The sequence below is a fragment of the Sebastes umbrosus genome, chromosome 1, assembly GCF_015220745.1.
Source record: "Sebastes umbrosus isolate fSebUmb1 chromosome 1, fSebUmb1.pri, whole genome shotgun sequence".
NCBI classification, from domain to species: domain Eukaryota; kingdom Metazoa; phylum Chordata; class Actinopteri; order Perciformes; family Sebastidae; genus Sebastes; species Sebastes umbrosus.
This window is the reverse complement of record NC_051269.1, coordinates 41,636,395-41,708,483: the sequence shown is the minus strand read 5'-3', so window position 1 is coordinate 41,708,483 and position 72,089 is coordinate 41,636,395. Positions and strand designations below refer to the sequence as shown.

The 72,089-nt window shown below is 36.4% G+C and overlaps 2 protein-coding genes across 5 annotated transcripts; both read left to right on the top strand.

Moving 5' to 3' along the window:
- The first annotated feature begins 17,388 nt into the window (after window positions 1–17,388).
- On the top strand, window positions 17,389–41,069 carry nucks1a (nuclear casein kinase and cyclin-dependent kinase substrate 1a). 2 transcript variants are annotated; one of them, XM_037783714.1, is made up of 8 exons: window positions 17,389–17,779; window positions 27,517–27,566; window positions 28,693–28,783; window positions 31,343–31,389; window positions 31,508–31,660; window positions 34,927–35,076; window positions 36,745–36,897; window positions 38,304–41,069. In XM_037783714.1, exons 1-8 carry the CDS (start codon window positions 17,763–17,765, stop codon window positions 38,552–38,554), a joined length of 912 nt encoding a protein of 303 aa, XP_037639642.1. In that variant the 5' UTR covers window positions 17,389–17,762; the 3' UTR covers window positions 38,555–41,069. The 2 variants fall into 2 exon arrangements, with proteins under 2 accessions (XP_037639642.1, XP_037639634.1); XM_037783706.1 differs by having other exon boundaries at window positions 31,505–31,660.
- Window positions 41,070–52,979: 11,910 nt separating this feature from the next.
- On the top strand, window positions 52,980–70,412 carry bin2b (bridging integrator 2b). Of its 3 annotated transcripts, none has more exons than XM_037783594.1 (12): window positions 52,980–53,405; window positions 56,914–56,994; window positions 62,203–62,257; window positions 62,670–62,764; window positions 64,049–64,144; window positions 64,265–64,372; window positions 64,469–64,554; window positions 64,821–64,896; window positions 65,017–65,099; window positions 65,203–65,899; window positions 68,183–68,278; window positions 69,912–70,412. In XM_037783594.1, the coding sequence occupies exons 1-12, from the start codon at window positions 53,313–53,315 to the stop codon at window positions 70,020–70,022; spliced, it is 1,677 nt and encodes a 558-aa protein (XP_037639522.1). In that variant the 5' UTR covers window positions 52,980–53,312; the 3' UTR covers window positions 70,023–70,412. The 3 variants fall into 3 exon arrangements, with proteins under 3 accessions (XP_037639522.1, XP_037639513.1, XP_037639530.1); XM_037783585.1 differs by having other exon boundaries at window positions 52,981–53,405; window positions 69,909–70,412; XM_037783602.1 differs by lacking the exons at window positions 52,980–53,405; window positions 56,914–56,994; window positions 62,203–62,257; window positions 62,670–62,764 and adding an exon at window positions 62,779–63,981 and having other exon boundaries at window positions 64,045–64,144; window positions 69,909–70,412.
- The last annotated feature ends 1,677 nt before the right edge of the window (window positions 70,413–72,089 follow it).

The window sequence follows — 72,089 nt, the reverse complement described above, 5'->3', positions numbered from 1 at the left end:
AGATCACGTCCTGAGTTTGAAAAAGCTCCCACACCCCTCCTCCTCATCCTCCTCCTCCTCTTCGCTCTTCCTCACTCCCTGCCAACAGGCATAAAAAGTGCCAGATTAACACACTGGCACACATACATTGGAAATGTTGGTGTGCACGAAGTATCTGCTTGTGTGTGTGTGAATGTGTGTGTGTGTGTGTGTGTGTGTGTGTGTGTGTGTGTGTGTGTGTGAGTGAGTGCGTGCGTGCGTGCGTGCGTGTGTGTGTGTGTGTGTGTGTGTGTGTGTGTCAGGATAATTGCCTGGATTTATGGGTGACAAGAACAGTTTACTGTGTCATTTGGATTTTCAGGGACAAGGGTTCACTTACCGGTGAATGTGACAGAGAAGGAGCCCGGAAACACACACACACACGCACACACTAACGCTGACTTGGATGCGTAGGAGTTTCACGGCTTAGTGTTTGCATGTCGCAGTGATATCTGGTGTATTGAATGTGTGGGATGGAGGAGTGCTACATGTAAGGAGACAGATGCTGGAGCTCCCAATTACACTCACACAAACAAACATTGACTGTCACACACACACACACACACACACACACACACACATAGCCTAAACACACACACACATATGCATGATGCCCAAAATCTGACAAACACTGCGATGAAGCTGATGTGCTCAGCGCTGCTGACTGTCCCAGAGATGAACTCGTGCTACTGAGATTCACACTAAGCCAAGGGGAGTCTGATCAAATACTGCTATTCCCTACTGTTACCCCCCCACCCCCACCCCCCCTGCCTAAACACACACATGCACAGACACAAAAACAGAATATGGGATGGCGGTTGAATACTAATGTCGGACCTATTTACATTTCAAGCTGCACGACTGTCAGCACATCTCTGTTTGGGGGAGAGAGAGAGAGAGAGGATGGGGAATTGTCAAGAACACAGTTCTCGCCTCGCTCTTAGTTTTATTCCAACCTTTAAACCCCACAAACATAATGTTGGGATACTCTGGCATCAAGAGGCTGATAATGAAACCTCAGTCAAACTGTTTCATCTCTCATTTTGTTTACAAATCCCGTGTTTACGCCGTGTTTTCCCCTTCTGAGAAAAAACGGCGCCAGTCTCTTTTCATTCCATTTAGTTTGTCTCTGCGTCGTCGGCGTTGACGTCGTCGCTTCAGACTCACTGACCCACTAAAAGTAGTCAGAAGCTGCCTGCCTTTTTTCAAAGTCTAGACTTATTCAGATATTCTCATTAGAACGTCCTTCACACCAGAAGAAAAGCTCAACCAGCAGCGGCTCTGCTGAGTGTTCTTTTTACTGAAGAATGAAAATCAGAAAGCAAATGTTTTGAATAGACGGTGTCTTGGCAGCGAGGAGTCAGTCTGAGCCCACATGAGACAACAGCGTCGTGACCGGCATCAGCTGAAAGGTCTGATCCGGTCAGTTGATGAGATAAATAAATTATGAAATTATGGAAAATGTTTAATTTTTGTGATATTATGTATTGATTCTCAAAAACACTATCGATTTTTAATTAATAGTTTACGTGCAAAGATGAACCCTCCTGTTGTCCTCGGGTGAAATTTGACCCATTTTCAAAATTCACTATATCATAAATATGGATTTATTTCATCTAATTGCCCCAAAATAACAGGATGGTTCCCTACTATGGTCTTTGCAACAACAAAAAAATGAATGACCACTAATTTACCTTCGTTGAATTATGGGTGTTTTGTTCTAACTTATAGCATCTGTGGTCTTACCGGGTCATTTTTGCGGACCACAGGTGTCACTACGTGCTTTTTCAGACTTTTTTCAGACTTCTTGTTCAAACATTTTTCAGCCTTTTTTTCCCAACATTTTTCAGTTTTTTTATTTTTTTTTTTTTTTTACCTTTTTCAGACATTGTTTAGACTTTTGTTTTCCAACATTTTTCAAACTTTTTTTCCCAACATTTTTCAAACTTTATTTTTCAGACCTTTTTTTGGAACATTTTTCAGACATTGTTTAGACTTTTGTTTTCCAACATTTTTCAAACTTTTTTTTTCAGACTTTTTTTTCAGATATTTTTCAGACTTTTTTTTACGGACATTTTTTTCGGACTTTTTTTTCAGACATTTTTCATTTTTTTTTTTTTTTTTTTTACGTTTTTCAGACATTGTTTAGAATTTTGTTTTCCAACATTTTTCAAACTTTTTTTTTCAGACTTTTTTTTCAGATATTTTTCAGACTTTTTTTTACGGACATTTTTTCAGACTTTTTTTTCCCAACATTTTTCAAACTTTTTTTTTTCAGACCTTTTTTTGGAACATTTTTCCCTTTTTTTTTTTTTTTTTTTTACGTTTTTCAGACATTGTTTAGACTTTTGTTTTCCAACATTTTTCAGACTTTTTTTTTCAGGTGTTTCTCAGACTTTTTTTTTACGGACATTTTTTTCAGACATTTTTCCCTTTTTTTTTTTTTTTTTTACGTTTTTCAGACATTGTTTAGACTTTTGTTTTCCAACATTTTTCAGACTTTTTTTTTTCAGGTGTTTCTCAGACTTTTTTTTTTACGGACATTTTTTTCGGACTTTTTTTTCTGACATTTTTCACTTTTTTTTTTTTTTATTTTTTTTTTACGTTTTTCAGACATTGTTTAGACTTTTGTTTTCCAACATTTTTCAAACTTTTTTTTCAGACTTTTTTTCTGACTTTTGTTTTCCAACATTTTTCAAACTTTTTTTTCAGACTTTTTTTCTGACTTTTGTTTTCCAACATTTTTCAGACTTTTTTTTCAGACATTTTTCACTTTTTTTTACGTTTTTCAGACATTGTTTAGAATTTTGTTTTCCAACATTTTTCAAACTTTTTTTTTCAGACTTTTTTTTAAGATATTTTTCAGACTTTTTTTTTACGGACATTTTTTTCGGTCTTTTTTTTCAGACATTTTTCACTTTTTTTTTTTTTTTTTTTTTTTACGTTTTTCAGACATTGTTTAGACTTTTGTTTTCCAACATTTTTCAGACTTTTTTTTTTCAGGTGTTTCTCAGACTTTTTTTTTACGGACATTTTTTTCGGACTTTTTTTTCAGACATTTTTCACTTTTTTTTTTTTTATTTTTTTTTTACGTTTTTCAGACATTGTTTAGACTTTTGTTTTCCAACATTTTTCAAACTTTTTTTTCAGACTTTTTTTCTGACTTTTGTTTTCCAACATTTTTCAGACTTTTTTTTCAGACATTTTTCACTTTTTTTTTTTTTTTTTTTTTTTACGTTTTTCAGACATTGTTTAGACTTTTGTCTTCCAACATTTTTCAGACTTTTTTTTTCAGACTTTTTTTTTACGGACATTTTTTTCAGACTTTTTTTTCAGGTATTTTTCAGACTTTTTTTTTTACGGACATTTTTTTTGGACTTTTTTTCAGACATTTTTCACTTTTTTTTTACGTTTTTCAGACATTGTTTAGACTTTTGTTTTCCAACATTTTTCAAGCTTTTTTTTTCAGACTTTTTTTTTACGGACATTTTTTTCGGTCTTTTTTTTCAGACATTTTTTACTTTTTTTTTTTTTTTTACGTTTTTCAGACATTGTTTAGACTTTTGTTTTCCAACATTTTTCAGACTTTTTTTTTCAGGTGTTTCTCAGACTTTTTTTTTACGGACATTTTTTTCGGACTTTTTTTTCAGACATTTTTCACTTTTTTTTTTTTTTTTTTTTTACGTTTTTCAGACATTGTTTAGACTTTTGTTTTCCAACATTTTTCAGACTTTTTTTTTTCAGGTGTTTCTCAGACTTTTTTTTTACGGACATTTTTTTCGGACTTTTTTTTCAGACATTTTTCACTTTTTTTTTCTTTTTTTTTTTACGTTTTTAAGATATTTTTCAGACTTTTTTTTCCCAACATTTTTCAAACTTTATTTTTCAGACCTTTTTTTGGAACATTTTTCAGACATTGTTTAGACTTTTGTTTTCCAACATTTTTCAAACTTTTTTTTTCAGACTTTTTTTTAGATATTTTTCAGACTTTTTTTTTACGGACATTTTTTCGGACTTTTTTTTCAGACTTTTTTTTTCTTTTTTTTTACGTTTTTCAGACATTGTTTAGAATTTTGTTTTCCAACATTTTCAGACTTTTTTTTTACGGACATTTTTTCAGACTTGTTTTCCAACATTTTTCAAACTTTATTTTTCAGACTTTTTTTGGGGACATTTTTCAGACTTTTTTTATTTTTTTTTTACGTTTTTCAGACATTGTTTAGACTTTTGTTTTCCAACATTTTTCAGACTTTTTTTTTCAGGTGTTTCTCAGACTTTTTTTTTACGGACATTTTTTTCAGTCTTTTTTTTCAGACATTTTTCACTTTTTTTTTTTTTTTTTTTTTTACGTTTTTCAGACATTGTTTAGACTTTTGTCTTCCAACATTTTTCAGACTTTTTTTTTCAGACTTTTTTTTCAGATATTTTTCAGACTTTTTTTTTACGGACATTTTTTTCAGACTTTTTTTTCAGGTGTTTTTCAGACTTTTTTTTTTACGGACATTTTTTTTGGACTTTTTTTCAGACATTTTTCACTTTTTTTTTACGTTTTTCAGACATTGTTTAGACTTTTGTTTTCCAACATTTTTCAAGCTTTTTTTTTTCAGACTTTTTTTTTACGGACATTTTTTTCGGTCTTTTTTTTCAGACATTTTTCAAACTTTTTTTTTTCAGACTTTTTTTTCCAACATTTTTCAGACTTTTTTTTCAGACATTTTTTACTTTTTTTTTTCTTTTCTTTTTTACGTTTTTCAGACATTGTTTAGAATTTTGTTTTCCAACATTTTTCAAACTTTTTTTTTCAGACTTTTTTTTCAGGTATTTTTCAGACTTTTTTTTCCCAACATTTTTCAAACTTTTTTCAGACCTTTTTATGGAACATTTTTCCCTTTTTTTTTTTTTTTTTTAAGTTTTTCAGACATTGTTTAGACTTTTGTTTTCCAACATTTTTCAGACTTTTTTTTTCAGGTGTTTCTCAGACTTTTTTTTTACGGACATTTTTTTCGGACTTGTTTTTCAGACATTTTTCACTTTTTTTTTTACGTTTTTCAGACATTGTTTAGACTTTTGTTTTCCAACATTTTTCAGACTTTTTTTTTTCAGGTGTTTCTCAGACTTTTTTTTTACGGACATTTTTTTCGGACTTTTTTTTCAGACATTTTTCACTTTTTTTTTCTTTTTTTTTACGTTTTTCAGATATTTTTCAGACTTTTTTTTCCCAACATTTTTCAAACTTTATTTTTCAGACCTTTTTTTGGAACATTTTTCAGACATTGTTTAGACTTTTGTTTTCCAACATTTTTCAGACTTTTTTTTTCAGACTTTTTTTTTAGATATTTTTCAGACTTTTTTTTTACGGACATTTTTTCGGACTTTTTTTTCAGACTTTTTTTTTCTTTTTTTTTACGTTTTTCAGACATTGTTTAGAATTTTGTTTTCCAACATTTTCAGACTTTTTTTTTACGGACATTTTTTCAGACTTGTTTTCCAACATTTTTCAAACTTTATTTTTCAGACTTTTTTTGGGGACATTTTTCAGACTTTTTTTTATTTTTTTTTTACGTTTTTCAGACATTGTTTAGACTTTTGTTTTCCAACATTTTTCAGACTTTTTTTTTCAGGTGTTTCTCAGACTTTTTTTTTACGGACATTTTTTTCGGACTTTTTTTTCAGACATTTTTCACTTTTTTTTTCTTTTTTTTTTACGTTTTTCAGACATTGTTTAGACTTTTGTTTTCCAACATTTTTCAGACTTTTTTTTTTCAGGTGTTTCTCAGACTTTTTTTTTACGGACATTTTTTTCGGACTTTTTTTTCAGACATTTTTCACTTTTTTTTTCTTTTTTTTTTACGTTTTTCAGATATTTTTCAGACTTTTTTTTCCCAACATTTTTCAAACTTTATTTTTCAGACCTTTTTTTGGAACATTTTTCAGACATTGTTTAGACTTTTGTTTTCCAACATTTTTCAAACTTTTTTTTTCAGACTTTTTTTTTAGATATTTTTCAGACTTTTTTTTTACGGACATTTTTTCGGACTTTTTTTTCAGACTTTTTTTTTCTTTTTTTTTACGTTTTTCAGACATTGTTTAGAATTTTGTTTTCCAACATTTTCAGACTTTTTTTTTACGGACATTTTTTCAGACTTGTTTTCCAACATTTTTCAAACTTTATTTTTCAGACTTTTTTTGGGGACATTTTTCAGACTTTTTTTTATTTTTTTTTTACCTTTTTCAGACATTGTTTAGACTTTTGTTTTCCAACTTTGTAGACATTTTTCAGACTTTTTTTTTACAGACATTTTTTCAGACTTTTGTTTTCCAACCCTTATAAATGCACTTCAGTTACAACCAGTTCTGAAGGCACGGATAATTTCACTGTAACGGCGTTGTGGCTCTTTAGCGCTGAATTCATTTTCTTTGTGAATTGGACTGTTTTGCAACAACTCGTCGGTTGTGATTCAGCCAGAGCCAGAGAGCCACAGCCGTCCGACACTAAGAGAGAGGAGAGGGGGAAATGTAAGGAAAGGGAAGAAATAATTAGCTTATTTTATATATAAATATCTATATGTACAGCCTTTCCCCCTTTGTTTATGAGTCCTGTTTCTTGTTAATAAATATTAGGGGGAAAAGGAAAGGATGACAGCCATTTCAGACATGCATACATAATCATTAATAAACAAATGAATAGTATTAACTCATTCATAGTGGGGATTAGATATCAGTCTGCCTCTTCCAGAATACAATGGAGGTGAATGGAATTTTTATTTGTGGTGAATTATTTTAACATGTTTTGTGTTTCTTGTGTTTTTCCAGAAACAAAATCCATGTTATTCTGGTTCAATGAAGCACATGTGAAACACATTTCACATTTCACATGTGTATTACATGTAGAAAACCATGTCAAATACAACAATGTAGACATTTTACATATACAAAGTAAAATATGTAATAATGTCAAAACAACACATAAAATCCTATGAGAAACATGCTTCAACGAAAGCATATACTGTATATCACATGTGCCTTTATTTAGGGGCCAAACTTGAGGGTGGGTCCGATGCCATGGCCCCGGGACCAGGACTGAGGGGGGGAGGGATGTGGAGTGAAACTAAAGTTGAATTAATATTTTTCACAATACTGGTCAACAACTTGATCAGTTGTTTTAGTAAAAACAAATAGTGAAAAATATTCATCACAACTTCCTGGAGCCCGAGGTGACGTCTTCAACAGTCAGAAACCCAAAGATATTTGATTTACTGTCATATGTCTGAGATCTGATTTCATGATCCGCATATTTGATTTGGCATGGGGGGGGTAGGGATACATGTTTTTGTTGTGTTGAGAGGAACCCGGAGAACCCGGAGGAAACCCCCACGAACACATGGAGATCATGCAAACAAGAGATTTATTCAGAAGTGAAGATGGACAAACTTTTGACAGCGAGGAAAACAACATCAAGTGAAGCTCATCAAGCAAACATGTCAGATATTTGGGAAGCGCTGCTCTGGATTAACCACAAACTGAATACTTTCTACCAAAGAAATAGTCCCTTTGAAAACAGTGACAGCGTGCTTGTGGATTAAACATGCTTGTTCGTTAGTTTTGATCCTTTAAATCATGATGGTGGAGGATTGATCTGATGTGTAGTTGGTAGACCGGGCCAGGCGTTTGGTTTGTTTGTGTGTGTGTATCACCATTTCTACTCGTGCACGTGTTTACATAAATCACCGAGTTAAGAAGTGAGTTAAGCAGCACACAGCCTCCTCCTCCATCTATCTCTCTCACACTCTGCTGTATTTCTTGCTCCACTTATCCACAGCGTCGCCTGCAGCTACTCATCTGAGAACAGAGCAGAGAAAATGAGGGGGAATCAACTCCAAAGTGGCGGCGGATGATGTGTAAGAACAATCATTGTGCCAGGAGGCACGATAAGCCCTTTGAATAGGAGAGCTTCATTTACGGAAGTTCTTAACCCTGTTGCCTTTTTTTTGTTGCTGTTTCTCTTCTCAGAGCATCAGCGGGGTTGTTTGCAGACTGTCAAACAATGACTTCACAAACTGCGGGTGTCACAGCCGGGTCAAGAGACATTTTAATCAGACATTCACACACACAGAGACGGAGGTACTGAGTCAAACATTTGGCCAGCAGGCATCCACCACTAGTGGCTGACTAGAATTAGCAATGTGCTCTGCAGCTAGAGAGCAGTAATCCAATTATACTGTCGGCACACGTGTAGTCCTGTAGTGCCCTCTTTAGGAGGAACGGTGAAGTGAAGAAGTGAAGGGAAGGGATGTGTTGGTCCTCATCTCACCAGTAGAATCTGCTATCTCTAACATTATAGTTCATCGCTGTCTAGAGTGTGATTGCGTAGATTAACAGCAATCACTCCGTGAATTTTCATATCAGTTCTCCCCGACTCGATGTGCATTTTCTATGTTTTATGTTCTATTTAAGTACCTATTAAGCCCCTTTCCCACTGGACACAAAACCCCACTAACATCTGGCTTCTGTCTTCAGTGGGAAAGGTTATAATCAGCATTCATTCTCGGGACAAATGGCTCTGCAGTAGTCGGGGGTATTTATGGGTTTCAGCTCCGATCGGCAGTGACGGAGACATGACAACTCTAATTTTCGCCCCTTTTCTCGTGCGATGCTATGTGAAGCGTTGAAGTGAATATATAATAAATAAAATCAACAGGGATTTGGACAATTATTATAATGTATTGAAGTACAAAACATACATTTTATATTTCACATACAACATAATTAGAGCGAAAAGTCTAGAATATGAATACATGTTTCTATATCAGTACTTTGTGTTTTCTTCTTCTCTCTCTCACTAATCTTCCCACGACCCCTCAGATTTATCTAGTGACCCTTTAGAGGGGCCCGACCCCCAAGTTGGGAACCACTGGACTAAACATAAAGTAGTTAAAACCAGCTCCACCTCGAGCAGCTACAACGGTGTGATACTTGAATCCATATATTCGGGATGGAGAATGTTAATGTTGCAAGGATTTAGTGTCATGGAAGGTTTTTAGAGCTCTTCACCACCGGTACTCTGATCCTTTACTTAAGTAAAAGTTCCAATACAAAGATATAAAAATACTACATTATAAATAAAAGTCTGCATTCAAAATCTTGCTTGCATAAAAGTACATACGTTTTATCTGTAAAATAAAAAGTACTGCTTCTGTGACTGTTGTATTATTATATATGTCATCATTAGACTGTTAATACTGATGCAACAACGTGTAAGAAGCATTTTACTGTCGTAGCTGCTCGAGGTTGGAGCTGGTTTGAACTATTAATTAATTCATAATATGGTATTTTTATGTGTCGGTTCCCAACCAACCAAAGGCCACAGCATGACGGGTCGTGAGGAAAGAAAGAAAAAACAAAGTTGTGCAACACAAAGTTTGTATAGATTACAGTTTCTAGACGTTAGATGGGAAATCACTTGCTCACAACTCAAAAGCATCTGAAATGTGACAATGAGCTCCGGATACATGCACAGATTTGTTAGAAGGAGTCACAAACCAAAAAGGTTGAGAAGGTTAAGAAAAGCCTTGTTATTCTTTAGCAATGCTTTTATTTGATTTATTATAAATAGAATATAATTCCTTTGTTGTCACTGCACAACGTACAACGAAATTAAGTAACAATCGTGACGGTGCGTACACATACAGTATATCAAACAGTATTTCAAATAAAGAAGAGTAAAAAATATATATATTACAAATAAAAAATATGTGCTGTAAGATATTGCACTTCTGGATATTGCGCATTTTCTGAATTGTATTGGCTCTATATAGACTACAAGTAATAAATAAAAAAATATATACAAAGGAATAAATAATAAGGTAGTAATACTAATAATGTTAATAATAATAATAATAATAATAATAATAATAATGTTAATAATAGTAATAATAATAATAATAATAATAATAATAAGGTGCAGTTGGAATCTGCCAACATCTGTCCAGAGTTCTTTATATAAATGAACAAAAGGTGCAGGTGTCATGTAAAAACATCTGTGCAGTGTACTATATAAACATAAAAAGGTTGGACTGCAGTTGGACTGTAGCTGTAACTGTTAGTGTTGTAGGAGAGCGTCGAGCTGCTGCGTCTGTGCACACCGTCATCTTGACCATCATCTAAAATATGAATCTAAAGAGTAACTAATAACTACAGCTGTTAGATACATACTGTATATTAGTGCAATAGTAAAAAGTACAATATTTCCCTCTGAGATCTAGTAGAGTGGAAGTATAAAGTAGCATAAAATGGAAATACTCAAGCAAGTACTCGTTGTTTTACAAGTTGTTTTTTGTTTTTTTGTTAGTAGAGTATAATACAGTACTGAAGAACACTTTATAATTACCATCATTTATAAATGGTAAATTGATAGTTAATTAAACTTAGTTAATAATTATTTTACTGTTAACAAACATTGAAATGATAATTAATAATGTTTACTAATTATTTGTGATGCTATAATTTATGTTATTTTATGATTAGTTTGTGTAATATGAAATAATTAGTTTATAAATTATCATAGCTGATAAGAGATGAAAACAATTACATCCTGATTACATTAGTAAACTATTTATTATAACAGTTTATTGTTGCACACATTATAACATTTTATAAACTATAATAAATATGTGTTAATAATTACCAAATGATTTGTAAACCTTTAACCTTTAAATCATTTTTAAAACATCTATTAAACATTACATAGATAGATGGACCAGAAAACAATTATTAACCATTGACAAAATATTAAATATATATCTTATATCTTATCTATAATAATAATAATAATAATAATAATAATAATAATAATAATAATAATAATAATAAAATATACGTTATATACATATAGTATATAATGTGTACAACAATAATGATAAAATAACATAGATTATAGCATTACTAATGATTAGTAAACAATATTAATTATCAAAATAACTATTAACTAAAGTTTAATTAGCTATCAATTTACTATTTATAAATGATGGTTATTATATAGTGTTACTGAATATTTTTTGTAATAATGATGTTCATGATGGAAAAGAAGACAAAGTATTAAATATCTAACTAAATCATGTTTATAGATGTTTTACAAAAAATGTCTTTAAGGTTTACAAATAATATCTTAATCATTGACAAATACTATAATATATAATAATAATATTAATAATAATTATAATTATAATTATAATTATAAAATATAAATTATATATATAGTATATAAAATGTTATGTGTACAACAATAATGATAAAATAACATATATTATAATAATAATAATAATAATTATAATTATAAAATATAAATTATATATAGTATATAAAATGTTATAATGTGTACAACAAGAATTATAAAATAAGATATATTATAATAATGATAATAATTATTATAATTATAAAATATAAATTATATATATAGTATGTAAAATGTTATAATGTGTACAACAATAATGATAAAATAACATAAATTATAGTATTACTAATAATTAGTAAACAATATTAATTATTATTTCATGTTTATTAACAGTAAATTAACTAAAGTTGAATTAACTATCGATTTACCATTTATGAATGATGGTTATTATAAAGTGTTACTGAATATATTTTGGGAGAATGCTGTTCATCCCTCCAGTAGAGTTTCATCTGTCCTCCATCTTTACAGACGACCTCTGATAACCTGAAACCTGCTCTGTGCTGGATGAAAAACATGAGCTGAACCTTTCTACTGGTCCACTCTGGTTCAAACTCCCAACTCTTCTTCTGTGTGCTGCTATGTGAACATCTGGATAAACTGAGGTTGTGTTTGCAGGCCTTAATCTGTGCTGCATTGCAGTTCAACATAACGCCACAAGGTGTCAGTGCTGCACATGTGAGTGAATGATGTGGTGATGTCTGGCTGCAACTCAACATTTTATCATTATGTGTAAATCAAATATTTCACACCTCGACAGCTGGATATTAACTGGGGGATTGGAGTGAATAAAACAAACAAACGAGTATACGAGACATTTGATAATCTGCGCTTTTAGCTACACGTCAGTGCAGTTGACACAGTGACGGTGAACACACACACACACACACACACACACACACACACACACACACACTGTGAATTCAAACCCAGAAGTGTTGCTATACAACATGTGTCTGAGGTTCAAGGACATTTTTTCTTTTTGTTGTTGCAGGCTGAAGAATGCAGAACTCGGACTGAAGGAACGATCCGGCAGCAACACAGTGAAGCCATGAGGAGAGAGACAGAGAGTCACATCCCTGGTTGCCATGGCAACATACCTGCTCCTCACTCCAGCATCATCCCTGAACACAGAGACAAGATGAAGTCTGTCTGATGTGGAAGAAGCAGGAGAGAAAGAGACCGACAGACACACAGACAGACAGACAGACAGAGAGACATTTTAACAGTTTCACATTAAAATAATGATCAATATCTCATATTCTAATGAGGATTTAACAGCAAACACACATATATACACACGGCATGATGGGAATAACTCACATTCCTAACAAGCCCTCAGCACAGCCTACAATTTGACAGCAGAACCTCCTCGAACTCACCACACGAGTGGGTAGACCTGAAATTTAATAAGCCTAAAAAACAAAGGTTACTTCCACCCAGAGCCTCCAAACCTCAACTGGGATTTTTTCAACAAGAGATTGTTGCAGCACATCTGGTTAAATTGGTAACAATTTTAATTTTATCATCCCCACAGTAACTGATTGTTGAAATTTAAATACTCAACTTGTTTGTAGACCGAAACACAAGCCAAACACGTTTAATAGAGAGTTGAAAACTTAAACAGACCTATTTTATATACTATACTACTATTCATTTATTTTTAAAACAGACATATTTATTATACTATACTACATTAATTTATTTTTTAAATAATACATCCACAGAGCCTTTAGAAAGGTGCCAAATAAAAGTACGGCTTTTCCTGAAAAAAAATATTATGATTGTGAATTCATTAGGGCTGTCAATCAATTAAAAATATTTAATCGCCATTAATCGCATGATTAATAATAATAATAATAATAATAATAATAATAATCTGTATTTGTATAGCACCTTTCTAAACATAGTTACAAAGTGCTTGCACAGATACAATGAAATACAAACAAAATGAAAACAACAATAAAAGAACAAAACAATAAAGACCAAATAATGAGGAAACTAAAACCCATAACCAGTTGGTATCTAAACAATAAGTTACAACACATTATGCCAAAAGAGGACAATATTAGGTGTGTGAAAGGTGCACTAAGCTCTTGCCTTACGGAGTTAAAAAAAGCCTTTTTATAAAAATCGTTTTTTAAAAGAGATTTAAAATTGTTTATAGAGCTGGCCAACCTGATGTCGGCTATTCCAGAGTCTAGTCTCATTGATGGCAACCTGATTGTCCAGAGTTAACCGCAATGAATCACAATTAACCTCACATTTTTTATCTGTTCAAAATGTACCGTAAAGGGTTCCCACTTCTAACAAGGCTTGTGAGCAAATAGCATAACAGCGTTGGTATCACTGGGTCGTCAGTTAGTGTGGGGAAAAAAACACGGATAAATGTCTGAGACTGACGGTAAGTGTCTGGCAACGACTTGTTGTGGAGTAAATGGAACGGGGGAGGGAGAATGCGACTAGTGGCTGAATGTTATCAATGTTATCAATAGCACCTTTAAAGTTATATTTCATTTGTTTGACCTTTCAAGGCTTATAGCACGGAATAAATACGAGATACATTACAAAGGAATGAGCAGCAGAGCAGAGATGGAGACTCAAGTCGCACACACGGTGACTTGAGACTTGACTTGGACATGCCAAAAATGATTTGTGAGCACCACTGGGTTTAAGACGCTATGCAATAATTGCCGTGCAATAATAACAGAGTTTAATCGTATTGTATAATTACACTGGGTCTCTGACAGGTGCTTTGAATTCCTTAGATATACAGCAGACCGGATGTCATGCAGTAGATGATAGAACGCTCATTACAACCAGAAGAGACTTGAGACATGACTTGTAAAAAATGACTTATGAGATATGAGGAATCAATGTGTAATCCATGGTACCACATCTTTACCAGCCATGACAGCGTGTGGCTGGTATTGTTTTCACCCTGTGAGTCTGTGTGTGAGTCATCATGGCAACATGTGGTCCTGTAGCAGGAACCACCACAGAGGAGGTTTGGAGTACTTAGACAGACATACTGTATAAACACCTGGCAGTCTGTGGACAGATTTAGTCACCGTGATCGCGTCACAAGCGGGCGAGATGCAGCCACAAAACTTAGTTGAGATCAAAGCAAAGGTGGGAGTCCAGAGATGGGTGTGGTCCAAGCAAGGGCGCCGGAAGTAGGGAGGTAGGAATTGGGGAAGGTACCATTTATCCTCCCCTACTTTACGCCCTTGGCCCAATGTTGCGTTGTGGCTAGTATGATCCATAGACTGTATATATAAAGTGTATGAAAGTTATTATTATATAAAGATCGACAACACGTCTCCACTTCCTCCCACCGTCATTTGGAGCCAGAGTGATCGATTTTTCCCAAAGATGTTTTTTGTCCACTTAGGTAGTTCTCATCACGCTGATGTTTGTTCAAGTGTTCATTTCCTCATGAGAAATAGACATTAACGTAACAGAATATTGATTCATATTTGATCAGCGCTGCCTAGTTTGACCGTTTGGTCGGAGTTGGCGAGTGATTGACAGCCGGCTCTCATAGACGGCAGCTGGACAGCAGACCTCAGATCAGCTCTTACTGCTTGTTTTCCTCCGGTCTGTGAAATCTTGCAGATGCCGTTAGGAGCACCGGAGGACACAGAGGACACATGATTTTTTTCAGGTTACCTGTTTCATGTACTACTGTCAGGATATAGCGACTGTTTTATAAAAATAACTTTATTTAATCATATTTGCTCCGATCAAACCTACTTAAGCTTTAACTCATCATAATGTGGACAATACAAAAGGAAATATTATTAATTTTCAACTTCTCCTAATTTGCATAATTCACACAACCTGTTGTCCTCCTGGATGTTTTTTAAATCTGCCAACTTCAAGATGCCAAAGGAAGGATTCCTGTTCTCCATTGTACAACTAAAGATCTTTGACCTCTTGATAAATTGATTCAGTGCCATAATTGTGCTTGATTTTAAAAGATATTTGTAATTTTGGTTTTAACAATATATATTTCAACCGTTTTTCTTAAAATCTAGAAAGTAACTTTCTTCTAATTGTGTTCATGCTCCCATGGAGAACTGTGTGATTTACTCCTGTCTGTATGTGCTTAATATAGCTGTAGTTTTCCACCAGCAGCTTAATAACATATTATGCATTTGTGAAGAATATAAGAAAAGTGTCAAAACTCCACACACAAATGTAAACAAATCCACAAGTGTAAGGTCATTTATGCATTATGAGATCCATCTGTAATGAATGCACCGTATGTTTCTTTGTTCAGATATAGGATTTTAAGGGACAGCTGCCACAAAGGGAATAGATTAGAATCAGGTTTATCAGAATCAGAATCAGGTTTATTTGCCAAGTACATACATACATACAAAGACTTTAACACAAGTAGTGGAAAAAAATATGTTTATATGTAAATATATGTAAAAAAAAAAGCACCAATGACCAAGAATAAAATAAGAATAAAATAATAAAATAAAGAGTGTATATTCATGTCAAGTGTTCTGGAAGTTGTAAATAATGCAAATGAATAAAGAATAAAGAATGTGTTATTCCCAAGATCACGTTTGTACATTTGGTCCTGGAGGCTATGAATACTTTCATATAACGAACACGCCCTGTAACGCTGTCACAGCAAATCCAGGTGATCACTATGTTAAGAATCAGTGTCCTGTACAGTACCGTATATATTAATTCTAAAGTTATTATACAAACCCCAGTTAGTTCTCCCTTTCCAGCGTTAAACCACCAGGTGAGGAACAGGCGTTGTGAAGCCGGGCCTGAATACATGTTGACACTCGAAAACACCAGTTTGTCTGGATTATTGTGAGGTCTGAAAGTTGTATAAGGGTATAAGCAATTTAGGCATTTTGCGTAATGATTTGAGGCAATTTGACATTGTGAAATTTAGTTATAACAATATATAAGATTTTTTCTATAAGAAGATTAATTAAATTATTATTTAAATTATAGATTATTAAAAAATAAGCCTAATTGTGTGAAATCTATCACTGAAACAAACTGTAATTTGTTGGCTTTCCAGCTGTAATGCTACAGATGCAACTGTTCTCTACCTGCATGTTGACACTTGAAAACACAGTTGGTCTGGATTATTGTGGGTCAGTTTATAGGTCTGAAAGTTGTATAAGGGTATAAGCAATTTAGGCATTTTGTGTAATGATTTGAGGCAATTTGACGTTGTGAAATTTGTTGGCTTTCCAGCTGTAATGCTACAGATGCAATTGTTCTCTACCTGCATGCTGCAGCAGTCTGCCAGATGGGCAGATGAAGGTTGGTCTGAGCAAATAGCACAATCTGTCTGACTCCTGAAACATGTTATATTCGATTATTATGTAAACATGATGTTAGTGCACGAACCTTTAATTGCAATGTTGCTTTATGGTCTTTTGGGAAGCCACTGAATTCAATTTTTGCATGCAACCTGAGGGCCTCTTTTTGTTTTCTTTAACAGTGCGACTTCAACCCAGCCTGCTATAACGGTATAAGCAATTTAGGCATTTTGTGTAATGATTTGAGGCAATTTGACATTATGAAATTTAGTTTTAAGAATATATACGATTTTTTCTATAAGACGATTAATTAAATTATTATTTAAATTATAGATTATTAAAAAATAGGCCTAATTGTGTGAAATCTATCACTGAAACAACCTGTAATTTGTTGGCTTTCCAGCTGTAATGCTACAGATGCAACTGTTCTCTACCTGCATGCTGCAGCAGTCTGCCAGGTGGGCAGGAGAAGGTTTGGTCTCACTATGAGCAAATACCACAATCAATCTGACTCCTGGAACATGCTTTACTCGATTATTATCTAAACATGATGTTTGTGCACGAACCTATAATTGCAAATGTTGCTTTATGGTATTTTGGGAAGCCACTGAATTCAATGTTTGCATGCAACCTGAGGGCCTCTTTTTGTTTTCTTTAACAGTGCGACTCCAACCCAGCCTGCTTTAAGGGAGGAGGAGTTACTTTATGCAAAAACAGCGCCTCTAACGTGCAGCTCCAGCAGCAAATAGCAAAGCAGAGTGGTAGTTCAAACCAGACAATGAGAGCAGAGGATTGCCTCCCAGCAGCCTCTCACAGCCTCTCAGCAGCCTCCTATAGGCGGGTCTTAGTCCTGCTTCTTGGAGGACCCACCCCTGAAGGCCTTGGGGTTTGGTTGCACACACAGGCTGCAGTTTCAGTTTGTTTTATTCACCATTTTGAGTAGCTGAAGGAAAAAAAAAAAAATTAAGAATATTTTTGGAGGTTTTTTTTCTGGAGGACAAAGTCGCTGCTTCGTTGTTTTCATTTTGACGCTCGGACGGTGCGAGTTGTGCGCACTAACCGTCGCTCCCAACGTGTCCAGCAGAGCGGGAATATATCTCTCTATCTACATATATTTCTTTTCTTTTTGTCCTCCTCCCTCCTGAGCTCTTCTCTCCCTCTTCCCCTCCTCCTCCTCTCTCACATCCTTTAACCTTCTACAGTATTCCTGCAAAATGTCCAGACCAGTGAGGTAGGTGCTCTAAATCTAAATGCGTCCTCTTCTTGCTCTGCTGCTCTCTACTTTAACGTTTGTAACGACTAGACTAGGCCGAGGCTTCTGCAGCACACATAGAACATGCAACCTCCTCGACCACGCTGCTTTTCATCTGTTTATTTCATGCAATAATAATGGGAATGTGCGTGTGTGTGCTTCCTTCCTCTTCTCCCAACATGGATCCTTTGTGTGTGTGTGTGTGTGTGTGTGCACGGTTCGCCATGTCTGTGTCTGCTGTTCGTGTCTTGTTTTAACTGGATCCATGATGGAGCTGATGATGTTGGATGATATATATGTGGAGGCCATGCATGCATGCATGAGGAACATTAGGAAGTGTGATATTTAACCAAGCTGCAGTTTAACTGCTTCATGTTGTGCCAGATGTGCCTGATTATATTCTCCCTTCTCTGGGCTGCTGAGAATGAGAATATGGCGACCCCATTCATCCAGGGGAGGCTCTCTGAAAGACGCTAACACCCCCAACACCCTCCCACCACCACCACCACCACCACATAGTGATGTGGAGGTTGAAAACGAGCTGGTTCATTGAGCTGACTCTTTTAAGTGAACGATAAGAGCCGGATCTCTTTTTTTTTTTTTTTTTTTTATTAATTCAAGGCAAAGCAAAGCAGCAGTGGCGACTGGTGGAAATGTTTAATAATGTATTATAATATACAGTGCAGTGCGACTCTAAGAGCCGGCTCTTTTAAATGAACGATGGGAGCCGGCTCCCGTATCCACAGGCCATTTTAACACAAATTAAAACCTACTTTAACTTGATTAGAAGTAATTTTTATGCTATAAAATCTAATTTAAAGTTCTAAACTTTTATTTTAAATTTGTTAATACAATAAACTAACTGATGCATAGGTAAATGCAAATAAATAAAATGTAGGGATGAAAATGAATAAAATCAAACAAGATATTAAATTAAAAAGTGTAACATAAAACATGCCAGTGATCAATATAAATGAGGTATCCACAGGCCATTTTAAAACAGCTTAAAACCTGATTTAAAAGTAATTTCTATGCTATAAAATCTAATTTAAAGTTCTAAACTTTAATTTTAAATTTGTTAATACAATAAACTATAATATATAGGCAAATGTAAATGAAGGGATGAAAATAAATAAAATAAAACAAGCAAATATAAAAATTAAATAGTGTAACATAAAACATGCCAGTGGTCAATATAAATGAGGTATCCACAGGCCATTGGCCACATCCAATCAATTTCAGCAAACATCCCGGTATGATTTAATCTAAAAAGAAAAAAGTGAAGGTATCAAAAACACATTACTACCTTTCAGTTAAATAATTATTATAGTTATTAATTATTAAAATAATAAACAGTTATTTTATTCCAACAGGAGCAGTAAAGAATGCTTGGAAAAACACAACAGTATAACATAACATAAGTACATTTACTCAAGTACTGTACTTAAGTACAATTTTGAGGTACTCGTACATTACTTGAGTATTTCCATGTTCTGAGGGGAGTCAGGGGACGTGCAGGAAAACTATATATTTTGCACAGATGATTTTCTATCATAATTTACACATATTACTGGGTGCATTCCATATTTTAAACACAAATATTTACAATTTGTATAATTTATTAGTAGTAGTAATGTTTTTTTGTGTATGTCTGGCTCAGGGGGGGCGGCGCCCTCTATTGACCGGCCGCCACTGCAAGGCAGCTTTATTTGTGTAGCACATTTCAGCAACAGGGCAATTCAAAGTGCTTAAATAAACATTCAAGAACATTGTGACAAAGTGCAAAATAACTTTAAGACAGAATTAAAACAGTTATAAAAACATTAAAGATTAGAAAATAAAAACAAGCTCAAAATAAAAGCTAGGATAGAAGCTAAAATAGAATATAACACACAAGAGTGAAAGCTCTAGTGCAGTATATAAGATCATTATCTGGTTTAATAAAAGGCAGCAGCAAACAGGAAAGTTTGAAGCTTTGATTTAAAAGAACTCAGAGTTGGAGTTGGTCCTGCAGCTCAATTCAAGGCAGAATGATAGGACGATCTTCTCCGCGCCACGGGCGCTCCATGCACTGACTGGGACTGAATGTTGTGTTAATGACGTCCGTTCGACCAATCAGGTGATGACAGACAAGGATTTACATTTTTTTGTTTATTTATTTTGCACAATTTAAGACTATACAACATAACAAAAAAATAAATGAATAACATACAGTGCAGGAAGAGGCAAAAAACAACAACACTGGGCTTATCTGAAGGGGAGGCTCTCTGAAAGACGCTAACATCCCCCCAACGCCACCACTCCGTTTTTTTTTTTAAATATAAAATTAAATAGTGTAACATTAAATATTCCAGTGGTAAATATAAATGAGGTATCCACAGGCCATTTTAACACAGATTAAAACCTCCTTTAACTTGATTAGAAGTCATTTTAATGCTATAAAATTAAAATTTAAAGTTTTATTTTAAATTTGTTAATGCAATAAACTTACTAATACATAGGTAAATGCAAATAAAGGAAATAAAGGGATACAAATAAATAAAATAAAACAAGCAAATATAAAAATTAAATAGTGTAACATTAAATATTCCAGTGGTCAATATAAATGAGGTATTCACAGGCCATTTTAACACAGATTAAAACCTCCTTTAACTTGATTAGAAGTCATTTTTATGCTATAAAATCAAATTTTAAAGTTGATTATAATTTTAAAAATGTTATTTTAAATCTGTTAACAGTACAATAAACAATTAAACCAATACATAGGTAAATGCATATAAAGGAAATTAATGGATAAATAAACATGTCAGGGCTCAATATGAATGAGATATCCACACACTATTTTCAACACTAATTAAAACCTTTAACTTGATTAGAAGTCATTTTATGCTATAAAATGTAATTTAAAGTTGATCCTTGATTTTTTTTTTTTTAAATGAACTTTATGTTAACAATAAACAATTAAACCGATACATGGGTAAATAGATATAAAGGAAATTAAGGGATACAAATAAATAAAAACAAACAAGCATAAAATGAAATAAAGAGCCGGCTCCTGTCCGAGAGTCATTCTTTTTTGTCTTCTATCATCGTAATGAACTACAGCGTCGGCCCGTCAGCTGTCTGGAAAAAATATCATCAAAATGTATGTGATTTATCTAAATAAAAACAAATAAAAGTGTCAGATAATTCAGCTTGGAGTTCGGTAATAAAAGACAGTCAGAATCTGGGGGGCGTGTCCTCAGTGTTGAATCTGAGAATTTGAGTCGGGGGTTGGGTAAACAGCCAGAGACGTTGAAACAATCAGTCGTATTTCTAGCGGTAGAATGATAGAACGATCGTCACGGGTTAATGACGTCCGTGTGACCAATCAGGTGATGACGGACAAGGATCATACCATCAAGCAGGGAGGGGCGGGAGTGCACGGCACGCTGACGGTCTGCAGGTACAGAGCAGGAGAGGAGAAAGAGAATAGCAGACAAGATGAGTGACAGTCGTAAACGAAGCAGCATGTAAAATTACGGTATTCTGGAAATTATAAGGTTTAGTATAATTATATTGAATAATTTAAGTGATATATGTGCACACATACTAATCATGGGTTTAAAACGGCGCTAAATTTGGCTGAATTATAAAAAGGCAGAAGTTGTAAAACGAAGAGTCGTTTGGGAGCCGGTTCCTCTTGGTGAGCTGAGCCAAATGATCTGGATCACTAAAAAGATTTGGAATTCCCATCACTACCCCCACCACCACCAGGAGGAAGAGGAGGTGGAGGAGGTGTTTGGTGTTTGGCCTCAGGATTTGATCTTGTTGCCGCGCAGAATAGCCATGTTGAAGCTGTAGTCACGTTAAATGGCTCTTTTATTGCATTCATGTCGGTTCAGAACAATATAAACAATATAACATGGTCTGATATGTGTGTTGTTTTGGGGAGAGTTGTTGGAGAGCAGATGTAGATTTTCAGTGCTGCTGGTAGTAAATGAACGCTGCTGGCTGATGTCAGAGGAAGGCGGAGAACTACAGAAAGTCACCACACCCCCCCAAAGCAAGATCCCCACCGGGATTACAACACAGGAGCTATCCACACTGTCCACACACCATTTTAACACTGATTAAGACCTCCTTTAACCTTTAAACTGGGTTAGAAGTCTTTTTTATGCTATAAAATCTAATTTAAAAGTTTTAAACTTTTATTTTAATTTTTTTAATACAATAAACTAACTGATGCATAGGTAAATGCAAATGAAGGGATTAAAATAAATAAAATAAAACGATCGGATATAAAAATGAAATAGTGCAACATGCCAGTGGTCAATATAAATGAGGTATCCACAGGCTATTTTAACACAAATTAAAACTTCCTTTAACTTGATTAGAAGTCAATTTTATTCTAGAAAATCAAATTTAAAGTCGATTCCTCGATTATTTTTTTAAAACTTGATTTAAAATCTTAACAATACATTAAACTGATACATAGGTAAATACATATAAAGGACATGAAGGAATAAAATAAATAAAAACAAGCAAACATAAAATAGCAACATAAAACATTCCAGTGGTCAATATCAATTATGTATCTACAGGCCTTTTTAACACAAATTAAAATACCCTTTAAGTTGATTTAGAAGCCATTTTTATGCTATAAAATCTTATTTAAAGATTATCCTCGATTTTAAAAAACAAACAAAAAAAACTTTATTTTAAATCTGTTAACAATAAAACTAACAATTAAACCGATACATAGGTAAATACATGAAAATGAACTTAAGGAATAAAAATAAATAAAAACAAGCTAAAATAAAATAAAATAGTAACATACAACATGCCAAGGGTCAATATAAATGAATAATAATTAAATAAAAACATTAAATTGGGAGCACAGTTTCACTGTTTTACTAGCCTTTTTGTTTTTGCTGAAGTTATCGTTTTAATATATGGTTCCATTTCTTTCTTGAAAACATTAAAGTGGGGTTTTACTTCAGCAAATTTACATTTATGAATGTAAAACAATTCAACAATGATAATGAGATTGATTGGAAAAATGCCACATCATTTGTTCTGATTGGTCAAAAGTCTTGAAATGTGGTACGGATATACTTTGGGCGAGTATCTAACAGTAAAACTTAAAAAAAGATCACATAAAAAAATCACACTTTTATTAATAGTCAAATTCAGGATTTTTTTAAAAAATAGGGGAAAAAACATGTAAATTAAAAATTTCAGTTGTGGCACAAATTGGTAAAAAAAACCCAAATAAATCACAGATAATATTTTCTAAGATAAAACTACAAATATTTTGCCACAGTTTACGGGTATGTGTACATTTCCAACAACAGATGGACAATAGTTTCATTCTTTAAATTAAACTTCTTTTACCTTATTTACCAAAAATAACTTTTGTAGTAGAGTTCATGCTCCTCGAGCGTCTTGTGGTTTCTCGGCATCTGAATGACTCATTTTTGGCATTTAAAAGGAATTTATTACTCAGCGCTGTTTGTTCCTTGTTTTTAAGTGAAAAAACGAGTTATCTGGAATTAGACAAACCTTTAGGGGTTGTATGGGAATAGGGGGAAGTGTGGAATGAGGTGCGGTTAATACATTCCTTTAAAAAACAAAAAGGGCAATATGATGATATATATCGTAATAATTATATAAAAATGTCTATAATGTATATTTTTCTATCGTGATATAGAATAAGCTTGTATTTATTTATTCATTTTCTCTATAATTTCACTTAAAGTGGCACTCAAGTTCTTAAAATGCAAAAATACTCTTTCATTTGTCAAGTATTTAATTCAGTACAAAATAGGCTTTCCCGTGTTTATTTATTGAATTACCAGAAAACATGCTATATTGTGATATATCATTATCAAGATATGAAATTACCGATATCGTGATAGCAGATCACCCAGCCCCTAGTGGACCCACCCATCTGATATATATATATATATTTTTTATTATTATTATTTTAATGCCATTTTCATGGATACATGTTGCACAGAGCTGCAACGATTAATCGATTAGTTTTCAAGTATTTAATTAATCACCAAATATTTTGGTATTTTGCTTCATTTGACTACATTTACCATCAATACTGATCCACATCCACAGAAAAAGGTGGTGGACTTTCCCTTTAACGTTTTTCAGGTTTGTGGAGGGTAACTTGGAGATCCTCCCTCAAGATCATTATTACTATTATAGACAAAACTTGCTATAGTTAAATAATTATACCCCTGCGACAACATAGTCGTGGGTATATATAGCGCTCCGCGTGTCCGTCCTCGTTTCCGGAGCAGAACTCGGAAACAATTTAACTTAGGAACTTCACATTAGGTACGATGGCTGACGGTGTGATGTAGTTGTAAACGTTTGATAATAACAAGCTAGATTGTGCTCAATAGATTAATTCTATTAGTTTCAAAAGGGCAAAACCTGTGGCCCTACTTCAGTAGGGGTCAAGCAGTGAGCCATGCTCACTTAATTTATTATTTACACTTCTCACAGCCTTCGTCTCAACATTTAATTCTTATGTTTTCCTCAAAAGAGCAGATTCAGAGAACTTCCTCTTTCTGCATCCGCGTAGCATCGGATCTAATTGAGATGAATGACCAGGTCACGCTGTTGTCTGTCTGAACTGGCCTAAAGCTAAGATGTTGTGGCAGACGTGTGAACAATCAGTCCTTTATCCTGCAGATGATGCATCTTTAAGTTTACTTTATGTTTGTGGAGATGATCAGTCCACTCATCCCGTTTTCTTTGTGCACTGCGTTGATTCGCTCAAAACGAACTCAATCTGTAGTCAAATAAAATGTACACAATGAAAGTAAATATAAGACACAAGTTGTGTCTTTATTCTGCAGCTTCAGAGAGATTTGTTCTGCTTTAATCAAAGTTACCACAGTGGACATCTTTGTCCTCGGTGGCTTATCATGTTGGGGAAGCATTTTTTCAAATGAGAAAGATGCAGATGGAATATTAGGGCTGCAACTAATGAGAATTTTTATTGTCGATTAGTTGTTTGGTCTGTAAAATGTCAGAAAATGTCTCAAAGATATTCAGTTTACCGTCATCGAGGAGGAAAGAACCCAGATTCAATTAAAAAGTACCAAAAGTAAAAGTAGCCTACTCGGTATGCAGAGTGACCCATTTCACAATAATACATCTTATGGTATATCATGGTAATATAATTATTGATGCATTAATGTGTTCATCACTTCAATGTTGCGGCTGGTAAAGTTGCTCATTTTAACTATTTTATATGCGTAATAATGATATACTACTTAATAATACACCACCATTTTCATTAGTTGTTTTTTATTTAGTATTAAGTTCTGAATCTGCACAGAGCTAGTGCCTAATATCGTCAAATAAATAATTGGAAGTAAAAAAAGTACAACATTTCCCTCTGAGATGTAGTGGAGTAGACGTGGACTATAAAGTTACGTAAAATAGATATACTCAAGTAAATTACCTCAAAATTGTACTTAAGTACAGTACTTAACAGTCCATCACTGCGAGAGCATAAAATTGTTTACAAGAGCACAAGATCTATCCTCTTGATGTTGCCTTCACGGTGCACCAGATTGATGCATTTAACTTTAAAATGTAAAACATTTTCTTTCTAGTTTGCAACTAATTCCGGGGTTCAAATTTTCTTTCATATCGTTAGTGCTTTCTTGCCTGTATGGATGTGAAGTAGGCCTTAAATTGCATTCAAAGTTTTAATTTGACTTGTTGAAACCTGCAGAAAATAAAAAGCTGCAATCAGAATTTACACTTTTTTTTCTTCTTAAAAAAAAGTTACTCACCCCGATTATAGGATTATCAAAATAGATGGCAATTAATTTAATAGTTGACAACCAAGCAATTAATCGTTGCAGCTCTAAAACAATTATTAACAAAACAGTTGTCTATCGATTAATCGACTGTTTGCTGCCTTTAATGAGTTGCGATGGCGACTTTAACACAACCTTATGAACACATAAGGAAGCAGTGGTTGGTAACGGGTCAGTGAACATTCTGAAGTGAGAACGAATTATAATCGTAAACAGAGAAACCACAAAAGGATCGTAGACTTCCAAGAACGTTGTGATAACCCGCTTTACCCTGCAGTTCATTACTGAGACTATCTCGGTTATATATTGATCCCTCCCCCACCACCCCCGACCTCACCCCCCAGTATCACGAGTCCCTTCCACAGTTTGGCTCACTATAACGGAGCTGGTTGGATGAAATAGTCTGCAGCTCTCTGTGATCTCCCTGTGAGATGTGAATGATAATGTGTGGACAGCTTGGTGGGCAGGTCACTGACGGCTGTTACACATGTCTGTGGTGAGTGTTGGTGTGTGTGTGTGTGTCCCTGTTGTTGTAATCTAAGGACCTGTAAAAGTTTCTGGCACTGTTACCCATCTCCCTTCCTTTCCATAACGCACACACGTTGCTCCAGCTTGGTATTTTAAAGTGGTTTAGATCCAAAGATTATTTAATTTGACCCTTTGATTTCTTTAAAATGTTTTTGTTTCTGTATGTAAAGCTCTTTACGAATTGTGTTTGAACAGCATTCACATAAATGAGGGCTGATTTCTCTGTGGTTTTAACCGGCACCAACACAGCCTCTTGAGGTGTGTGTTACCTGAACTACAGTTGGCTGCTGTCACCTGAGGCTTCCCTCATACACTTTGCCAAATTAGCCTTGGAAACTGTAGAAGGTAGACCAGTGTCCAGTTCAGTGCCCCGGGCTGGAGGCTGCTTTGTGGCTTCTCCAACTAAATAATACAATCCAGAGATTCATACACAGCTAACTCTTTGCTGTTGAACATGACTTATTATTATATCTTTGTTACCTGCCTAGAGGCCTTTACACACTGGCAGCATTTCTATTGTGTGATTTAGAGCTGCAACGATCAATCTATTAGTTGTCAACTATTAAATTAATCTCCAACAATTTTGATAATCGGTTTGAGTCTTTTTTGTTTTTTAAGAAAAAAGTCTTAAATTCTGATTCCAGCTTCTTAAATGTGAATATTTTCTGGTTTCTTTACTCCTCTGTGACAGTAAACTTTGAGTTGTGGTCATAACAAGACATTTGAGGACATCATCTTGGGCTTTGGGAAACACTGATCGGCATTTTTCACCATTTTCTGAAATTTTTATAGGCCAAACAAATAATTGACAGATTAATCAACAATGTAAATAATCGTTATTTGCAGCCCTGGTATGATTAATTTGCACGTCAATATATTTTTTTCAAACTGTTGTTTTTGTCATAAATGCTTTCACACAGAATATTACGCGGCGAAAAAGCAATGCTCTTTTTTTCCCGAAATGAGATTGATTTTTCTGAGCTTTTGCACCGCGAATAAAAGCATCAACCAATCACGTTGAAACGGTGAAGTTGTGCCTTTTATTTATGAAACAACAACACAGAGGCTCCGTAGTCTGAACCAGGACGGCAAACTTTATAACTCCTTTCAACCCTGACAAAGGCAGCGCGGACCACATCCACTCCTTCCGTTCTTACCTTTCACAATAAAAGCCCTAGACATATCATATTCGCAGATTCATTTTGGTGTCGTTCATTCGTCACGCCCCCCCGGTGTGTAACGGCCTTACCTCCTCCAGCACCCTTTGACATATCTAATATGAAACGTTGGCAGTGAAGATACTTTGTCCCGTGTGAACGTAATGTGATACCGTGTGTTTCCTTTACTTCACAGGAACAGGAAAGTGGTGAACTACTCACAATTCAACGAGTCTGATGATGCAGGTAAGAGATGCTTGATGTGTTTTCAGTATATGTGGTAGTAAGGGGGGGCAATATGGATAAAATCCATACTTTGAATGATATTTTATGCTGTGTATATTGTCATACAATACATTTACTAGAAAATCAAATGATAATGGATAAAATAAACAGAAGGTAATGTCTGCAGATACCTGGCAGATCAAGGTACCTTATTCCATCGATGCAAATAATCCAATATTACCATAAAGTCCTGCTTATTGATTTGCAACACAATGTTATGATATTTAAGGAATTAAGTCTAAATGACTGACGAAAGACTAATTTATATCTTTATTATCTATTATACTTCTAATTGTCATCTATAATATGCCGTCATATTGGCCAACCCTGTGTGATAGAATACACTCATACAGGTGTCAGCCATATTAATATATTAATACTGGAACTGCTAAATTATACCCAATGGTTCTGCTACTAAAACCTGAACAACATGTAGAATTAACCTCATTATTTATTTTAATATTAAAGAATTTTGGGCTAATTTATGACCGCTCTGAGGCCGAATTCACACCGGAGCAGCGGCTAAGTGCGGCCTGCGGCGAGCTGCCATGCAATGCCTATGGAAAGCTGTGGTGGCCGCTCAACGTGCTGCGGACGTTAGAGTCTACGGCTAAGTGCGGCCAGACCAACAACCAATCAGTAAAGCAATCATGTGACATGTTGACCTACGTTACAAAGAATTTCTTCCCGCCTGAAATACATGAACACTGAACAATTGTTTTATTGTGGCGAGCCGCACTTCACCGCTGCCTAGTGTGAATTTGGCAATAGGGATGGCAGTATCTGACAGCTGGTCAGTCTGATCACATGACATTGGTTGTGCCATGGCATCTGGAGGCCCTTAGCGAGGCCTTTTAGTCTCTACATACTTATGAGTACAAGTAATGGATCAAGACTTCATAATGAAGCAGATCCAATGTTACGGTCTCTTTGAGGACTTACAAATATCTCTATTGAGAATCGGATAAAGAAATACCAAGAGAGTGTGACTTTGACCAAAAACAGTGTTAGTCTGTGTGACCAACAGGAAACCAGATGATGTGGATTCATGCCAGTGAAATACTAAATCCTTGTCCTTTCTCTGTAGATGAGGAGTATGGTGAGAATAAGGCTAAGAAGGTGCGCGCACCGCCTCGTGAGCCCAAGCACAAGCGCACAAGGAACTCACAGGAAGACAGGTGAGCCCTCGGTGTAGGTTGGTAGAACTGGCATCGCCTGACAGCCGTCTACAGCGTGTTTAGTGATGTGGCATTACTGATACATTTGTTAATTTTATGGTTTCTTCTTGAAGGTATGACACCTGTACATTAGGGCTGGGAGGACACACCGATCTCCCAATTCGATACCATCACGATACTTTGGTGCCGATTCTATATGTTTTGTGATTTTTAAGTATTGCGATTCGATATTGCGATTTGTTAACTTTTTTAACACTAGACCATGGGGAAACAGTTGAATCATACACTACTAAGGACTTGGGGACATCTCTAAATTAATCCAATAAAAATGTTTGATTTTCAGCATGTATGTAGTCACAGATGTCCTGAAGTCAAATATATCAGGATCATTGTCAGGAATTATTTATTAAATCTTTTCCAGCAACCCAAAAATCAAAGAATAAAGACATTTCCATCACAGATTAGTGGTATTTTATTTTTAATTTATAAGGGACATGTAATGTTTTATACTTCTGGTGAATATAATCCATCAATCTTATTTCGATGTTTTTATGTATTATGTATTTTGTAGATACAGTTCCCTTTGTTAACACCTTATTTTGAAAACCGGACGTAGACCCACGTGTCTACTTCCTCTAACTTCTCCAAGGTGGTCTCTAGCTCTCCCGTCAGCTCCGTTCTCTTTATCCATCCATGGTCAGCTCCATCGGGGCCGTTTCAATGCAGAGAACATAAATGTCAGTATCTGGGTGCTCTACAGTCGTAGTGTCGGCCCATTTGACCACGGAGATGAGTGACGGCCGGCTTGACCGCATGTTACCACAATACGATAATGTTTCCTGTCCAAAACTTTCTTCTACCTCCTCATAGACTGAAATGAAGCAAATATATCGATCTGGCGTTAAAAAATCAATTTCAAAATCGTAAAAAAATCATAGGAGAATGAATTATTTTTTTCCATCCCTACTATACACATGTTTCAATGATATTAATCTTGTGCCATGTACGGTTTAACCACTTCAACACATTTGGCCTTGAGGAACACGGCAGCTTTTGTATGAGCAGGTTGGATACAAGCCGCCAGTCGGCGCTAAGACACCAGGATATCCTGTAGTAGGGCAGGTGCACCAACGCTGAGGGGGGGTTAGGACCGGGTATAAGGACGCCATTATGGGGAGGAGAGAAGAGGAAATACATGTTGAGGACGGGAGACAGCCAGGTGTGATATAGCAGTGTTTCAGGCACTGGTGGGTGAGCTGGAAGAGTGTAGAGAGAGCTGGAGGAGACTGTGGGGGAGGGGGGGGAGGGGGGGGAGGGAGGGAGGGAGGAGAGCTGCATTGGATTCATCCTGGATGCAACTTGTAATGTACGACCTCTCTAAAATCTGACAGGGTTTTTCTCCCTGGGCCGGGGTCGGTCCTCTGTAGTCTCGCTAAGCCAAGCTGTGATGACATGCGTTTCCACCACAGCCTCACAGTCGGGGATGAATCCTGCTCGGTAGCAGAGCCGGACATCAAAGACAACAGCCGCTAGACGGCGCTGCTGTAGCGCTGTCGCCATTTTGTACTGAAAACGCCAATGAATCCATCGCCATGGATTTATAAAGAGACGTCTGTAAATCAGAGGATCATTTTTAATATCAACTTCCCAGTTTCCCAGTAGGAACACTTAAAATAACCCTCATTTAAATCGTTATGTCCGAAAAGTTGTAAAATAAAACAGCTGAATCCAGTTATTTTCCTGAACGGTCATCAGACCCACGAGACCGCGCCGCCCGGCACGCTCATATGACATATCGGGTTCTGCCAGCTTCCTGCTAGATGTACTGTATGTGGCTGTAATAATGGATATTATTGACTTTCCACTGGCGAACCAACATGATGCTTTTATTGTGAAGAGGTTATAGGTAAATGCTATGTGTTTGCCACTGAGTTAGTGGAGCTTCATTAGCGGTTCTATTCTTCAGTAAAAACAAGTCTAATCAACCAGATATGGACATTTTATTCTGCACTATTTGGTCAGCGGATCAGTTTTAAAGGGAAACTTTGACGAATCCCAATCAGATTAGTGACGTTGCCAACGGAGACACATTTATGTGACTCAGTGTAAATGAAAGTCTTACATCTGGATTGAGACACTTGAAATGACAAAGGTGAATGAGACCTGTGAAACAACTTATGGTGGCAGAAAGGACATTCAGCAGCTCTAATGGACATTCCTGCCGTTAGCATGCCTATTGCACAATATCTCAATAATTGATGGCGTCTGTGTCGTAGTGTTACGAGGAACTGACGTCTTTATAGAGTCCTTATCCTCCCCATAATAACAAGCACCTGTGTGATAATCACAGACAGTATTGTAAACCAATGTGTACTCTAAATCTGAGAGAATCAACCTTGTAAAGTGCATAGATATAAACTGTGATTGTTTAATTTTAAAAGTGTTGCTTTTAGATTTTTGCTCAGGAGCAAAGCTCTGACCGGTACCCGTCCTCCTAATGCTTATTTGTTAAGTATGTATTTGACTTATGAAATTAAAATCTGTGCATCTTTGTTCCAGTGAGGACTCTGAAGAGAAGGTCTCTAAACCCAAAAACGATTCAGCAGGTAAGTCCGTCTGTCGTCTGATTTTCCGATGATAAAGGTTTACTTTAGTGAAAACAGCTGGTTTGATTTGATCAGTGGAGAACTGAACACTTGCCTTCCCTCCGTATCACTGAAGCAGATGACTTTGGCAGTGATGAGGAAGACAATGACTTTGGAGAGGAGGAGGAAGAAGATGGAGGAAGCGACTACGAAGAAAAAAAAGGCAAAAAGGGAAAGAAAGCCAAGGTGGAGAAGCCCGCCAAGAGAGGGCCGAAGAGAAAACGGCCTGCAGGTAAAGCATCCAGTTTCTACACATATTCACCTGATCAATCTTAAACCGTGGATCAAATCTACAGGTCTCCCCTGATATTCACTTTACTGTCATAGAGGAGTAAAGAATCCTGAAAATACTCACATTTAAGAATCAGAGAATTCCTTACAAATATTACTCAAACTGATAAATCGATTATCAAATGTAATAAAATAGTTGGCGATTAATTTAATAGTTGAAAACATTTTTGAAAACATTTGTTTTAATATTTTATTTCAAAAGTTCAATACAATATAATCACATGTTCAGATGCTTCATTACAGTTCTGCAAAAATACCTTACAGTATCAAATTAATATAAAAATAAATTATAAATTATACAACAAATAAACTGTAAGAAAAGGAAAAGATGAATAAAAAATAAATAAAAAACAAACAAAAAAAACATTTGGGGTCTGCTAAACAATTTGAATAAATTTGAAATGTCTAAATTTAATAGTTTTAGTCAATTTAGAATTTTTGAGTTTTAAGTTTTCAATCATAGTCAAATAAGTTTTAAAATCAGCATCTTTAAAAATAAAAAGGAGGGTATTCTTTTAAACCATATCTTTTTATGTATACAATATTTTGCTAGGATAATAATCAAATGAATTATGTAAATCTCATCCGCTGAAAAACTGGGATTGCTGACAGTGAGTAATATTTCAATCTTTGTTAGTATGATATCATTTTCGAAATGTTTTGAGAGATTCTTCTGCAAATGAAACCAAAAAGAAGTAGCATGAAAACAATCTACAAAACACATGTTCAATAAACTCACAACTGCAAAAAGTGCCTCTATTGTTAACAGTTACGAAGTATTTGCAAATCTTCTCTTTAACAGGGTAGTACCTGTGTTACCTGTGTACAGTCTTAAATAGAAACTCCTTGATGTTATTTGTAATTATATATTTATGAGGTAAATAGGTAGTGTTCTATTGTTTTCTATTTAGATATAACATCTATATTTACATATGGGAATGGTAATGTGTTCAAGATGATTTCTAATAAAAGCGTTATAATAGTTGACAACTAACCGATTAATCGCTTTAAAAGCTTTATTGTTTTTTCTTGAGAAGAAAAAAAACATTACAAATTTAAGATTTACATGTTAAAGAATACAAAAAGCTGTGCTATGTCTGTGCTAATCATTACGGGAAACTATGAAGGGTTTCGACGTACTGTTGCATAAATGAAATATGACTGGATCTAATAAAAGTAGTTTGGATTTGTGTGCAGCCAGATGTTCTATTCTAGCTGTGAGATCCTCCGATCCAGGATGTTTTGGGAGGCCAGACAGCGAGGCAGTTGTGGAATTGGTGGCATCGATATTGATCTTTTCTGACTTGTGAAGATCTAAAATAGCTTGCGCTCGGTGGTTGACGGGCAGCGCTGCGTGTGCTCTCCCAGACGTGCTCTCAGAGTGTATTCCTCCCACATCCCCGTCTGACTGAGACTGACTGAGTCGTCTGCCTCCAGCGTTCCTCAACGCCGACGTTCTGTTTGATTTATTACTGCGAGTCGAAGGTATGATCGATCAATCGGTCATCTGCTGAGCCGAGTCTGATGGATGTTGACGGCATCTCATCTTTTGTGATCAATCGAGTGACGAGGTGATGGTCTCAACAATCTCCTCATTAGGTATACGTCTGTGCCCTTTTTCCCTGTCAGCTTTTAATTTAAAGCTGTCGGGTGATGATGGGCAGAGTCGTTTCATTGTGGCCGATTTAAATCACCAAAATAACTGCCTTTATCCTTCTGCCTCATCAGCGTTCAAATGAGTCATTAACCTCTACAGGCACAAAGTATGTACTGTATGTATGTGCTTTCAGTAATTGCAAAGGGCACAGCAGTATGGGGCTTCAAATGTTCTTCACAGCAAAAACAACTCACCTGCTGTGCTTCACTCTGGCTTTTTATTACACCTCATGGAGGTATATGTTCCTTTTTAAAGGCATCGCAATCCATTACTGCTTTGCTTTGTGACCCAGAATGCACCTCCTGGTTAACCGGATGACTGCTGCTCCCAACAGGAACATTTGTTTTGCCCTTTTCCTTTTTTCTTTCATTCCTTTTTTTTACAGAAGTTACAGAAAAAAGAGAAATTAATGATAATAAAAATAATTTAAAAAAATAATTTCATTAATTAGTTCAAATTAAAGGTAATAAGTACTACAATAATACAATTTATGGTAGTAAGATAGAAACCTTAAAAATTAATTAATTAATTAAATGTAAAAAAATAGCGCATAGAAAATAATAATTGGTAATTAAATAAATACCATAGAAAGGTTAGGTTAAGTAGATTCTATGTTAGTAATCAATGGATCCCATAGCATATAGAAAAACTGTGGGCTACCTCTTATAGCATAGGCTATTTTTTCCAAAGGAGCACATGACTTTACCTCATTAATCCACTGAGTAATATTAGGGGGCTCCTCATGATTCCACTAAGATGTGATACATCTATTGTTTTGCCCTTTACAACCCTGAGAGATGTAAGAAATATGATTTAGAACGGCGTTTCTCCGATAATCGACCCTCGCTAACTGATTATTAACCGACAAGATTAGTGCATGGCATGCGGCGGTGCACAAGCTGCAGTGTATGAGCAAAACGGACAACTCGAGTCCGCAGTTCACCTGACCGGCAGCGTTACTGTAGCAGCCACGGTGCTGCGTGTAGTTTCATTAAACACATGCAGCCACCTTCCCAGTAAAATTCTCCGCAACACCATTTAGCTTAGCTGCGAGGTTGCCAGCTGTGTGTCTGCCCAGCGTGACGTTAGCGAGTGTTGAGACTGTGAGTGTGGGGTTGTCGGTGGCGTTATATCTGTAAACGTAGCTGTAGCAGTGTGTGTACAGTTTATTTCTCGGTGAGCAGGATGGTCGGGGTGTTTCTTTGATAGTCTGATCACCGGCTTCTTCAGACGTCTTGTTTGGGCAGGGTCTGAAAATGGCACGCTCCACCCACCAAATGTGGGTAAAGTGTTTGGTAAAATCGTCAGGCCATAGACCGGGGTAAAGGGTAAAACAATCATAACACAACATAGCTTTAATAAAAGTGGGTTAATGTGTTGTGACATTAGTGGAGGCTGTCAGTAATTCGGTGGAGTTGGCTCTGCTAAAAACAGCTGCAGGAAGCCGTTAACAATATGAATACTCAGGGAAGTCATCCTCTCCGTTTACTCTTGTCTTGTTCTGTTAATGTGTGAATCATTGTGTTACTCTGTGTGTGTTCTTTGCGTAGATGACAGTGACGATGAGAAGGAAGTGAGTCGAAAGCGTACCGTGCGCCAGGCGGCCTCCAAGGCTGTGTCCAAACAGAGGGAGATCCTGCTGGGCGACGCCGGCAGCGAGGATGAGGAGCGAGAAGACCAAGAGGAACCCTACAATGACCGTATGTACAACTGTACTCTACACGGACACAGCAACACACAGTCTGCCCTAAATGGAACATAGAAACCACAAGATGTCACACATCAGACCAGTAGTAAATGTCTAATGTGTTTAAGGGATCCATTTTACTTTTGATAGCCCGGCACCCGTTAACCGGTAACTAACTGGTTAGTTTTTAAGGAACAAAAAACGCAAAATGACACAAAATACAAATACAAGAGGTGCTTTCCGTTTAGTCCGACGCTGCATTGACTCAGTGAGGTATGTCGCCACATTTCGAAGCATTATCCATTTAGAGGTGCTGAAATTTTTATGTTTTTTGTTGCAAATGTCTTGTCTTTAATTTTATTGTCTGTTTATTGCCGCATTTTGCTGATCAGATGATGTATAGATTCTGAATTGAAAATGTTTTTAATACTCATTTGCCTGCTTTCTCGTCTGCTCTGCCGCACACAAAAGAGCCGGACTGAAAGTGTCACGCACGTTTTACAGGTGCAGCCCTGTGATGGTAAAAACAAGGGAAAATATATTTAATTAAGACAAGACAATAGTCGCATAAACTATTTGATTTTTTTTTATAATTTCGTGACTCATCCCTGAAATGAACCTATAGACTGTAAATTAACTTATAGACCGACATATGGTCAAAAATGGTCAAAAATATTCTCGATGGTTAACCGATTAATTGTTTATGTGTTGACACCCCTAAATGTGACGTTCCTGTATGAACCAGATCAACACTGTGAGTAGATAACTTTTGCAGATTCCTAAAGAAGATTCATTGAAGGCCTGAAATGCCTGTCACAATAAAAGATGCTTTAAAGCAGTGGTTCCCAACATGGAAAAAATCTGAAGGGTCCCAGATGATTGAAGAGACAGATTATGTTTGTCACACAATTTTCTGTCAATTTTATTATTATTTATTTATTTATTTATTGCATTTTTCTTGTAAACTACAGCATACTTGACCTCTTTACAGCTCTAAAAATCCATCAAATGAAACAAATCACTCCCGCTCACCACTATAAACCCTCTAGGATTGTGTCAATGGCGAGCAAAATAGTTGACAAACACCAAAAGCCCTTAACTCAACTTTGTACAGAAAGGACGAGGAAGAAAGCGAGGAGTATATCTTGGCAGATAGCTGCCATCCTCTCTGCAGCCAGTTTGAGCTCTTGAGCTCCGGGAGGCGCTGTAGAGCCAACAGAGTGACTGAGTAGATCTAAACCACAGACACAGTCATGAACTGTTTTAATGTGTAATATGACCTGTCTGTTTTGACTGACTGCTCGTCTGCTTTCTATGCTGTTGTTTCCTGTGTTTGGTGAGCTGAAGACAAATATCCACCAGGCTACTTCATTTTAAAGGCCCAGAAGCCAGATGGGTTTGGAACTAGTGCTTTAGAGCAATAACTACATCATCTCAGGTCTTGATAAAAATGTTCTGGTGAGCAGTTACAAGCTGACAAAGGTGTGAGAAAACTCTTAAAGCCACAGCTCCATGACGACACTATTTACACTCAACTGGAAATAGAGCAAGACACTAAACAAACTGACTTGGTGCTATAACTAGTGGAAGCTTCCAGGCTCCATATACAGTATATACATTGTAAAGGTGTCGAGCATATGATTGTGAAAAGATCCTCATGCGTTCTGTGTTTCGTGTGCAGCCGACGAGTCCGGCAGCGACGAGGACTTCATGGTGGAGGATGATGATGACAGTGACTACGGTCGCTCCAAGAAGAGAGGCAAGAAGGTGATCCGACGGGGACGGCCGGACAAGAAGGAGAAGAAGAGCCCCAAGCCCCGACTAAAGGCCACAGGTGAGAGAAACCCCGCAGCCGCTCATCTGCTGTCGACCTCTCTTGATTCTGTCAGAATTATTTATTCATATTATGTCAATTATTTAAGTCTATTAGCTTAGTCGCTCTGAATCATGACCTCCAGCAGAAATAAGTGGTTCAAGGTGAGCAGGCTTCAGCTGTTGCTCTGAAAGTGTCAGATTCATATTCAATCAACACTTCTGCAGCTCATCGTTTTATCTCTGGGCTGTGAACAATATTTACTCTGCCACTCTGAACACTTTCTGATCTCAATGAAATGTTGATGAATGATTAAATAGTAAATGTTGAAAGCTCGAAGCCTAGTCACATGAATAACACAAGGCTTTTATTCTGAAATATGTGCCGGACAGTGTTGTAGAACATGCAGTGACTTGGAGAGCTCCATGAATGAATGTAGTACGAGGTTTTAATTGTGGATTATTACTATTATTTACAAATTACCACACGTTTCTTAACCTTTCTTGGTCTAAAATAAATATAAATGATATTTATAATTAAATGAAATGGCCATTATGAAAGGCAGACTCTATGTAGAAAGAAAGGGCTGACAGCAGCAGCTGAAACGCAGCTGGTGTGAACACCCGATGCGTGAATCACGCAACCGCCGCGTGCATCACGCAACCGCCACGCGAAGCAGCCGCCACGCGACTTGGAAAGTCCCGGGGTGAAGGTGGCGCTTTACAGCAACCCTTGCTGGAATTCAACTCTCAAAGTGCACCGGATTGATATATTTACAAAATTGTCTTTCTAAATGTTTCCAAACTCAATTAGTAATTGTGTTAAATAATTATGTCCTTAAAGGACTGGTGTGTAACATTTAAGAGGGATCTATTAGCAGAAATGGGTGTGTGTTTCCCTTAGTGTATAATCTTTGGTGAATCCGAACTAACCAAAGTCACACAATAACACAAACATGCTAACGGATCGAGGCAGCGGTAGGCCGGAAACTCCTGTGTTCTGTGAGGTAAAGTTACTGTTTTTTGTAATCTGAGTCTGGTTGCTTTGACGAGAGCATAGATGGACACAACGGCTTCAGTTCCCCGTTGGAAACATACACTTTATAGCTGTCTCACAGCAATGTAAACCGGCGAAAATATTATAAATATAGCACTTAAACCGATATTGATATCAGATAAAAAACTGATATTTTTTTAGGTGCCTAAAATCTGTTTTTCAGCTGGTAGGTTGCAGCAGTACGTTGCTTTCCTTCAGTGCGGTAACTCCTGTCGTTTTCTCCAAACTGGGCGGGGGGGGCGTGCCGACCGTCATAATACACTGCATATGGATAATACCTCATACAACCCCACTGCAAAACACCTGAACTCTCCCTTTAAGTAGCCATAATCTGATGATCACTAACGGATTTGTCTCCCCCCCCCTCCCAGTGACCCCCAGCCCGATGAAAGGAAAGGGGAAGGGGCGCCCTAGCGCCAAGGCCGTGGAGAAGAGCTCACCCAAAGAGGAAGAAGAGGAGGACCCCGAGAGTCCCCTGGAGGAGGAAGAGGAGGAGGCAGAGAAGAAAGAGACCTCCCCCGCCCCCAAGACGACGAAGGAGGCCGCGGGAGGAGAGGAGGAGGAGGAAGACGAGGAGGAGGAGGATGGCTCAGAAGAGGAGGCGCCCTCTGGAGAAGACTAGAAGATGGTACCCAGCTGAAGCCCATCCTCCACGTCTCTATCTCTGTCTCTTCTCAAAGTTTTTGTTTTCTTCTTTTGTTGCTCTGCCTTTAGAGGTTTTTTTTGTTTTTTCTTCTCCTGGTGGCCTGGCTCAATGGTTTGGACTTGGTGTGCTTTGTCTTGTTTTGCTTCTCTCTCCCCCCCCTCCACCCTTCTCCAACCAAGACATTGTGCTCATGTGATCATCATGTAAGGAGTCACAACATTCAGCCTTACCCACCCTCCTGTCTTTATCATGAAACTCAGCATTTTAGTGTGAAAATCCACAGTTTCTGCCTTTCCCAGAGCTCCGTGCTGGTGAGCGTCCGTCCTGAGTGTCAACACGTTCACCGTTTTTCTTTCTCCTCCCCCTCCGGGATTACCAGTGATTATCAGCCACACGCAGTTTACTTTACTGATATCTGCGATTACTGGGAGTATTGTTCAGAGAGCTTCTCAGTAACCGTCACTAAAGCGCTGTATTTACAAAGCGACGCTAAGTCAACACGCGCCGGGCTGAACGAAGCCGTCACCCCCCTCTCTTTGGTACTTTGTGCTTTTTAAAACCAGGAGCATGTTTTTTTAACAGGGCAGCGTTTAGTTAGGTCGTTGTTTTAAAAAAGAAAACCTGTTCTTTTCAGTTAAAGCCTAAAGCTTCTTTTAATTGTATTATTCCTTTAAAGATCCACCCTGCTTGTTTCAGACTGTATCGGTGCTGAACTCTTGTCGTGTGGCTGCTGCTGCTTCGTAGATCTGTTGGAAGGTGTGCCGTGTCGACCGGCGGAGAGACGCCGGACTGCCACCATCACACGTTTCAAGCCAGCATGTGTGTGTTTTTATGTACTTGTTTAAAATTTGTGTGCTTGCGAGGGGGGGGGGACTTCCTGTAAGAGGGTCTGGCTTGTTTCATCTGCTGCCTATGTTAAAAACGGTTTTATGTTGGGCTTTCTGACGATGCACCATGCTACGTGAAGCGCCCCCCTCCTCCCCACCTCCCTGCATGGCTGCAGCATCTTCTCAACATTCAACCCCTTGTGCCAGGCACCCCTAAAAAAATCTTTTTTTTTTTGTTATTTTTATTTTTATGAAATGCAAGAAGAGATGTTCCTTTTCTTTTTTTTTTCCTTTTTTTTTTGAGAGTTAAAAAAAAAAATGAATGTTGTTTTTTCTCCTGTTGGTTCATTGTTTTAATTCTCTATTCAGATTTTTTTTTTGTAATGTTTGTTTTTTAAGAAAAGAAATAAAATGTATCTTGATTTTAAAGAAAAAAAAAGTCGACCCTATCCAATCTGTTCAGCCATCCCTCCCTTTATTTACTCCTGTACAACCCCCCCAGTCCCATCAGCTTAATGGTTACATGTTTTTCACCTATTAGTATTTCACAAGCAGAATTACACCGTACTGAGGCGCAGAAAAGATTGAAATAAAGCGGGCAGCTCAGTAAATATCCGGCATTCGTTTGTCTGTTAATGCCTTAATTTTTCATTGAGTTCAGTTCCGGTAGTGGCTCTGATGTCGTTGGAGGCCTTGAGAATGTAATCTGTCCTCGTTGTTTTAGGTCTTTCAGCAAATTAGGCTTTAGGACAAGTCAACAATTTGTACGATCAGCCGACCATCCAAAGCCATAAACGATCTCAAAACTAGTGACTCGGAGATCAGGTGCAGAACTCGTGAGATTGTCCTTTTTTTTTCTCGATAAGAAGTGTTTTGATGTCAAAACAAAAAACAAAAAAAATAATAAAGAAAAAGCCTTGGGAATATGATAATAATAATAAATGCATTATTAGGCGTCCCGTCAGGAGAAATTCTGATTCGCAATAGAACCGGTCCTGGATGTGTACAGGACACGTGAACCTAGTCGTCGGTTCAAAAGCACATTCAATTGTTTTACAACTAGCAGGTTAGTGTGTCTTTTCTACGTTCGGGTCCTGAATTGGCACTAAAAATGTCATTTTGAGACGATCGGATATGAATAATGAAAATAAAGTGTGTTTATACCAACATGCAGCTCAGAGAGCTCCTTGGATCAGATCCTGTCCTGTAGTTCAAAGCGTTTGAGGGGCTTGGACGAGGTTCCTCTCCCATCATCCCACACAAGGAGGCACATGGCACAAGGCTGTGAATTTCTCTCCTCTTTTTCATCCATCCTGAGACTTCTTCTGTTGTACTTGTTTTTGGATGTTTTTTTTCTATCTTACCTACCTTCAGTTGTACTGGCGATGTTAATGTAAAGCCAAGTTGTGATTGCTACAGGAGACCAAGTGGAGAAGCTTTTTGTCAGTAGTGTGGAACGGGAACGCTGAACTCTTGAATCTTTTGCATGTTGTGGAAAAAAGTGCGAAGCGATGATGGTGATTATGATGATGATGATGATGATGATGCTGGTAATGGCAATATTGTGGTCTTACGAAAAAAAAAAAAAAAGTATTAACAACGACGATGTTGATAATGTTTTGGTTTCCCAGCTTCTAATAAAGGCAACCTACTTTTTATACGGATTTAACTACTTGTTTTGTGACGTTGAGCTCTGTGATGTGGTTTTGGTTTTATGGTGACCTGCAGTGTTCAGTGTCGGCCACTCGGTGGCGCTGTGTGCAACGACAGCATACTGTTGTGTTTTTATATATGTAGTTTAATGATCTGCTGACGAACAGTAACAACACTGCTCAGACTCTGCAGAACCATGATCAGTAAGAAGAATGTTATAAAGGTCAAAAACAGCAAAATAATGGTTTGGGTGAATTTTATTCTACAACTAATGGGCTGATAAATCATCAGAGTACGTCTGCAGGAGATACAAATAAATAACTGACTAGTTCCTAATGTGGGTCAAGCTCCAGACTTTCTGTTAGAAATCAAAGTGTCAGACTCAAACCAAGATTATTTTTAAAACTTCAGAAAGCTTCCTTCAGAGCCGCAGACGACAACAACCGACTGAGAAGCACTAACTGATCCTCGTGTGAAATCAGCAGACTGGACCTTTAATAAAATAAAATAATGCCATATGACCTCTCGATTGGACTTGTTCTTCAAATAATTTAAATTAACAAAATAGACACACACACACACCTGTAATTTATTGTACAGATAAGTGGTTAATGTAGAGCCGTAGTCAGGAGTTCAAGCTGAAGTTGGCGAGATTGGATCTACAAGTTATTTTTATAAAACGGTCGCTATATCATGACAGTAGAACATGAAACAGGTAACCTGAAAAAAATCATGTTCCTCTGTGTCCTCCGGTGCTCCTAACAGCAGCTGCAAGATTTCACAGACCGGAGGAAAACAAGCAGAGCTGATCTGAGGTCTGCTGTCCAGCTGCCGTCTATAAGAGCCGGCTGTCAATCACTCTGAACTCCGACCAAACGGTGAAACTAGGCAGCGCTGATCAAATATGAATCAATATTCTGTTACGTTAATGTCTATTTCTCTCCTCAGATGTTCTCAGAATCATCTTGTAGTGCACGGTTTAGCTGGAACATGAGACAGTTTGTGACGCCGCCACCATTGTGAATTCTGGTGAAGGAACGCCAAGTTCTGGTCACATGACCGGAGCACAGCCAATAGGAACGCTCTCTCTCTCTGAAATGACCTGTGATTGGTCAAAGTGTCCCGTCACGGGCTAGATGTTCTAAAGCCTGAAAACAGAGCCATGAGGAGGAGCAGAAGTCTAGTTTTCTCTCAGAACACTTGAATTACAATATGCTGAAAGGTTATTATGGAAGTTTTGCCCAATGATGCCAAAAATATACTGCCTGCTGCAGCTTTGAGTCAAAGAACGTATATTGATAAGAAGTGAAAGTCAAGTGTTCAGTGCAACATAAGCGGCCAGCAGCAAATCTACGCTTCTGCCATTTTGGACTGAAAGTGACTACCGGACACCAGTAAAACGTCAGTCTACAAAGTGCTGTACAAAAAGTAAACAAAATTATTTCTATTCCATTGTCATATCGTTTGTGATGGAAACTTAAAAAATGAAAAACAACTATGAATATTATATTCCATTTTTACTAATAGATCCCCCAGAATACTACACACTGGACCTTTAATGTGACGGCCACGTTGGGTTGGGACAGAGGCCTAGCCTACATATTAGTCATATTAGATACTATTGTGAGAAGCATTTGTGTCAACAGTGGCCAACTGGTCAAACAGTGCAGCTCAGTTCACCAACAAGCTGATGATAAATCAGTAAATATCAGAGTTATGAATCAGAAATGATACATTAATCAATATCAGACAGGCTACTCTGACAGCATCATGTGGATGATTTAAAACATATTGACAAGAGCTGAGAACCTGGTTGTCACACGAAGCCGTTGTATAATACTTTATTTTTGATCTGTCAACTAAAATAACAGATTTTTTTTGAGACACATTTGAAGGCAGCATCTCAGCCACAGCTAGTCCTTTTTTCTTTTTTATACTTTCTTTATATGTACAACATGTTCATGTACAGAAGTCAAACAGACACATAGACAATAAAAATATTAAAATAATTACATTTACATTTCATAAATCAACAAACGGTCAAACTAGGCAGCGCTGATCAAATATGAATCAATATTCTGTTACGTTAATGCCTATTTCTCTCCTCACATGTTCTCAGAATCATCTTGTAGTGCACGGTTTAGCTGGAAAATGAGAACGTTTGTGACCCGGCTGCCATTGTAAAATTTGGTGAAGGAACACCAAGTTCTGGTCACATGACCGGAGCACAGCGAATAGGAATGCTCTCTCTCTGAAATGACCTGTGATTGGTCAAGTCTCACGTCACAGGCTAGATTTTTTAAAACCTGAAAGCCAAGCCCCCGTGGAAAAGCACCTGTTGTCGATCCCGACTTTCGTAGTGATCAAACGGCGTGTCCGTCACATGATGCCATTGGGCCCAAAAAGACTTTTTCCCATAGACTTACATTGCGAAAGAGACGTCTGTAACTCAGAGGAACATTTATTTTGAGGTGAATCAACTTCCCAATAAGAACACTCTATTAGTCCTTATTTGAAAAATTAAGTTTTTAAAGTTGTAAAACGCACTAATAACTGAATCCAGAGTTATTTCTCTTCCTCCGTTCATGTGAATGAGACCCAGACCGAGGCTGGAGCGCCAAGCCGTGACGACGGGCCGAGCGGACGCTACTGAAAATGTTCCATGTAGCCCAAGATCCGGGTACTTTCCAGACGGAAGTTAAGCCATTTAGGCTTCATGACTTTTTTTTCAGACTGTTTTTTTCAGACTTTTTTTCAGACTTTTTTTCAGACTTTTTTTCAGACTTTTTTTCAGACTTTTTTTAGACTTTATTTTTCAGACTTTTTTTTCTGCCATTATTTTTTCAGCCTGTTTTTTTCAGACTTTTTTTTTAGACTTTATTTTTCAGACTTTTTTTTCAGACTTTTTTTCAGACTGTTTTTTTCAGACTTTTTTTTCAGACTTTTTCCTGACTTTATTTTTCAGACTTTTTTTTCTGCCATTATTTTTTCAGCCTTTTTTTTTCAGACTTTTTTTTTAGACTTTATTTTTCAGACTTTTTTTTCAGACTTTTTTTCAGACTTTTTTTCAGACTTTTTTTTCAGCCTGTTTTTTTCAGACTTTTTTTCAGACTTTTTTTCAGACTTTTTTTCAGACTTTTTTTAGACTTTATTTTTCAGACTTTTTTTTCTGCCATTATTTTTTCAGCCTGTTTTTTTCAGACTTTTTTTTTAGACTTTATTTTTCAGACTTATTTTTCAGACTTTTTTTCAGACTGTTTTTTTTCAGACTTTTTTTTCAGACTTTTTCCTGACTTTATTTTTCAGAGTTTTTTTTTCTGCCATTATTTTTTCAGCCTGTTTTTTTCAGACTTTTTTTTTAGACTTTATTTTTCAGACTTTTTTTTCAGACTTTTTTTCAGACTTTATGTTTTCAGACTTTTTTTCAGACTTTTTTTCAGACTTTTTTTTCAGACTTTTTCCTGACTTTATTTTTCAGACTTTTTTTTCGAACATTTTTCAGACTTTTTTTTCAGACTTTTTTCTGACATTACTTTTTCAGCCTGTTTTTTTCAGACTTTCTTTTTCAGACTTTTTTTTCAGACTTTATTTTTCAGACTTTTTTTCAGACTTTTTTTTTCAGACTTTTTCCTGACTTTATTTTTTCAGCCTTTTTTTTTCAGACTTTTTTTTCAGACTTTTTTTTGACGTTTTCTGACTTTATTTCTCAGACTTATTTCGAATATTTTCAGAACTTTTTTTTCGAACATTTTTTAGACTTTACTTTTCAGACTTTTTTCTGACATTATTTTTTCAGCAAGTTTTTTTCAGACTTTTTTTTCAGACTTCTTTTTCAGACTTTATTTTTCAGACTTTTTTTTCAGACTTTTTTTCAGACTTTTTCCTGACTTTATTTTTCAGACTTTTTTTTCGAACATTTTCACAACTTTTTTTTCAATTTTTTTTCAGACTTTTTCCTGACCTTATTTCTCAGAATTTTATTTCGAATATTTTCACAACTTTTTTTTTTCGAAGATTTTTCAGACTTTTTTTTCTTCGAACATTTTTCAGACTTTTTTTTCAGACTTTTTTTCAGACTTTATTTTTCAGAATTTTTTCTGACGTTATTTTTCAGACTTTTTTTCCTGACTTTATTTTTCAGACTTTATTTTTCAGAATTTTTCCTGACTTTATTTCTTAGACTTTTTTCTGACTGTTTTTTTTCAGACTTTTTCCTGACTTTATTTTTTCAGCCTGTTTTTTTCAGACTTTTTTTTCAGACTTTAGTTTTTCAGACTTTAGTTTTTCAGACTTTTTTTCAGAATTTATTTTTTCAGACTTTTTTTCAGACTTTATTTTTCAGACTTTTTTTTCAGACTTTTTTTCAGACTTTTTTTTTCAGAAGTTTTCCTGACTTTATTTTTCCAGCCTGTTTTTTTCAGACTTTTTTTTTAGACTTTATTTTTCAGACTGTTTTTTCAGACTTTTTTTCAGACTGTTTATTTCAGACTTTTTTCTGATGTTTTCTGACTTTATTTCTCAGACTTTTATTTCGAATATTTTCAGAACTTTTTTTTTTCGAACATTTTTTAGACTTTACTTTTCAGACTGTTTTCTGACGTTATTTTTCAGACTTTTTTTTCAGACTTTTTCCTGACTTTATTTTTCAGACTTTTTTTTCTGCCATTATTTTTTCAGCCTGTTTTTTTCAGACTTTTTTTCATACTTTTTTTTCAGACTTTATTTTTCAGACTTTTTTTTCAGACTTTTTTTTCAGACGTTATTTTTCAGACTTTTTTTTTAGACTTTTTCCTGACTTTATTTTTTCAGCCTGTTTTTTTCAGACTTTTTTTTCAGGCTTTATTTTTTCAGACTTTTTTTCAGACTTTATTTTTTCAGACTTTTTTTCAGAATTTTTTTTCAGACTTTTTTCTCACGTTTTCTGACTTTATTTCTCAGACTTTTATTTCGAATATTTTCAGAACTTTTTTTTTTTGAACATTTTTTAGAATTTACTTTTCAGACTTTTTTCTGACATTATTTTTTCAGCCTGTTTTTTTCAGACTTTTTTTTCATACTTTTTTTTCAGACTTTATTTTTCAGACTTTTTTTTCAGACTTTTTTTTCAGACGTTATTTTTCAGACTTTTTTTTTTTACTTTATCAGCCTTTTTCCTGACTTTATTTTTCAGACTTTTTTTTCAGAATTTTTCTTAAGACTTTTTTTTCAGAATTTATTTTTCAGACTTTTTTTTCAGACTTTTTTTCAGACTTTTTTTCAGACTTTATGTTTTCAGACTTTTTTTCAGACTTTTTTTTCAGACTTTTTCCTGACTTTATTTTTCAGACTGTTTTTTTCAGACTTTCTTTTTCAGACTTTTTTTTCAGACTTTATTTTTCAGACTTTTTTTTCAGATTTTTTTCTGACATTACTTTTTCAGCCTGTTTTTTTCAGACTTTCTTTTTCAGACTTTTTTTCCTGACTTTATTTTTCAGACTTTTTTTTTCAGAATTTTTCCTGACTTTATTTTTCAGACTTTTTTCTGACTGTTTTTTTCAGACTTTTTCCTGACTTTATTTTTTCAGCCTGTTTTTTTCAGACTTTTTTTTCAGACTTTAGTTTTTCAGACTTTTTTTCAGACTTTATTTTTTCAGACTTTTTTTCAGACTTTATTTTTCAGACTTTTTTTTCAGACTTTTTTTCAGATTGTTTTTTTCAGACTTTTTTTTCAGAAGTTTTCCTGACTTTATTTTTTCAGCCTGTTTTTTTCAGACTTTATTTTTCAGACTTTTTTTTCAAACTTTTTTTCAGACTGTTTTTTTCAGACTTTTTTCTGACGTTTTCTGACTTTATTTCTCAGACTTTTATTTCGAATATTTTCAGAACTTTTTTTTTTTCGAACATTTTTTAGAATTTACTTTTCAGACTTTTTTCTGACATTATTTTTTCAGCCTGTTTTTTTCAGACTTTTTTTTCATACTTTTTTTTCAAACTTTATTTTTCAGACTTTTTTTTCAGACTTTTTTTTCAGACGTTATTTTTCAGACTTTTTTTTTTACTTTATCAGCCTTTTTCCTGACTTTATTTTTCAGACTTTTTTTTCAGAATTTTTCTTAAGACTTTTTTTTCAGAATTTATTTTTCAGACTTTTTTTTCAGACTTTTTTTCAGAATTTTTCTTAAGACTTTTTTTTCAGAATTTATTTTTCAGACTTTTTTTTCAGACTTTTTTTCAGACTTTTTTTCAGACTTTATGTTTTCAGACTTTTTTTCAGACTTTTTTTCAGACTTTCTTTTTCAGACTTTTTTTTCAGACTTTATTTTTCAGACTTTTTTTTCAGATTTTTTTCTGACATTACTTTTTCAGCCTGTTTTTTTCAGACTTTCTTTTTCAGACTTTTTTTCCTGACTTTATTTTTCAGACTTTTTTTTTCAGAATTTTTCCTGACTGTTTTTTCAGACTTTTTCCTGACTTTATTTTTTCAGCCTGTTTTTTTCAGACTTTATTTTTCAGACTTTTTTTTCAAACTTTTTTTCAGACTGTTTTTTTCAGACTTTTTTCTGACGTTTTCTGACTTTATTTCTCAGACTTTTATTTCGAATATTTTCAGAACTTTTTTTTTTCGAACATTTTTTAGACTTTACTTTTCAGACTTTTTTCTGACGTTATTTTTCAGCAAGATTTTTTCAGACTTTTTTTCAGACTGTTTTCTGACGTTATTTTTCAGACTTTTTTTTCAGACTTTTTCCTGACTTTATTTTTCAGACTTTTTTTTCTGCCATTATTTTTTCAGCCTGTTTTTTTCAGCCTTTTTTTTTAGACTTTATTTTTCAGAATTTTTTTTCAGACTTTTTTTCAGACTGTTTTTTTCAGACTTTTTTTTCAGACTTTTTCATGACTTTATTTTTCAGACTTTTTTTTCGAACATTTTCACAACTTTTTTTTCAATTTTTTTTCAGACTTTTTCCTGACCTTATTTCTCAGAATTTTATTTCGAATATTTTCACAACTTTTTTTTTTTCGAAGATTTTTCAGACTTTTTTTTCTTCGAACATTTTTCAGACTTTTTTTTCAGACTTTTTTCAGACTTTATTTTTCAGACTTTTTTCTGACGTTATTTTTCAGACTTTTTTTTTTACTTTATCAGACTTTTTCCTTACTTTATTTTTCAGACTTTATTTTTCAGAATTTTTCCTGACTTTATTTTTCAGACTTTTTTCTAACTGTTTTTTTCAGACTTTTTCCTGACTTTATTTTTTCAGCCTGTTTTTTTTCAGACTTTTTTTTCAGACTTTAGTTTTTCAGACTTTTTTTCAGACTTTATTTTTTCAGACTTTTTTTCAGACTTTATTTTTCAGACTTTTTTTTCAGACTTTATTTTTCAGACTTTATATTTTCAGACTTTTTTTCAGACTTTATATTTTCAGACTTTTTTTTCAGACTTTATTTTTCAGACTTTATTTTTTCAGCCTGTTTTTTTCAGACTTTATTTTTTCAGACTTTTTTTTCAGACTTTATTTTTCAGACTTTATATTTTCAGACTTTTTTTCAGACTTTATATTTTCAGACTTTTTTCAGACTTTATATTTTCAGACTTTTTTTCAGACTTTATATTTTCAGACTTTTTTCAGACTTTATTTTTCAGACTTTTTTCTGACATTATTTTTCAGACTTTTTTTTCAGACTTTTTTCTGACGTTATTTTTCAGACTTTTTTTTTACTTTATCAGCCTTTTTTTCCTGACTTTATTTTTTCAGCCTGTTTTTTTCAGACTTTTTTTTCAGGCTTTATTTCTCAGACTTTTATTTCGAATATTTTCAGAACTTTTTTTTTTCGAACACTTTTTAGAATTTACTTTTCAGACTTTTTTCTGACATTATTTTTTCAGCCTGTTTTTTTCAGACTTTTTTTTCATACTTTTTTTTCAGACTTTATTTTTCAGACTTTTTTTTCAGACTTTTTTTTCAGACATTATTTTTCAGACTTTTTTCTTACTTTATCAGCCTTTTTCCTGACTTTATTTTTCAGACTTTTTTTTCAGAATTTTTCTTAAGACTTTTTTTTCAGAATTTATTTTTCAGACTTTTTTTTCAGACTTTTTTTCAGACTTTTTTTCAGACTTTTTTTCAGACTTTTTTTCAGACTTTTTTTTCAGACTTTTTCCTGACTTTATTTTTCAGACTGTTTTTTTCAGACTTTCTTTTTCAGACTTTTTTTTCAGACTTTATTTTTCAGACTTTTTTTTCGAACATTTTCACAACTTTTTTTTAAATTTTTTTTCATACTTTTTCCTGACCTTATTTCGCAGACTTTTATTTGGAATATTTTCAGAACTTTTTTTTTCGAACATTTTTCAGACTTTTTTTCAGACAGTTTTTTTCAGCCTGTTTTTTCAGACTTTTTTTTCAGACTTTATATTTTCAGACTTTTTTCAGACTTTATTTTTCAGACTTTCTTCTGACGTTATTTTTCAGACTTTTTTTTCAGACTTTTTTCTGACGTTATTTTTCAGACTTTTTTTTTTACTTTATCAGCCTTTTTCCTGACTTTATTTTTCAGACTTTTTTTCTGACTTTTTTTTCAGACCTTATTTTTCAGACTTTTTTTTCAGACTTTTTTTCAGACTGTTTTTTTCAGACTTTTTTTTCAGACTTTATTTTTTCAGACTTTTTTTCAGACTTTATGTTTTCAGACTTTTTTTCAGACTTTTTTTTCAGACTTTTTTTTCAGACTTTTTTTTCAGACTTTATTTTTCAGACTTTTTTTTCAGACTTTTTCTTGACTTTATTTTTCAGCCTGTTTTTTTCAGACTTTTTTTTCAGACTTTTTCTTGACTTTATTTTTCAGCCTGTTTTTTTCAGACTTTTTTTTCAGACTTTTTTTCAGACTGTTTTCTGATGTTATTTTTCAGACTTTTTTTTCAGACTTTTTCCTGACTTTATTTTTCAGACTTTTTTTTCAGACTTTTTTTCAGACTGTTTTTTTCAGACTTTTTTTTCAGACTTTTTCCTGACTTTATTTTTTTAGCCTGTTTTTTCAGACTTTTTTTCAGACTTTATATTTTCAGACTTTTTTCAGACTTTATTTTTCTGACGTTATTTTTCAGACTTTTTTTTCAGACTTTTTTCTGACGTTATTTTTCAGACTTTTTTTTTTACTTTATCAACCTTTTTCCTGACTTTATTTTTCAGACTTTTTTTCTGACTTTTTTTTCAGACTTTATTTTTCAGACTTTTTTTTCAGACTTTTTTTCAGACTGTTTTTTTCAGACTTTTTTTTCAGACTTTATTTTTTCAGACTTTTTTTCAGACTTTATGTTTTCAGACTTTTTTTCAGACTTTTTTTCAGACTTTTTTTAGACTTTATTTTTCAGACTTTTTTTTCTGCCATTATTTTTTCAGCCTGTTTTTTTCAGACTTTTTTTTTAGACTTTATTTTTCAGACTTTTTTTTCAGACTTTTTTTCAGACTGTTTTTTTCAGACTTTTTTTGCAGACTTTTTCCTGACTTTATTTTTTCAGCCTGTTTTTTCAGACTTTTTTTTCAGACTTTATATTTTCAGACTTTTTTCAGACTTTATTTTTCTGACGTTATTTTTCAGACTTTTTTTTCAGACTTTTTTCTGACGTTATTTTTCAGACTTTTTTTTTTACTTTATCAGCCTTTTTCCTGACTTTATTTTTCAGACTTTTTTTCTGACTTTTTTTTCAGACTTTATTTTTCAGACTTTTTTTCAGACTTTTTTTCAGACTGTTGTTTTCAGACTTTTTTTTCAGACTTTATTTTTTCAGACTTTTTTTCAGACTTTATGTTTTCAGACTTTTTTTCAGACTTTTTTTCAGACTTTTTTTTCAGACTTTTTTTTCAGACTTTTTCTTGACTTTATTTTTCAGACTTTTTTTCAGACTTTTTTTCAGACTGTTGTTTTCAGACTTTTTTTTCAGACTTTATTTTTTCAGACTTTTTTTCAGACTTTATGTTTTCAGACTTTTTTTCAGACTTTTTTTCAGACTTTTTTTTCAGACTTTTTTTTCAGACTTTTTCTTGACTTTATTTTTCAGACTTTTTTTTCGAACATTTTCACAACTTTTTTTTAAATTTTTTTTCATACTTTTTCCTGACCTTATTTCGCAGACTTTTATTTGGAATATTTTCAGAACTTTTTTTTTCGAACATTTTTCAGACTTTTTTTTCAGACTTTTTTTTCAGACTGTTTTTCAGATTTTTTCCTGACTTTATTTTTCAGACTTTTTTTTCGAACATTTTCACAACTTTTTTTTCAATTTTTTTTCAGACTTTTTCTTGACCTTATTTCTCAGACTTTTATTTCGAATATTTTCAGAACTTTTTTTTTTTCGAAGATTTTTCAGACTTTTTTTTCTTCGAAGATTTTTCAGACTTTTTTTTCAGACTTTTTTCAGACTTTTTTCTGACGTTATTTTTCAGACTTTACTTTTCAGACTTTTTTCTGACGTTATTTTTCTGACGTTATTTTTCAGACTTTTCTCTGACGTTATTTTTCAGACTTTTTTTTTACTTTATCAGCCTTTTTCCTGACTTTATTTTTCAGACTTTACTTTTCAGACTTTTTTCTGACGTTATTTTTCAGCCTGTTTTTTTCAGACTTTTTTTCAGACTTTATGTTTTCAGACTTTTTTTCAGACTTTTTTTCAGACTTTTTTTTCAGACTTTTTTTTCAGACTTTTTCTTGACTTTATTTTTCAGACTTTTTTTTCGAACATTTTCACAACTTTTTTTAAAATTTTTTTTCATACTTTTTCCTGACCTTATTTCGCAGACTTTTATTTGGAATATTTTCAGAACTTTTTTTTTTCGAACATTTTTCAGACTTTTTTTTCAGACTTTTTTTTCAGACTGTTTTTCAGATTTTTTCCTGACTTTATTTTTCAGACTTTTTTTTCGAACATTTTCACAACTTTTTTTTCAATTTTTTTTCAGACTTTTTCTTGACCTTATTTCTCAGACTTTTATTTCGAATATTTTCAGAACTTTTTTTTTTCGAAGATTTTTCAGACTTTTTTTTCTTCGAAGATTTTTCAGACTTTTTTTTCAGACTTTTTTCAGACTTTTTTCTGACGTTATTTTTCAGACTTTACTTTTCAGACTTTTTTCTGACGTTATTTTTCTGACGTTATTTTTCAGACTTTTCTCTGACGTTATTTTTCAGACTTTTTTTTTACTTTATCAGCCTTTTTCCTGACTTTATTTTTCAGACTTTACTTTTCAGACTTTTTTCTGACGTTATTTTTCAGCCTGTTTTTTTCAGACTTTTTTTCGGACTTTTTTTTCAGACTTTATTTTTCAGACTTTTTTTTCAGACTTTATTTTTCAGACTTTTTTTTCAGAATGTTTTTTCAGACTTTTTTTTCAGACTTTTTCCTGACTTCATTTTTCAGACTTTTTTTTTTTTAAATTTTCATAGGAATGAACGGGACCCCGCATCCAAAGCTGGATCCTGTTCTGTTAATACATCCATGGCTGAAAACAGAGCCATGAGGTGGAGCAGAAGTCTTTTCTCTCAGAACATTTGAATTACAATATGCTGAAAGGTTATTATGGGATTTTTCCCAATGATGCCAAAAATATACTGCCTACTGAAGCTTTAATACTCAGCTTGAATCTTTCTAAGTTTTACCAGATACATTATATGTAATATCTTGAAAGACACTTCCTTTAAGCTTGTTATTGATAGAGTATTTATCACACATTTTCCAAGCTTCCTCCCACTTTATATCATTAAATAAAGAAGACCAAACACATGTTGTTTTCTGATCCACACCTGTACCTGTCTGGGAGGCTCCTCTGCTGACGTCACGCTGCTGACTCAGGCTCGTGCATCATCAGAGAGTCATAATTCTCAGGTGAGCGTGGTTGGATGACTTCACCTTTACACACACACAGAGAGGTGTTGCAACCGAGATCAGGATGTTTGTGAGACAGATCAGGACACGCAGAAACAAGCGGTCAATAATTCCACCAACAAGCTGCAACAGGATGATGAAGATTCTGATGTAAAGAGCTCCCTCCATGCGTTAACACCGCCTGCCTGCCTGCCTGCCTGTCTGTGTCTGTTGACACATTGTTGCTCCTCCTCTTCCTCCTCCTCCTCTGAGTTAAAGAGGCTGATCGTCTGCTGCTGCTGGAGGCAGTCAGTAGCTGAAGAAGAAGAAGAGGAGGAAGCAGCAGACTTTTTACTTCAGGTTTTTACTGAAGAAAAGAAACCGAGAATAAAAAAGACATTTTTATTTGATCACCATGTCAGAGAATAAGATGGGCCCGAACCTCCAGGCTGGAGCCGGATTCCTCGCCAAACGGGTCCAGAAGTCTTTGAATCGAGCTCAGGAGAAGGTAAAGTTACTCTTTGAGTCACAACTGTCAGTATAGTTTGGTGAACTATGAGACACATTTATTCAACTTTATATCATCCAGCTCATTAGAAGCCCTGATGGCAAACAGACTCTTCTACTTCAGACATGAAGCTCCTGAAATCCGCCCAATGTGAGGCAGGTCTGGAGGAGGTTTAACTTCTAGTATGAGATTTACAACAAGGATTCTAAACGGAGACAAGCAGCTCTTTCAGAGAGGATTAGTTCACTGTAGCTGGTACTTATCTTAGGAGAAATGAGTGTTTAAAAGTAACTTGTGTTTGTTACTTTCCACCAATCTGTAGTCCTGTTATCTAGCTGATAAAAAGCTCCTAGATGAGAGGATAACATGTAACAAAGTAAAAGAAGCTGTGATAATGAGCATAAAAGAAAAAAGGAAAAGCTGTTATTTATCTTAGTAGAAACTGATAAATGAGTGTGTACATCTGTTGCTCTGCAGCTACTGGTACTTTCCCAAATCTTTACTTTAGATTCAGCTTTATTGTCATTGCACATAGTACAAGTACAACGAAATGCAGTTTTGCATCTAAGTAAAGTGCTGATTAAGACAGTATGAGTTGATGGTATGTGGTGCATATAAATAGATATATATACAGATTGCAGTAAGGGTGCAAAGGATTGACACATTAGTCCTGTTATCTAGCTCTGTAGCAGGTTGTAACTCCTAATAAAATGCTCCTAGATGACAGGATAAGATCATGTGACTAAGTGAAAGAAGTGAAGTGATAATGGCCATAAAATGAGGGTAAAGCTGTGTACGCAGGCAGTAAACCACATGCTGTAAGACCAGTTTATATTAGTATGCATGGTTTATACTGTCTACATTTGTTGATGCATTAATAATAATAAAACATCAGCTTGGACTGTCCCTGAGTGAGCATCCCAGTGTTGTTCAGTTTGGTTACAGCTATGTGCAGACACACAAAAGCTGCCACTTCCTGACTGTGTGTGCACTTCCTCTCACTCGCTGCTGCTGCTGGAGTCTTTTCTCACTCAGTTTTGTGGTTTGATTTCAGCGCTCCGCCTCAAAGCAGCTACAGACGTTGGTACATGTTCTCTGAAGTTAAGGCCAGAGACTATTTTAGGGATTTTATTTTTGTGTAGTTTAATGTTGGAAAATGGAGCATAGACATGATAATGAGAGCCTTTGTTGCAGATTTAGTGAAGTTGAGTTAAAGGTCATGCCATGTGGCGTTCAGGCTCTGAGACAGCTGCATGCAGCGGGCTGTGAAGGACACCGTAGTAGTAGTTGGTCATGTGAGTCTAGTTTAGGAGTATATGGAGCGTTAATCTGTTAGGATTAATAGTGCTGGACCGCTAAACCCACCGGGCCTTCACATCCTGTTGGAATCTACCTTAGTTTCTTCTTCTTGGGTGACATTTACACCAATATAGAGCTGATATGGGCCAGTTAAAGAGTACGCCACCACTTTAAAAACTTAAACAAATAAACTTTATTAGATTCATCATATACATACAGGAACATACAGGACATGTGATGTCTGCATTTAACCCATCCTGAGGAGCAGTGAGTGCTGCTCAAGGACACTTCGACATGCAGACAGTAGGAGCCGGGGATCGAACCACAAACCTTAAAGGACGACCCGCTCTACCCGCTGACCACAGCCGCCCCTGAGCATTGCACTCCGATAACACTGTTTATTAAAAAGCAGTGAAATGATGCAGAAGCAGAGATATCGTCTTTTTTGATCCATGCATTTGCCTTCGTTGTCAAAACCTATTGCCTGTATTACCCACAATGAAATTGGAATGCAGACAGTTTGATCACAGTAGGCTACCAATGAGGACGTCTCTACTCTCTTTCTGACAGTCAGCAGGCGGGCGACTCCTCTGGTTGCTAAAAGACGGCATGCATTTCTCACACCACGATGGCGTTAGCTTTTGGTTTTGAGTGCGTGTCTCAGTTTAAAATAATTAATTTGTGCACACAAAAGGCGCAAAAATGTGAACACCCCTAACTGTGCCAAAGCAGCTTTTATAGCAGTGGGCTAATCCACGTCTGCCGGAAGAGCCTCAAACCTGCATTCTCTCTACCAGCCAGCAGGGGGCGACTCCTCTGGTTGCTGAAAGAAGTCTGATTGTATAGAAGTCTATGAGGAAATGAGCCTACTTCTCTCTTGATTTATTACCTCAGTAAACATTGTAAACATGAGTTTATGGTCTCAATCTCTAGTTTCAAGTCTTCTTCAATACAACATGATGTTCATTTAGTAAATTATGGTTCCATTTAGAGCCAGATAGACCATAAAGCAGGGGATGCTTTAGGGCGGGGCTGGTGATTGACAGGTCGCTACCACGGCCGTCTTACAACTTTAACCCTTTCACAGTGTGTTTTCAGTTCATCAAAGTTAATTGTAACATTTTGGTCGCCTAAAAATGATTTCTTCAGCGTTCGGTTGTAGCTCCATCCTCTTGTGTCACTTCTGGTGGCAAAAAAACAAAATGGCGACGACCAAAATGCAGAACTTGAGGCTTCAAAATAGCAGTCCACAAACCGACGGGTGACGTCACGCTGACTACGTCCACTTCCTATACATACAGTCTCTGCTTGGTTAGAGATTGGGGGTGTGTTAATGCTAGTTGAGGCTAAAGCAGCCTTGAGCTTCCAGCCTGCAGCAGAGATGAGCAGCAGGCCTCAGAGATCTGTTAAGATCCTTTCTGACTCCTCACCCACAGATTCTTTGCATTTTCAAACTTGTAGTCTTCAGCCCCGACCGGCTCAGATGACATCACTTTAGGCAGTTTACCAGGTTGTGTGCAGCTCCATCTGGAGCCACTAAAAGGCTTTAAACAACGTTTCTTCCACAGCATGCAGTAGTACTCTCTAACGGCTGTAAACCCCTCAAACAGACTGTTCACACCTCGGCCATCAGGCAGGAGGTTTCACAGCATCACAACCACCACTGCTAGTTTCATCAGAACCATCACTGCTCACCGCTGCTGGTTCTGCAACAGCTTCTTCCCCCAAGCTGTCAGATCACTAAACACCACATAAACACTTCATCCCCGCCACACCCCTCTCCTCTCCATGACCCCTCACTCCCCACGTCTCATGCTGGACATGAAACAGACATTTCACGTCTACTATGCACTGTCACTTCTATTTATTTATCTATTTAGGAGAGTCATGGGTTCATAGTTGTTTTAAAGACCTGATTGCTTTTAGTCTGTTAATCATCCTGCTGCACTTTGTTCGCTGTGTTATGTTCTATGTTGTATCTAGTGAATCTGCGACGATGTTTTTGTACGTGTGTGTTTGCACCCTGGCCCGCGAGCAACCACATTTGGTTTTAGCCGTGTACTTTGTGTGTGGAAAAATTACAATAAAGTTGAATTTGACTTGAAACAGACTTTTGATGAGTAACGTTGGTGAAGTTCCCGTTTTAATGAATCTACCTATCTTTGTCTGTCTAATGTTGAAACTCACCGACTCTGCCGTCCTCTCTCAGGTCCTTCAGAAACTGGGCAAAACCATGGAGACCAAGGATGAGCAGTTTGAGCACTGTTCCCAGCTTCTCAACAAACAACAGGTATACCAACATGTAACATGACTTGAGGTCTCTCTACATGGCAAAACTCATCTTAAGGTCATGGAAAGTTTTTGCTTTATTCCACTTTTATAGTCAAACATCTCCAGTGGAATGGAGCTCTGCTGACTCTAAAAAAAACAAGCACAGTGTTTTTTCTTGCGTTGGTGCCAACCCACAAGTCGAGACAATCAGCTCAGCCTTGACAGCAGGAAATACTTGAAGCAAGTTGCAGCTCTTTCTTATTGTCTTATCTATTCTGCTGCATAAAGACTGCATGTTATGTCTCCTCTAGAGGAATCTGAACACAACTCTTGATACTAAAAGAAATGAGATACATGTGCATGCTCAGATTCATCACCCACACCCTCATGAGCTAATAACTTGGCCCGGTTCTGCTCTTTGAAAGGATTTAAAGTGAGACTATATTTTATTTCCTCTTTCCAGTGTGACAATCTTCTTTTTGTTACAGATTACAAAATGTAATTTAAAAGTAACAAAAACACGCCCTCAGTCAGTGTGATGCCCTCTGGGAGGGGCGGGGGGGACTGTGCTTGGTCTGGTTTGACCTGTTCAGTTGTTGTTGTTCAGTGGAAATGATCCCAAGGGATCTCGGAGGAGGTTCTCGTTAACCGTTTACTGACATTCCCTTCTGCCACCAGGCACATAGGATTCTGGGTAATGTAGTTCCTAACAAGTGCACATTCATTAACCACACGTGACTATTTGCTTGTATGCTATCAGCTGGAGGACTCGAGTCGAGTCTTGATATGAGACTTGCTTGACTAACATTAATAAAAGACTCTTGGTGTTGACTTGGTATTCATGACTTAAGACTTGACTTACACTTGAGACAGATGACTCGAAAGGACTTGACTTTTTATTTGTTAAATATTTGCAAGTTTACAGATATTAGAATAAAAAAAAAAACTGTTGATTTCTGAATCTGATGCATGTGATATGAACAAATTAATGAATACGTATCGATTTATGTAGCAAATGTTTTTATAAAATGAGAGCTAATTCATAATTTATTAATTTCCATTGTGTTTTATTTATGCCATGCATGACTTATAATTATGGAAATTTAATTTTATTGTAGAAAAACTGATTTTATAATTGGGGCGGTCATAATTTACTTTGTTTACTACGTTAAATCATGACAAATCATCTGAATTTCATCTGACTAGACTTGACTTATAGCAGGGACTGGACTTGCTTGTGACTTGCACACGTGTTACTTACTCCCACCTCCAGTGCTAATGTTAGCAAACTTTAGATGGATATAGCATTATCATATGAAACTAGAAAACCTAAGGAATACATGTCATACTAGCTAGAAGGAGGTTAAATAACGCTCCAAACTTATGCCAAATTTTGGCGAGGAAAAACTGACATGGCCATTTTCAAAGGGGTCCCCATGACCTCTGACCTCCAGATATGTGAATGTAAATGGGTTCTATGGGTACCCACGAGTCTCCCCTTTACAGACATGCCCACTTTATGATAATCATATGCAGTTTGGGGGCAAAAACCAACAGTCTTTTAGTTATTTTTGCCTGTTCTAAAATGGTTTACTTCCGGTGTGTTCTTTATATTATGACAGTTTTCCTAAGATTACATTTTGAATTATATATCGCAATGTATTGAATCGTTACCCCTGTATCATGATGCGTATCATATCACCAGATTCTTGCCACCACACAGCCCTATATAGCTTTATAATGGAAATGACTGAACACTGACTTTATGTCTCATTTCTACTTGTGCCACCGTTTCACCGTTTTAACATTCATCATTAAGTCACTTTTGTGGCTTGCGGCTGCTGTTGGGCAAAAGTTACATCGGTTCACTTCTAAGTTGCTCAAAGCTCATTCAGCGTTAAATGCAGCAACAACTACGGTGCATATTGGAGGGAAACTGACGAGGAGCAACAGGAAGGAAGTGAGAGACACACTGCTTTCACTTCTTCACCACGGCCACAGCACCACATCAAATGTTGTGATTGTTATTTAATTTAAACTCGACGCTGAGGTCAGACGATCACGTATCGTGGATGATATGTAGCTTGATGCAGAGAAAGTTGCAAACAAAAGCAGCCTGACGCAACTTGATTTCAACATTTGAGTTTCAGGAAATGATGAAGCATAAACAGTTCAGATCGGCCGTAGAGATACTGGTACTAATGTCACTGAGATACTGGTACTAGTGTCACTGAGATACTGGTACTAGTGTCACTGAGATACAGGTACTAGTGTCACTGAGATACTGGTACTAGTGTCACTGAGATACTGGTACTAGTGTCGCTGAGATACTGGTACTAGTGTCACTGAGATACAGGTACTAGTGTCACTGAGATACTGGTACTAGTGTCACTGAGATACAGGTACTAGTGTCACTGAGATACTGGTACTAGTGTCGCTGAGATACAGGTACTAGTGTCACTGAGATACTGGTACTAGTGTCACTGAGATACTGGTACTAGTGTCACTGAGATACAGGTACTAGTGTCACTGAGATACTGGTACTAGTGTCACTGAGATACTGGTACTAGTGTCGCTGAGATACTGGTACTAGTGTCACTGAGATACAGGTACTAGTGTCACTGAGATACTGGTACTAGTGTCACTGAGATACAGGTACTAGTGTCGCTGAGATACTGGTACTAGTGTCGCTGAGATACTGGTACTAGTGTCACTGAGATACTGGTACTAGTGTCACTGAGATACTGGTACTAGTGTCACTGAGATACTGGTACTAGTGTCACTGAGATACAGGTACTAGTGTCGCTGAGATACTGGTACTAGTGTCGCTGAGATACTGGTACTAGTGTCGCTGAGATACAGGTACTAGTGTCACTGAGATACAGGTACTAGTGTCACTGAGATACAGGTACTAGTGTCACTGAGATACTGGTACTAGTGTCACTGAGATACAGGTACTAGTGTCACTGAGATACTGGTACTAGTGTCGCTGAGATACAGGTACTAGTGTCACTGAGATACAGGTACTAGTGTCACTGAGATACAGGTACTAGTGTCACTGAGATACAGGTACTAGTGTCACTGAGATACTGGTACTAGTGTCACTGAGATACTGGTACTAGTGTCACTGAGATACAGGTACTAGTGTCACTGAGATACTGGTACTAGTGTCACTGAGATACAGGTACTAGTGTCACTGAGATACAGGTACTAGTGTCACTGAGATACAGGTACTAGTGTCACTGAGATACAGGTACTAGTGTCACTGAGATACAGGTACTAGTGTCACTGAGATACTGGTACTAGTGTCACTGAGATACAGGTACTAGTGTCACTGAGATACAGGTACTAGTGTCACTGAGATACAGGTACTAGTGTCACTGAGATACAGGTACTAGTGTCACTGAGATACAGGTACTAGTGTCACTGAGATACTGGTACTAGTGTCGCTGAGATACTGGTACTAGTGTCGCTGAGATACTGGTACTAGTGTCGCTGAGATACAGGTACTAGTGTCGCTGAGATACAGGTACTAGTGTCGCTGAGATACTGGTACTAGTGTCGCTGAGATACTGGTACTAGTGTCGCTGAGATACTGGTACTAGTGTCGCTGAGATACTGGTACTAGTGTCGCTGAGATACTGGTACTAGTGTCACTGAGATACTGGTACTAGTGTCACTGAGATACAGGTACTAGTGTCACTGAGATACAGGTACTAGTGTCACTGAGATACAGGTACTAGTGTCGCTGAGATACTGGTACTAGTGTCGCTGAGATACAGGTACTAGTGTCACTGAGATACAGGTACTAGTGTCACTGAGATACTGGTACTAGTGTCGCTGAGATACAGGTACTAGTGTCACTGAGATACAGGTACTAGTGTCACTGAGATACAGGTACTAGTGTCACTGAGATACAGGTACTAGTGTCACTGAGATACTGGTACTAGTGTCACTGAGATACTGGTACTAGTGTCACTGAGATACAGGTACTAGTGTCACTGAGATACAGGTACTAGTGTCACTGAGATACAGGTACTAGTGTCACTGAGATACAGGTACTAGTGTCACTGAGATACTGGTACTAGTGTCGCTGAGATACTGGTACTAGTGTCGCTGAGATACTGGTACTAGTGTCGCTGAGATACTGGTACTAGTGTCGCTGAGATACAGGTACTAGTGTCGCTGAGATACAGGTACTAGTGTCGCTGAGATACTGGTACTAGTGTCGCTGAGATACTGGTACTAGTGTCGCTGAGATACTGGTACTAGTGTCGCTGAGATACTGGTACTAGTGTCACTGAGATACAGGTACTAGTGTCGCTGAGATACAGGTACTAGTGTCGCTGAGATACAGGTACTAGTGTCGCTGAGATACTGGTACTAGTGTCGCTGAGATACTGGTACTAGTGTCACTGAGATACAGGTACTAGTGTCACTGAGATACTGGTACTAGTGTCACTGAGATACAGGTACTAGTGTCACTGAGATACAGGTACTAGTGTCACTGAGATACAGGTACTAGTGTCACTGAGATACAGGTACTAGTGTCACTGAGATACTGGTACTAGTGTCGCTGAGATACTGGTACTAGTGTCGCTGAGATACTGGTACTAGTGTCGCTGAGATACTGGTACTAGTGTCGCTGAGATACTGGTACTAGTGTCGCTGAGATACAGGTACTAGTGTCGCTGAGATACAGGTACTAGTGTCGCTGAGATACTGGTACTAGTGTCGCTGAGATACTGGTACTAGTGTCGCTGAGATACTGGTACTAGTGTCGCTGAGATACTGGTACTAGTGTCGCTGAGATACTGGTACTAGTGTCGCTGAGATACTGGTACTAGTGTCGCTGAGATACAGGTACTAGTGTCGCTGAGATACAGGTACTAGTGTCGCTGAGATACAGGTACTAGTGTCGCTGAGATACTGGTACTAGTGTCGCTGAGATACTGGTACTAGTGTCACTGAGATACTGGTACTAGTGTCGCTGAGATACAGGTACTAGTGTCGCTGAGATACTGGTACTAGTGTCGCTGAGATACTGGTACTAGTGTCGCTGAGATACTGGTACTAGTGTCGCTGAGATACTGGTACTAGTGTCGCTGAGATACAGGTACTAGTGTCGCTGAGATACAGGTACTAGTGTCGCTGAGATACAGGTACTAGTGTCGCTGAGATACTGGTACTAGTGTTTGACTTCTTTATGTTTTGCTTCTGCACACAGATCGATGGGAGCAGGTTGTTTAAGGATGTCAGAGCCTACCACACAGCAGTGAAAGGTAGGTTCTAAATGCACATACAGCACAGTGTTTAACAGTCTTTGCTCAGGAGAGAGTTGGTGATGAATAATGGGGAAGTGGACTTCTTCTATTCTTGGATTCTGCGGCAGACTTTTGCAATTCTGTCTGCGTTGCCATGTTGAACGAGAACAAGTAAAATCCCTGCAGAGAAAATGGCAGACGCAGCATTGCTTATGTGATTCATGTGCAAGAAACTGCTGTTGTTCGCTCCAGTCAGGAAACCAGTGTTGTTCTGACCTTCTCTGTGTGGGTGTAGCAACGCTGCCACAAACCCCTAAAAACAATCCCACCACAATGCTGCGCGCTGCTGATGCTAGATGATAAGTTCCTTTATGGAGGCATGATTACATTTTTATTCTTTTGTCCTACAATTTCCTGTTTCTTTCCACAGCCGTGCATGAGACGTCCAAGCGTCTGTCCCAGACGTTGGGAGACATCTACGAAACGGAATGGAACGGAGTGGAGGACCTCACTGTCATAACCGAGGTACGTTCATAATGTGTCTGAGAGCCGGCCCACAAAGCCGGGTCATTTAATAATATCACTTTTAGATCCGGCTTATTTCCAGAAAATTTGGTTTCACCAAGCAGCCTTAAAGAATCTGAATCTTAAAGAGCCTGATCTAAGGTACCATGAAAATACACGTTATTAGGTTCACCTTGTGGACCCCCTTCTACCTTCAGAACAGCCTCAGGGTGTTTTCACATTAGGTACGATTGATCCGTACCGTGCCCGAGTACGATTCCCCTCCCACCACCCCATCTCCGGTCAACTTTCACATTAATAAAGTTGTTCCGTACCCGAGTACACCTGCGTCATCATCCGCGTGTATTTGTTTATGTTGAGATCATCTGTTCTAGCGGCGGAGCATCGTAAAACACTTCATTCAAACTGGACAGAAACTAAATAAAACTCACCACAATCGTCGTCGTTAGTCTTTCCAACAATCACCAACTCTGGTTTGGCCGAAATAAACTCTTATTTCACTTAACTTATTTCAGTTTGATGTGAAAAAAATGCCGACTCTACATGTTGTCTCACTACCCCCAAAAAAAACAGTTATTCATTTCCATTTTTATAAATCCACAGAGAGCCACTGGAGAGGAGCTAAAGAGCCGCATGTGGCTCCGGAGCCGCAGGTTGCAGACCCCTGTTCAATTGTAGCTTAAGTTTCCTGTTAGCTGACGGGAGTGGTACCCGGTGGGGTCTTCTGCTGCTGTAGCCAGTCAGCTTTAAGGTTCAACGTGTTGTGCGTTCGGAGATGCTCTTCTACACACCTCAGTTGTAACGAGAGGAACATTTGAGATACTGTTGCCTTTCTACCAGTTCAAACCAGCCTGGCCATTCTCCTCTGACCTCTGCCATGTTTGACATATTATGGTCTTATAAAGTTTGATGGCTAACATGTTAGCAAACACTTATTTACAGATCCAGCAGCAGCATTAGCATTCGTCATGTTTCAGGTGAATACTGTATATGTCCAATATTCACTCTCCTTTTAGCTCTGTTTTGGTCTCCACCAACTCCTGAGGAGAATTATTCTATCTTTAGCTTTTTAAATGTTCCACATAATATGTTCACCAGCTAGTCTCTAACTTTTAAAATGAACACAAGATGGAGAAATATACACAGAACCTTTAAAAGCACATTCTGTTTGACATATTGTGCAACATGTTCATATCCTCCTTTTGGGGAAATACTGTTTGTAGTTTGGTCAAAGTTATTTTGAGACACTTGTTGCATTGATGCGATAACAACTTTGTCTCACAGAGTGAAGACCTGCTGTGGAACGACTACGAAGAGAAACTAAGTGACCAGATTGTCCGCACCATGGAGAACTACACGAGCCAGTTCCCCGAGGTCAAGGTAACCGGATGCTTTTTTTTAACATGAATCATTTCCTGCAAAAGTGAATGCAAATAGTAGAACGGCTGCTGGGTCTCTTATATAACACCAGTCTGATCATCCATCCTCTCGCTGTTTCAGGAACGAGTCGCTAAACGCGGTCGCAAGCTGGTGGACTACGATTCAGCCCGTCACCACCTGGAAGCGCTCCAGAGCGCCAAGAAGAAGGATGAAGCCAAAATAGCAAAGGTAACACTAATGTTCCATTACACAGAGCACAGAGACACAGTGTTGGCTGATAAGAGTCGTTTCAACTGTTACTACTTTTGAATCCCTTTTTAACAGGCAGAAGAAGAGTTCAACAAAACCCAGAACGTCTTTGAAGAGATAAATAACGAGCTGAGGGAGGAGCTGCCTGTTCTCTATCAGAGGTATGGTTCAATTTAACACACAGTCCATGTAGATAACACTTAGTGGAGGTTTGGATCATAAGATAAGATAAGTAATATGACATGCAAGTGTCCTGTTGGGTATTCAACAAGATGTATTTACAGATAGAATTAGTCCAAGGAGGCATTTTCCAGAACGTGTTTATGACAACATGACTGAACTCGATTTGTAATTTATTTAAGAAGGAATGAAGTGAAAGATAAACTGCGAGCCTAACCCGAACCCCTGTCTCTGTGTGTGTCTGTAGCCGGATAGGTTGCTATGTGACTGTGTTCCAAAACATATCAAACTTGAGAGATGTCTTCTATAAGGAAATGAGCGTGGTAAGATATGACCCACATCCTTATCTCATAGTAGTAATGTGTAAAAAAAAATACCCTGATAACTCCTATCACTGCATCTTTTAAATGACTAGATGATAAGGTGTGGTGTTTGTGTTGCAGCTGAACCACGAGCTGTACAATGTGATGAAGAAACTGGAGACTCAACACTCAGGAAAAGCTTTCATCATCAAGGGTCTGAACAGGTAAGAAACTGTGTTGCACATGTCCTACTAATACTATTCATCTAGATCTATGAAGTGCTTTATATAAGTCTAAAAATAACAAGTAAATGTTTTCTTCCGACAGCATGACCAGCAAGTCAAAGAAGAGGAAGTCCCTGGTCATCTCCAACCCCATCCCCTGCAACACAGCTTTCCCAGACGACCACGTCTCCCTCCATACTTCCACCGGGAACGGAAAAGACGCCGTGCCCTCGTCCCCCGCCCAACAAACTCAAAGCACCTCTGAAGAAAGCAGCATGCCGGAGGAAAGCAGCATCTCATCCAAAGACGTCAACTCATCGGACTCCGAATTCAGCTCCAGCGGCGCCAACACGCCTCAGAGGCAGTCGGTGTGTGGCGATGAGAACGGCGACGACCGGATCGCAGCGAGTCAGAGTCCAGAGGAGGTGGAGGCGGAAGCAGAACTCGCTACGAACCAGTCCGATGACTCCGGGGTGGGCGTACCAAAGTCTGAGGCTGCCAGTCAGGAAGTGTCCAATCCCTCTGATTCTGCAGATAGCGTCCCAGAGAGTCCAGAGGAGGAGAACGTGAGTGATCCACCATCAGAGGAGGCGAAGCCCAAACCTCCACCGGTCCCCGCCCCTCGCGTATCCTTCCGCTGCACAGATAGACCCCACCTCATTCCCGCTGCGGAGCAGGAGGAGACAGAGGAAGCATCCGACAACCAGGAGACGGCAGAGGAAGCATCCGACAACCAGGAGAAAGCTTCAGATTCAGGAGATGACTCCACTTCCCACAATCCACCAGGCTTCCTATACAAGGTACACAACTATGACGTTAGGGAGTCTTTAACATTTTGGTGAATAATTATAGTTACTTTCATTCTGAGGGTGAGATGAGAAGATCGATATCAATCTAATTAAATTGTAAATCAAATACTACATAAATAAAATTAAAATAAGAAAATAAACTAAATAAAATAATACATTTAATCAAATAAAAATAAAATAATACATCTAATTAAATAAAAAAACGAATTCAAGTCTGAATTAAGTCAAATCAAACATTTAAATTATATTTTAAAATAACTAAAAATTAAATATAATTAAATTAATTTGATTAAAAATTAAATAAAAAATAGATTTCATATATGAAGACATTTGACTTTTTGATGAACTAAAGATCAGATTATTATTAAATTATTAAAATAATTTAAATAATATTGTAAATCAAATAAGAAATTAAACTAAATTAAAATATTAAAATAAACTAAATTAAACAAGAAATTTAATGAAATGTCTAAATTAAATCATACATCTAAAATATACTAAGAGTATGTGTGTGTATATATATATATATATATATATATATATATATATGTATGTAATATAATAATATTATATTAACATATAATATAATAATATTATATTAATATATAATGCATTGTTATTTCTTGTCAACAACCTGCCTACATTAACCACAAGGCAACAAGCTTTGGTTTTCATTTTCAAACTTGTAGTATAATTTTTTCCACATATGCACAAAGAACGTATATTGATAAGAAGTGAAAGTAAAAATTTGTCCCAACGTCAGCGCCCAGCAGCAGAGCTACGCTTCCGCCATTTTGGACTGAGTAACCCCCCCCCCCCCCCCCCCCCCCCCCCCCCCCCCCCCCGCCTCCAGTGTTTATGCTAAGCTAGGCTTAGCATGCTCCAACTCCAGCTCCGTACTCAACCAACACTAGATTGAGTTTCTCATCTCCCTCTGTTCAAAGAAAGCAAACAAGCAGATTGTGTAACAAGTAGCTGGAAAACCCCTGAACGTGTTGAATTGTGCAACACAGTGAGTTTTATTGCTAATGAGTTCCCCTTTTTATTAGTCCGATGAAAAATGTGTTATCTCTTCCTTTAAAAGTTACGTAGTCTCACGTCAACAGACTGAATTAAGATGGTTTACATACTTGGACTAGCATAGGGTTTTAAAATATCTATTCATATGAAGTTCAAAGTAGTTTACAGGCTAACCCAGGGGTCAGCAACCTGCAGCTCTTCAGCTCCTCTCCAGTGGCTCCCTGTGGATTTTTTAAAATGGAAATGAATAACTGTTCTTTGTTTACATTTTCATTTTTATTTATCATTGTTGTAGGTCTATGGTACGACGGTACGACGGAGTATTAGGGCCACATTGAGGAAAAAAAATAAATCTGAGATTTAGAGAATAAAGTCATAATATTCCGAGAATAAAGTCATGAGTTTACAAGAAAAGAAAGTCGTAATATTATGAAAATAAAGTCATAATATTATAAAGTAGTAATTTTACGTGTTATGTTCTTTTTTTCTCGTAAAGTTCTGACTTTATTGTGTAAATCTCAGATGTGTTTTCCCTCAATGTGGCCCTAATACTCCGTAGTACATTGTCTCTTTGGCCCTCACTGCATTAGACTTATATACTATATACTAGACTATAAACTGTGTTACCTCCATCACGATGCTCAAGTGTTTTGCGGCTCCAGACAGATTTTTTTTTCCCCCTAAAATGGCTCTTTTGATAGTAAAGGTTGCTGACCCCTGCTCTAATAAAACACTTAAACACAAAAGCAAATTATACCTTATAATATATGTTAATATATTTTAGTTTGCCACTTAACACCAAATATTTTTATGTATAATAATAATAATAAACCTGCTTACATGTGTCATTCATATGAATTAACCAGCGTTATAAAAGGAGTATTAGTTGTATTTTGTAGTGTTTGTGTCGACCTGAACAGAGACTGCAGATGCTAAAGATAAACCTAGTATAAATCATGTCTTACTTTTTGTATGAAATTAATGTTTTTTTGTGCATGATGATGATTATGAGCTCTGAGATTTCTGCCTTCACTCCAATATAAAGGAGATGAATAACATTTCCTTTGTGGTCGCTGCTTTGTACTGAAAGAAAAGTCCCTATGAGAACTGTTGCTCATGTGTTCTCTGTGTATTGATATCCAGATTATCAGGAACACCTCCAACAGATCTCAGATCTATCCAAACCTGCAAACTGTTATTTACTGATTATGGTGAAGTGAACTTTTTATAAGTGAACTAACTGTTTTGGTCCAGGGGGTGGCGTTGGAGAGCCACGCGGCGTCTGAAGACGGCCTGCTGCTCCAGTTTGAACAGGGAGACGTCATCCTGGTGCTTTCTGATCCTCAAGAGGTTTGTGTGCATTCTTGTAAAGCTTAGACATAGAAAATTACACATTTCCTGTAAAGTCTGCTCTCTTTCTGTGAAGCTGAATATGTTGTTTTGACCAGTGTACTGTGGGGATTTGTTCTTTTCTGTTTGAGCCATGTATTTATTCTGCTGGTGATGTACTTTCATCACATCTGGCTTCTTTTTCATGTTAAGTGATGAATTTTTTGGGGTGTCGGTGGTTTGACAGCAGGAAATGTTTCAAATGAAATATGTCAACTAAACATCAGGAGACATATTCACAAAACATCTTCAGACTCATAACTCCTAAAACTAAGCAGCGTGTCCTTTTGGTCAAGTTAATAATAAGGATCCAATCAGCTAACCTACAAATCAGAACAATCCAATAACACCGGAGATGACGGTTTGCACAACTCTGCACTACTTTATTGATGCTGGAGAAATGCTGTTAGCAGTGATGGTGAACTTGGAATATTTATTCATTTGTGTTCTACATTTGTTTGACACTAAATAATCACCAAATGAAATAAATGAATAAAGCTGATTTCATGGCCATCGACAGATTAACTGTAGATGTGCTATCGAATAACCCCATCAAGGGAAAAATCATTCAGTCAAAAAATAAGTCAAATGTAACTTTGTTTCATACATGAAATTTATTCTTTATTTAATTTTGAATCAGATTAAATGAATCTTTATATTTCATTTTTATTTTTTTATATATTTTAAATGTCTGATTTAATTTAGACTTTAATTGAATTAAATAAATTTAACTAAAGGCATTTAATTAAATGTAGTATTTAGATTATTTTAATTTGGTTTGATTTCTTATTTGATTTACAATATAATTTAAATTGTTTTAATCTGATCCGATCTTTAGTTCATAAAAAAGTCAAATGTAACTTTGTTTCAGACATGAAATCTATTTTTTATTTAATTTTTAATCAAATTAAATTAAGTAAATTATGTTTATATTTAATTTGTATATTCATTTTTATAGTTATTTTTAAATATCATTTAAATGTATATAATTTTAATTTAGACTTGAATTCGATTTCATTCATTTTCACTTGATTTATCATAAAATAAATTCAATGGCATTTAATTAAATGTATTATTTAATTTATTTTTTAATTTAATTAAATGTATTATTTATTTATTTTTATTTTTTATTTTATCAAATGTATTATTTAATTTAGTTTATTTTAATATTTACATTTTATTTATTTATTATTTGATTTACAATTTAATTAAACATTTTTTTTTATCTAATATGATCCAATCCACTACTTTTTTATTGATGAATATTTTTCACTGACACAGACCAATCACATGTCAACCACTGTGCAACAGGATCAAACTCGTCCCTGCTCTTAGCTAGGAGTTCTCTCTGGCTCTCAGTAAAAGTGTCTTTCAGCAGCTTTGTGAACGGCTCTTTAGAGGAAACCTTTCAGACTCCTAATGGAAAAGAAAAGTTTGTGAATACAACCCCAGATTTCATTGTCGGCCCCGTAGAAAGCAAGAAATGGCACCAAGAAGTCAATCCCAAAACACTCATTCACAAAGTATCTGATCAGAGGGTGGATTTGTTTCCTCCTAATCTCCCATGTGTTTAATGTTTGTGTTCTGGCAGCAGGACGGTCTGGTGAGGGGGGTCAGGGAGGAGAGCTGGAACCAGCACCGGGATCTACAAAATCACTCTGGGATCTTCTCGGAAAAACTCCTCCAGCCTGTTCAGGCAGAGTGAGGCAATAGTCAGTCCTCAGTCTGCAATACTTTCTTCTTCTTCTTCTTCCGTCGACCAGTTGGTGACTCACACACACTCACACATTCACACCCACCCACACCCACACACCCACACAGGGAGTGAACCCATATGTTGTTGTGGGTGCAGATGTCGTACAAAACAGATGAGCACGAGTCCCACGTGGTGCCTCGCGTGCTGCGATGTCGCAACAAAAGATTTAGAACATTTTGTGAGAGATGTTTGGATGACTAAATGTTACAGTATTTTTCTCTTATTGTGTTTTTTAAAAGTCTTTCTGTGAAACACTGTGAAACAAAGAAAATGTTTTTTTATACCGATGCTGTGATCTTGTGTACAATTTCCTAATAAAGTTCTAAATAAAAAAAAAAAGGGTTTTCACTCTGTTCATGTGGGAATTTCCAATCTAAGAGAAGCGGATAACATGCAGTAAATAAAGGAAATTGTTGCTGTAAGAGCTGCAGATAAACAGCCAGAGCTCCAGAGAAGACTTCACCACAAAGGAATGTGAAAATATTGTCAAGACCTGGAAACGGAGACACACTGACTGATTGACTGTGAGGAGTTTATGGAAGAAAGGTCTGTCTTGTATAAAAACATAGCGAGCTGCATGGGGCTCACTTCTAGTTCTGCTGTGTGGAAAAGAGAAGCTGAAGCGTGTTAGAGTTTCTACAAAACACCAGACTATACACAGACGTAGCCAGCTGGTTGGTGAGTTTACACCGATAGGGGGGGTTAAAGGACAGGATAGAGGTAACTGCAGCTATGAGGGGTTTCCAGACTGATTGCTGCAGTTGGCTGGTTGGGTTTAGGCGTGGGTTTGGTGTGGTTACAGTAACCATCAAACAGCTGGGACTGTCAACATGCCCCCGCTCCAGCAACATCATTTAGAGGCAATTTCCCATCCATTCTATCTGAAACAAGTCAGTATCACGTCTGAAAACAAGACTAAAAAGAGTTGACTACCATTCCTGTGGTGCTTTACACATCATGCAGGGTATTAGAAGAACACAGATTATGGTTGGAGGTAGAGCGGGTCGTCCACTAATCAGAAGATCAGCAGTTCGATCCCGTACTCCTCCGGTCCTTGAGCAAGATACTGAACCCCAAATTGCTCCCGAACGTTAATGCAATAGCTGAGGTTGACGGCTTGAAGTTAGGAACAAAGGTTGGATGTGAAAGCGTGCCTGGGGTCTCTTCTGTTCAAGAAGAGAATATACTGACTCCGTCAAAGTCTCTATTATTGGACTAAAGCTCATTGTGCACCATTCCTGCTTTATGAAGTCACCACAGTGACACAGTGACTCTGTGTAATACCGGCCTGACTTGGATTAGACTCCTCTCTTCGCCCCTGATTCCTGGAAGAAGAGCGTGAGATCAGTAGCACAGCGAAGAGGGTTTTTACATGTGATTCTCTTATGAAATAACATCTGGATATGAAGTGGTTTACAACTTACATGACCTCTGATTTACAGCTTGTCAATGAAGCGGAGAAAACACTTCCCTTCTCTGGAACATTTTCCTTAACACAAGATATTTACAGCAAGTAATAACTCACAGGAAGCCTTTTCCGGTGGATGTCGGCGTGGCTATGATGATAACAGCAGTTTAAGCTTTTACATTTCTAATCAGAAACAGAATGATGAAGTATTTATGTTTCCTTTCTGAGCATACTCAACTTCCTTAACAAAAACAATCCACTCTTTGGTTTCCTTCTTTCTGTCGCGGTGAAAATGTGCCAGTGACTGAGGGGATTGACAGAGAAACCAGACATTACTGTAGACACAAGACTCCCCTTTTTATTAGGTATCCAACAGTAACAGAGAGCGTGTTATTTATAGAGCGGCTCCGTCACAGAGAGGTTAATATTGAAAGGTGATATTCACAGTGGAAGACTCTGGGCTGTGCTCCAATATGAATATAATGCATTGTTGCTTGTCCTTTTTTCTCAATGAGGGGCCTTTATCTGCGGGCCTCGTGCTGCTCTGCTTGTTTGCGGTGTGAGTTTTCCTCGTGGCTCCCCTCCTCCCTCTCGGGGGAATAGGCTCG

Coding starts and splice junctions, on each gene's coding strand:
- nucks1a (XM_037783706.1), top strand. Junction 27,567..28,692: donor CAACGAGTCTGATGATGCAG/GTAAGAGATGCT, acceptor CTTTCTCTGTAG/ATGAGGAGTATGGTGAGAAT. Junction 36,898..38,303: donor GCCCCGACTAAAGGCCACAG/GTGAGAGAAACC, acceptor CCCCCCTCCCAG/TGACCCCCAGCCCGATGAAA.
- bin2b (XM_037783585.1), top strand. CDS start 53,313: ATGTCAGAGAATAAGATGGGCCCGAACCTCCAGGCTGGAGCCGGATTC. Junction 53,406..56,913: donor TGAATCGAGCTCAGGAGAAG/GTAAAGTTACTC, acceptor GTCCTCTCTCAG/GTCCTTCAGAAACTGGGCAA. Junction 68,279..69,908: donor TGCTTTCTGATCCTCAAGAG/GTTTGTGTGCAT, acceptor GTGTTCTGGCAG/CAGGACGGTCTGGTGAGGGG.